Source organism: Calidris pugnax, unplaced genomic scaffold, assembly GCF_001431845.1.
Source record: "Calidris pugnax isolate Ruff unplaced genomic scaffold, ASM143184v1 scaffold8, whole genome shotgun sequence".
Lineage (NCBI taxonomy): Eukaryota > Metazoa > Chordata > Aves > Charadriiformes > Scolopacidae > Calidris > Calidris pugnax.
Window position 1 is genome coordinate 11,453,158 of NW_015090830.1, and position 72,089 is coordinate 11,525,246.

At 37.4% G+C, this 72,089-nt stretch overlaps 3 long non-coding RNA genes across 3 annotated transcripts; all 3 read left to right on the forward strand.

The window, feature by feature from the left end:
* Positions 1–4,378: 4,378 nt before the first annotated feature.
* On the forward strand, positions 4,379–26,988 carry LOC106887523. The gene is made up of 7 exons (XR_001411914.1): positions 4,379–4,731; positions 5,542–5,685; positions 14,642–14,790; positions 18,196–18,373; positions 19,525–19,577; positions 22,140–22,287; positions 26,874–26,988. It is a non-coding gene; the product is annotated as an uncharacterized LOC106887523 (long non-coding RNA).
* An 809-nt stretch (positions 26,989–27,797) lies between these two features.
* LOC106887524 lies at positions 27,798–36,535 on the forward strand. The gene is made up of 3 exons (XR_001411915.1): positions 27,798–27,863; positions 28,531–28,563; positions 35,764–36,535. It is a non-coding gene; the product is annotated as an uncharacterized LOC106887524 (long non-coding RNA).
* Positions 36,536–60,867: 24,332 nt separating this feature from the next.
* LOC106887304 lies at positions 60,868–67,724 on the forward strand. The gene is made up of 3 exons (XR_001411855.1): positions 60,868–61,307; positions 64,847–64,915; positions 67,660–67,724. It is a non-coding gene; the product is annotated as an uncharacterized LOC106887304 (long non-coding RNA).
* Positions 67,725–72,089: the final 4,365 nt, after the last annotated feature.

Sequence of the window (72,089 nt, forward strand, 5' to 3'; positions counted from 1 at the left end):
AACTGAAAGCTTTTAATAGTTTCATGGACACAACAGCTAACTAAAGTAATCTGATGATCATTACAAACCAAAACAATTTGCCTAAATCGCGGGGGTGAAATACTCTGTGAAGTCAGTGAAGAGAAAGTATACCTGAGCAAAATGCCATAGGCAGGAAGAGAAGGACCAGAATAAAGGAAGAAGATGGGGAAACAGCTGAAGGAAAGGTTTCTTCCTTCCTAGGAAAATGTTTCCACTTTCTTCTCGGCACCATGCATTAAGCATGGCTTAATGCAATCAAGAAAGCACTGACATGTAGGTCATTAAAGAAAATAGCTTCATGCAGGACCACAACTCTAATGTTGTCATTTCAGCAACACAAGTGGTATAACATATAAATTAACATACTTACCTGCTTGCATACTTACTTAACATCCACTTACACAGCCCAATGCATGGTCTATTTATTTATTTTGCAGGAATTATTATTATTCAGAATAAAGAGGATTTCTTTTTCCTTTGATTTGGGTTAGGCTTGGGGGCTTGAAAAGGGCTATGTGTTAATTCTGCATGCTTACAAAATTAAATTTGAAAGCAAGAATGTAGTATTACTGCAACAAGTTTGCTGTTGAAATGTGATAAGAGGAACTCTGCTCTTTCAGTTATCTGTCAAGGACTCTGGACAGTAAGAACAAGCCTGATCTGCTGTTACTGAGGCTTAGTGAAAAAAGTAACAGTTTTGGTTTTTAGAAATATTTGTTTTAACTCAATGTTTTGCACAGCTTGTGGGAATGAAAGCATAGAGGTTACATTGCTTAATGTTCTTCCATTTCTCAAATATGCTCAAAGCTCCTTCCCTGTTCACTTCTTAGGAGGCATTAATAATACCCAGACAGTGTCTGTTATAATCAGAAAACAATACATTTAATTTAACGTATTTAGTTTTGTAAGTGCTTTTATTTGTTATATTACAGTCATGCCTATTATAAATGGATTGCACTGTAATTATATTTACATTTACCAACCACTTCCATTGAATGGGAGACCATGGAGGTCACTGCACTACAACCTCTGGGTATTTCAGACATTTTAAACATCTGGCACTGCATTATTAGAACTGTCACAGAGAACCAGAGAGCTCTGATAACCTATTATCATTCATGTAGGTTATGACTGATGAGATGAAATGTGAGTGGGTTTAAGGAGATGTTTTTCTTTTTTTCTTTTCTTTTTTTTTTTTTCCCTGAAAGAATGCAGCACTATAAACATTGTGTACTTTTCTTGTCAATAAAAATTTGGAATTACACAGGCTTAGAACATAAGATGTTCGATCCCTAACTATAAATAGTAGACTATGAGTTATCTGCTGGGCTTTTCTAGGCTGATTCAATAAGTACTAAAATTGCATAAAGCAAGTGGATTAAAATCAGCTTTTCTTTTTTCACCTGATCGCACATATTTCAGTACCCCACAAAGACTTCTCTCTTGTAGGCAGTATAGAAGTTTATGTATCTATTTATCTATATATCTGTCTACCTACCTATCTATCTATATTTTAATTCTGTGTGGTTGCTTCTTTGTATTATATATGTTTTCTTCTTTTTCTCTTATATATCAGGTTCTTCATGGACTTTTATGGACTCCATAGTTTTAAATGGCAGTTAACTTGAAAAACTACTGCCAGTTTCAGGATCTTTGGTTCTATTTCAGGGAAGTTCTTAAACATGTGCTTCATTTTGTACCAGATTAGAGATATTAAGCCTACTAATATAGCTCAGCAGACCTGTAAATAGTCTTTCAGTCAGGGCTTTTAACAGCAGTTAGAAAAAATTTTTGGAAAATGTTTACGGCAAATGTAAAGATCATAGATTTCTATTCCCAAGAGAAATAAATGGATGACAATTGATTACTGAATACTAATGCAATTTAATTACCACAGTTTTCATTTACCTTATTCTTATTCTTCTATTATGTTGTTGTTAGGACCAGTTGTAATTCTGAAAGGAATTGTACTTACTCTGGTCCTGGGAAAAACTCAATGTATCTTTGGCCATGGGTTCCAGCCATTATTTCGCTATCCAGTTGTCCCTGGAAGGACACATATAATTTGGAGGTAATGGGCATTTTATGACATTCTGCATAGCACAGAGTTTTACCTGAGAATATTTGTGTTTTGCTCCAGCAATAAAGGCAGGTAATATACACGTGGAAATAGAGGTCAAAGAAAACAAAATAATATTAAGAGATGAAAAAAGTTGAAAGAAAAGCATATCCATTTATTTCTCCATGTTTAGACGTTTATTTTTGTTGGGTTTTTTTGTTTTGTTTTGTTCTGTTTTGGTTTGTTTTTTTTTTTTTTTAAATATGTTTGCTTACAGTTCTAGTTATTCTTACTAACTAGGAGAATAAATGATTTAGATACACATCACTGAAGGGGAGAACAGAGTTGAGTTTATGCCACTAAATTTTTGTTATGTCCTATCTTCAGTCTGAATTCTTTCTGTATCTTTATTATAATCAACATGTAATATATCATAAAATATCTGTGGTTATTTTGTGGGGGTTGAGGGAAGGTTAGGGAAAAGAAAACAAAGAAGACCCCTTGTCTGTTCCACACCATCTCCCCCTATTCATTCTGAGAACACAACACAATAGTGCCCAACCTTTTCTACAGTGGAAAAAAAAAAAGAAACAAAAAACAAAATCCAAACAACAGGTTAGGTTATCTACAAGTTACAGATATTACAGAGCTACCTACCAGACCACAGTCTGGGTTTATGGATATTGTGTTTGGCTGGCACAGGTTTGTGACAGATTAAGGACCACGAGACCAAGGGCCAACTACTTGTTGCCAAATCCAAAAGAGCAAACCAGAGAACAGGAATATTTGAAAAATAGTTGATTGCCTCATATCTGCAACAAATTACCTGTTGTTGGCCCCTATTCCACAGCTCATTAAAATCGCTGACATTAGGCTTGAGGTCAACATTGGTCTCTCCAAGTAGCTTTAAAAATATACTATATCAAAAGATGGAAGAAAGTTCACCAAACAGTACAGGACAGAGAGACCATGAAAAGATCTATTATTTTACTTATGTAAGATTTCAAAAGCCCGTTTTCTGTTAGAAACTTCTCTGATGAGAATTCAAAAAACTATACTCACAGGTTCACTTATTTCTTATGGATCAAATGGAATCATGAAAAGAATACATGTGGTAGGAAACGAATGGGCCACCTTGCACAGCTGTGCAAAGCAATCAGGGGTTGCAGGGGGATTGCAGGACAGGAGGACAAGTGGGTGCAGCATCCTGGTAAAGGAGAGAAACTCATCATTAGGCATAGGTCATGCTGCAGACTTCTTAATTCTCAAAGCAGGGAGAAATTGTGAGGTAGAACGTGTCTCTTGAGTGCTGTTAGCAAACAAAGGCTGTTATGTTGCAGTATTAAGCCCATGTGAGGTGGTGTGTGGGTGCTCCTGGGGTTTTAAACTGTAAATTACAGGGGCATACTAAACTGGTGTGTGTCTACACAGGTAGTTTCACTTAATTTAACTGTCAATCTAAATCATTTTAACATCATGCCTTTAGTTAAACCATTCATTCTGGGCAGCCTGCCTTTAAGCTCTAGTCTTGCAACGAGTCCCTGATGGATCCTAGTTGAAACTAATGGGCCTGTGTGTGGTTGTAGGGTAGCAATTGCATAAAATTCATTAAAGGACTGGGGCTTATTTGTGTAAGGGCAGCTCTGATGCTTATGCTTATGCGGAGCTCTTTACACAAGAATTATTCCTCTTGATTTCACTGGGACTATTTATGAGTTAAAATATAGCTCAGCAAGAATTTGGTCACAGTCAGGTGGATATGTTTTTACCTTGCTGATTTACCTCATCCCATTGAAATCAAGGTGACTACTAATGTCTGTGAGGTTACTTGAATGGTGAAGGGTTTGCAAGAGTGGATGTTCTTTTGCTATGTGAATGCGAGATGTTTATTTTCAAAATACCAGAATGCCAACCATGGGAAAAACAACTTAGAAATGTTAGCAGGAAAATGGATTCCAAAGGGCGAGGTGGTGGTGGGGAGGTGGGGTGGGAAGAATGCTCTATTATGTATCTCGATAGTATTCCTAGGACTGGTAGTAGCTCATGTTACAATCTTTATTTCTGGGATTTCTGGGTTAGAAGAAACAGTAATTTCTCTGCAGATGAAACTGGTTAAAAGCCAGATCCCATCCTAGTCTCATACACTTGCATTCTGAGGAGGAAAGTGCCCCTGTGCACACACCTTATGATATAAATGCTATACAATCTTCTTAAAATTCAGATCTGGGCAAAAAGGTATATGCTTTCCTGTCTAGGTGCAAGGCAATACAGCTGAACTGATTAATGCCAATACCCAACCTACCCCTTTTAAGAGGCTGGCAGATTATGCACAGCAGCACAATGAAATAAAGGGAATTACTTATACAAGTGCTGTCCCACATAAGGGCTGCAAAACTCAGTCTTGCCATTTCTTCCCTGCCCTGCAGTGTTATCAAGGGTCCTGGTTTCAGCTGCGATAATTTCCTTTCTAGTGGGTGCTGTGTTTCAGATTTGGTATGAAAGGAATCTCAATAATGCATATTGTTTTGGCTCTTCCTAGCTGATGTTTATAATATTCAAGGACGTTTTTCAGCTTCCCGTAGAAGCTGAGGAGCATACATAGAACAATGGAATGGCCAATGGAATATTTTGTAACATAGATGTCATGCTTGGTATGTAAATAGGGATTGGCTCAGGGATGGGGATTGGTGATCACTGCCTATACAGGCTGGGCAATGAATTCATTGGGTGGTGGGAATGACTTGCATTGTATTACTATATCTTGTATATTCTTTTACTATTATTATTATTATTATTTTTCTTTTTCTGCTATTGTTCTATTATACTGTTTTTATCTCAGCCCACAAGCTGGTGGGGTTTTCGCCTTGCTTTGCCTTCCCTCTTCTCCCTACCCTTCTGAGGGAAAGGGGAGAACTGCATGAGTGGTTCTGTGGTCCTAGCTGCCAACTGGGGTTAAACCACAACAACAAGGGAGACAGGTCTGTTCCTAGGATGCACTAACATATTCCAGTGTAGCAAATCAGAAGACTGTTGTTCATGGAGCAAAAGAGTGTTCTGCTTCAAATAATTTTTTGTTACCTCTCAGGTTTCAGCTCAGCCGCTTGTTGAGTGTGTTTAATTGTAATAAAGAGTGATAGAAAATCATAATAAGAAGTGATAGAAATGAAAGAAGCCAGTAAAAAATTGATATAAGTGGCTATGAGAACAGGCACAGAAGAACATTATTGGGGTTTCTCATTTGTATTACAGACCATTAGGCATGGACACATTAAGTCTCACCTTTAAATTTTGCATTTCAGCTCTTCTTAGACTTAGAATGCAGGGATGCCATTATTTACTTCAGTGAGATATATTCTTTCATATTGCAAAGAAAAATAAAAAATAGAGGAAATCACATTGATTTCAGTGGAATTGTTCCAGATTTTCCCTAAATAAGCTAATTCTTTCTATGTTCTACAAAGCAAACCGGACATAAGTGGACCTTCTTCATGCTAGGCGATGTAATCCCAGTGTCCCTGGAGGATGTACAAAGAGAGCTGATGCAGTGAATGAATAGCTCCAGAAGTAGAAATCTTCTGCCTTTGGGAAAGAGGAAGTAAATCCAGGTACTGTGATCCCATTGAACTTTATTCTTTGATTTTTCTACCAGTGCATACAGGTAATGGAAAGGTAATGAAAAAATCTGTGGCTCACAAAAAAGTATGCTTGATAACATGTACAGCTATAAGAATTCAAATCTTCAGGATTCCGTAAGCTTTCTTATGTATTAAACAAATCTTTCTGTCAAAGAGGGATACGTTTTCATAACATGGTGAAAGATTTAAAGTATCTGGGTCTCACTAAGGAGTTACTTAACACTTTAGAAAACTTACCTCTCCATCATGCTGTGAAAATGAATCACAGCATCAATTTTTAAAATCATATCCTGAAGTTCATTGATCACACAAAGGCAAGAGAAAGACATAGGGATGATCTTTGATTCCTGAATGTGTTTCATCTAACACAAGCCAGTAAGATGAGATTTCACAAACACTTTCAGCTAGTAAAACACACAGGGAGGAGAAATGATTAAGCTGAAGATGTATCAAACCTGGAGTGGGAGTATCAACATAGAAATTCATCATGGGAATTAATTGTATTGTATGAAGAAACAGAAGGATGAAACATCAAATTGAATCGCCTACTCCTTTTGCTGTAAGTACAGAGAAAGATGACAATGCATTAAGTTTTGGGATTCAAGATATCCCAGTTCTTTGCCTTAGCTCTGCAGCAGATTTTCAGAAAAATTAGGTGATTCTGACACTGGACTTTAGGTTTTCATCTGTAAAATGAGAATAATTGTCCATTTCTTGTCTAATTGGGCTACACAGGTATAAGGAAACATAATAAGGTTCTTATCTCACCTGGAACTTTTTGATATTCCTGTAATAAAAGCATGAAAAATATTTTTGTGCCCCCATTTTATCTGTTGAGAGGAAAACAGTTTCCAACCAGCTGAGCTGGCATTGTTTGCCTTGTTTTCAATGCCTATCTTTGCTAGACAGGGCAGTTACTATTGGCTCAGTACATACCTTCTGGTATCTGTTTTGTCCACTTGGACATATAACCACCTCTTCTGTGTTTGATGTTAGCATTTCAATTTGAGTTCCATGTTAAGCTTGTTTATTCATCTTACATATTCAATGACAAAAAGCCAAAAACTTTAGCAGATGGTTGGTCTCCTGGTGTATTTTCTGTCTTTTCAGAGTGTTGATTACTGAAAGATGGGAAATACAGGATCTCTGTCTTTCCTGGGGCAGTCCATAGCCAATGGGAATTATCTGCAAACGCTACAGAGGCAAACACCTTGTTAGATATAGCTGTATTGAACTGATCCAGGGATTAGTACGAACAGATTGACAAAGCTGTGCTTGTGGTAAAAAAGAACCTGGGAGGATTGCAGGAGGGAAGGTGAAGGGAAAAAAAAAAGGGAAATAAAGGAGATAAAAAACTTCTTCAGAGTGAGGGTGACAGAGCACTGGAACTGGCTGCTCAGGGAGGTTGTGCAGTCCCCTTCTCTGACGATTTTCAGGACCTTCCTGGATGCAGTCCGGAGTAATGTGCTCTGGGCAATCCTGCTTTAGCAGGGGAGTTGGACTAGATGATCTCTAGAGGTCCCTTCCAAGTCCGACAATTCCATGACTTCCAAGTGTGAGCTCTCTCTGAAGTACCTGACAGGCTTTATTTCATGCTTTGTTGTGTTGGTTGTGGAAGTAAAGAGGTAAAAAAGTTTTCTTGTGTTGGGAACTGTCTGAAGATGTTAATGCATAATTCACAGGATGACAATCACCTTAAGCCTGCATTTCCTCTTCTCAGAGTTACTAATTTAGGTTACTTTCTGGAAGTCCTGGAATCTGATTCATAACAGAAAGTGAGGAGAATGCTGCATAACTTTCCACATAAAAAATACAATACACACCCTCCAAATCTTCTGAAAGGGCACTCAGATCCCGCTAACAGAACAGATCCCTTATCCTTGCCATAAAATGGATTGCAAACTTGAAATAGAGTTTATAGTCTTTCAGAGGCCTGTCCCAACACATGGATCCTGGCGTTCACAAGGTGCTATGCATTATTCCATACACGCATATGAGGAAAGGCAAACACAAGGTAATAGCTATTTTTCTAGCCATAATCTACATATGTCGTTGCCCTAGTCTGAGTTCTCCCAATGCCTCCTCTTCTCCATGCTGATGACTTCCTTCTCAACCAGCACACACACAGGTAATTTTTTCTCTTTTTAAAATTTTTGGGGGTTTTTCACTTCTGAATTTTAACCAGATTTACTCGGATTGTTTTTGTTTTTCTTCCTGTAACTGAGGTAAACAGTAGCACGATGCACTCCTTCCTCCTTTGTCATCAGTGAATACAGGGAAGCCACTGCTTCCGTGTGGCACTGGCTGGACATAGGTACAGGTCCCTTGAATTACCCAGGTGATACGAAACATAGCATGGAAGTTCCTTCAGTCTGCATATGTGTATTGCAACTAATTTGATTTGTAAGGGTAAAGGCTTGTGGTGTATAAAGTTTGGTCAGCACTAGCAGTTTTGTCAGCATTCAGTAAATATAATATTTCAACCACAGAGCCCTGCACATTTTTGTTTCACCTGAAATTATAGTAAAAAAGAAATCTACTTAACTTATAATAGAATATGTACATGCTATAACTGTCTAGAGAATATGGGACCTACGGATTGTTTCAAGTTACAAAGTTGCTGACTGCTACTGTATTAATTGGTATATATAGTAATTGTTTTTTTAATATTTACTTTATTGGAAATGTTTTTTTGTTACTTGTTCAGTAATTGAAAATGAACTCTCTTGTCTATGCAACTAAAATACTTCTCATATTTTAAGTCAGCTTAAGTGAGATAAGTGTTGCATTTCTGGTGTTTATTTTCCCCCTTCTGACTTTCTCCTCTAATGAGATCTGGTGAGAGATCATGAGAAAGAATAGGAGGAGTGGGTGTATAAAAGAGAGAGAGAGAATACTGACTCCAAGCAGTATAATTACAAATGTCTTGTAGGAGGAACCTGTCTTCTCTTTGATTTCACGGATGGTTGGGATTTTCCATTTGAGGTTATGGGAACAAATGTGCTGGCTCGTCCAAAAATGACTATTCCTCTCGACAAGGGCTTTGTCCTAGAATGTGCTAAAAGGACTTAAAAAAAACCCCCAAGATTCTATTTTTGGCTGCTATTTTAAGCCATTACAGATGATCTATCTTGCACCTTTTATGCAGTATGGCTATTATTTATACATGAAAGAAAATTGTACAGGACTTGCCTGGAGAGGGGGGATCTTTCACTTTTTCCTCCTCTTGTGCTTTAGGTCAGCAGTTGCAACCTTTTCTCCAAAGTTCATCGCTCATGTTGTGCAAGATTATGTCCTGACCCAAAGCCCACTGAAGTAGAGAAATCCATGTTACCAATACTTTATTTAGTTCCTAAGGATGTATATCAGTCTAGGATCATTCTGTACTTTCTCCAAATTCTTAGTGCTGTGCAGTACAGGGATGAAATGTGTCAACCCCTTCTCTGATGGGGCAAGAGTGTATTCATTGAAAACATTCCCTCTCTTTCCTGTATCTAATTAATTGCTTTTAATTAGAGTACTGTTGAGCCAAAAGGGCAAAATAGTTTTAGCAGAAAATAAACCCCCTTGTGTTCTAACACTCCTCACTGAGGTGGGAAGCTAGGTGTGGCTAGGTTTAAATTCTGAGTGGTGCCCAATTCACCACTATCAGTCTGGTCACGTTCAATATATTAAACTCTTGTGATTCTGGCTACACTAACAGTGGACTGCACCTTCAGTCTATGAGGTGGGAAGCTAGGTGTGGCTAGGTTTAAATTCTGAGTGGTGCCCAATTCACCACTATCAGTCTGGTCACGTTCAATATATTAAACTCTTGTGATTCTGGCTACACTAACAGTGGACTGCACCTTCAGTCTAGTCGTGCTCATGAACTGGCACAGCCACTCTTTAATGTGTGGTTGCGTTCAATGGGAAACCAAAATGGCTAGCTACTTAAGCAGTGCAGTTTATTTTAGCAACAGATATGAAGGTTCGTATGGTTTGCTGGTGATATAAACACTGTCTGCAAAGCACATGCAAGTAAAAATATTGTTAATAGTACAAGGTGCGCAATAAAGTTACAAACAATGCAGCCTGGCTATAAATGTAACAGGTAACCCTCTAGAGAGATTTCTAAGTTTCCCAAGGAAGTACTCGGTATAGTCTAAGTCTTACCCACAGGCACTCCTATGGGGGGGGGAGGAGAAAGGCTCAGCCCCTCGACTGGTCCCAGGAGTCTGTGATGGGATCTTCCCTGACTTGTTTACGATGGGGTCTTCCCTGGCATCCCCCCTTTTTTGCATTATGTTTATACTATTTTTTACCTTCGAGGTAGAGTTTGAGTGACTTTAGTCATAAATACTTTTGTTATGATTGGTGTAAAATTTTCTCGCCCAGCATATAAAGGTATAGTTTATGGAAAAATTCAGGGTGCAGACTCAAGGAGGAGTGGTCGCACCTTGTAGGCGGGTAGCCTTCAGGCTGGAGGTGTGTTTTGGTATTATAATGAGCAAAGTTTGCACAAAGGACAGCCTTTCATCAAAATTTGACAGACTGTTGGCTCAGGGTAGCAAGCATGCTGCTTATCAGTTCCATAGGACCACCTTGTTCCTAGATCTGCTGTGTAATCACAGAGTTTGGCCATGGAATCTTCACTCCACTCCATCCTCAGTGCTGCTTTTGCAAGCAATATTGTTCAGGGAGTCAGTGAGGTAGCGGATTCCTTGCATACCAGCCGCCGCTGTGTTTTACTCTGGAACCACTTCAATTTCACACCTTTTCCTTAATGTGTGAACAATGCTATATACCTTTAATAAAAATTATATTTTAGGAATTATTCCACAGGTGTGGATGGCTTAAATTGATAATTGAGAGCAACTTTATCAGAACTCCCAGAGATGTTTAAGTAGCAGTCAGATGATTTCGAAGGGGAAGCTGTTTGCTAAAAACTTAATACCAGAAAACAGCCAAAATAGTCCCTTCTTCCTCTTCCAGTCTTATTTTATGTAAGTCCACAAATTAAAATCAAGCTGAAAAAAGTATAACTGCTAGTCCTTCTAGAAATTACTAGAGATTATAATTAGAGTTGACATTGGATGATTTATTTTATGCAAAAATTCTCAGCACTAGTCTTTGAGCACTTAAATATTGGTATTTGCCAAGTCTGCCTGCTTGCAGATGAAAGGAGGCTGGCAGCTGATTGGAGAGTGTAAAGCATTTCATTCCTATTTCATCCAAACCATCTCCCTGCTAGTGTCATGTAGGGACTTCACACTGAATAGACAGAAATTATTACCAGGAAATTCCCATTTTGTGGTTGCCTCCTTATCTTATTTTTCCTTTGTTTCCAAAGGGTCCTTTCCCCATGAGCCTAACTTCCATTATGGTTTTCATTACTGTCTGTAAGTACAATGTTCTGAACTGGGAAGCTGCTGGCTCTGCGGCTGAACATCTTTGCTCAAAAATACCTACAGGAACAAGGCATTCTCTGCTCAGTCATGCAGAGCAAAGATTCAAAGTCTATCAAGTGTTTGCAGATTCCTCTTTCATCCATACAACCAGTAACATTTTCTTTAGGCAGCACTGTTAATGCCATGTATTAGTCACTGCTATCATTTCTTCAGTTTCATATAAAAATCAAAAGGTTAGAACACTGCAAATAATGGTTGCAGTTGCTTCCAAGTGCCCAGCCTCCTTCTAGTCATCAAAATGTTTGCAGGCAGTATAATATCAAACCAACAAGTTCTTACATTAAATTTAAGAACAAAATCAAAAACACAGCCAGCCTACCAAACAAAGAAACAGAAAAAAAAAAAAACCCACAACTAAAAAAACAAAACCCCACAGCTATTCCTTTGGGTAGGCACTGCCTGTTCTTATCAGATCAAAAACAGGCAAGAAGTCATGATAAAGAAACCTGAGGGAATCAGAAGGTTAAAGAGGAAACAAAGATGCAGAGCAATTTAAAGACTTGTCCAGGATCATACAGCAGACTGGTCGCAGAACTGGCAACAAAACCCCACAGCTATTCCTTTGGGTAGGCACTGCCTGTTCTTATCAGATCAAAAACAGGCAAGAAGTCATGATAAAGAAACCTGAGGGAATCAGAAGGTTAAAGAGGAAACAAAGATGCAGAGCAATTTAAAGACTTGTCCAGGATCATACAGCAGACTGGTCGCAGAACTGGCAATAGCACCTGGCTTCACACCTCCAACCAGTCTGTCTTCTAGACCAGCAGAGCCAACTATAAATTGAGAGTTAGAGTTAAAAAGTTACGTCATATAAATCAAGGAATCGTACCCTTCCTGAGTAAAAAGGCCAGCTGTAGGTACAACGTTCTGGTATTCTGCTCCTTATTAATTCTTCTGTGATACCATGACTGGAAGTCACAATTCCGAAAATGGTGGGAATACATTATGTTTTGTAGCTTTAGCAGGGATTTTTTTCAGAACAGCTGTATGAAAAAGTCTTAAAAAGCCTGAGACTGCAAGTCAGATCAGTCAGGAAAAAAGAGTCACACATCTCTGCCTTATAAACTTAAAACAGGTGTTGGTTTCATTTCTAATTACATACATTGGTGAACTGGATGTGCAGTCTTTTGACAATTTAATCTACATTTTTTTTCAATAATGTCACAGAAGCAAGATTCTTGGTATTGTCACATTGCTGTATTTCAGCTGTGACCAGAAAGGAAAGGGGTTATTTGCTTTCAATTTGATCTTCAATTTGAAATTTAACCTGAATCCCTCACAACACTCTGGTAACAGTTTCAACTGTGCAAATAGTACGAAGAACAGGGTTTAAGCATAGTACATATTGCCCAACAATCTCACTCTTTACAAACTGGTAACAGATATATAGCTATAGTATTGTCCACTGAAGTCAACTATTTTATTAGTCCCTTTTTCCAGAGGTTCTTGTTGTGATACAAGCAGTTTCTTGTTTCTATTAGCCATAGCTTGTATTGTGGTGTGCATGTATATTTAATATACATGCCTTTATGCATATTTCTGTAAAGTGTCAATTACTTCTATGTAATATGTTCAGTGTATAATTCAGAGTCATCTAACCCCCAAGCAGTTTTATTCCATTCTTTTAAAAAAAAAGAAACCCAAGAAAGGTGCTTCTACTTGTGATACTTCAAACTGTCTGAACCGCTGCCCTGGATTTTGCCATTATTCCTCTTGCCGTGCCTTCTTGCTGCTGCGTTATCTCAATGGTTCTGAATGAAGGGGAGGGAGTCTCAACTTTTTATAGAGGAAGAAGTGGTCTGCCAGTATCTTGTGTGTCTGTGTCAGGCAATAGCTATAGGTCCTCTCTATTCTCAGCTCAGTCCATAACCAATGTTCTCGTAATTAGCCTTAAGACTTTTCGACCAGCCTGAGCTGAATGAGGTTGCCAGGGTGCAGAATGAAATTACACAGCCTTCTCCAGCTTTACGCAGAAGGAATAGGGCACATAGCATTTAGTATGTATAAATCAGCAAGAATGATGCACCTGAAATGTGGTTTGAAAAGGGCAGCAGCCTCTTAAAAAGCTTTGGAAGCTAACTTTTAACTTTGAAGAGAGGCTTGATAGTTGAAATTCAGCTTCTGGTATTATTAGGAGGATTACTGTACCCATTATCTCCCTCTTTTCCCCCCATGTGTATAAAAGGCTCATAACTCACCAGTGATGTGGCCAATATTAAGAATATTCTCTGGAGCTGAAGAAGCTCTATTAAGAACCCCTATTAAGGGGTTTTTTTTTCTGATTCTTGAAGAGCCATTTCTTTATCCTGTGTGTCCACAGATTTTACTTGAATTGGGATATGCCTTGAAAAATGATCTGGTTTCTAAAGTTGTACAATAAACCTGTAGTACTATTTAAATTGTGACTGCAGCAAGATATATCATAGATTTCTCCTCTTGTGAAGGCAGCTGGTTTCCACAAAACAAATAGGAGGCATTTCTTTGCAGTATCACAGCACTGACTTAAGGAAAATATAATCAGAAACTATACTACGAGGTGATTATTTAATGAATTGGATATGAAAAAGCATGTGTTATTTTGCAATATAAAAACTTAGAGGTGTTGGTGGCTGGAGGCCAATTGGCTTGTTAAATCCAGTCAAATTGCATAATGGAAGAGAAAGAGGTATTATGCATTTATTCTTAAAGGAATTTATTTTTGTAAAGAAAAAAAAAAATCAAATTGTATGAAGTTCTTTCAGATCTACTTAGTGATCTCAAGCTGTACTAGACTTTTTCATTTAATTTAAAAAGACAAGGGCAGACCCTAGAAACTGACCAAATGCAGTGCCTTTTACGGAGGAACTGTTATTTTTTTAACATTCTGTCCACGCGCGTAAGCCCATTTTTCTGCTGATTTCTTATTTCAGCTGCAATCAGCTCTGTTTTAATTGTCTACCTATCAAATCACTACTGCTAGCAGGACCTCCTCTCAATTTCTAGAAAGCTGATAAGATCTATATAGCCCTGATGGACTCTGAAGTCTGAAGTATGTTCTCTTTTACACTGGAAATTAACTAATACATAAGAATGACCAGTGAAGTTTGAATATTTTACCTTGGGTTTTTCTTTTCCATGTGGCATTTTAATTAAACATTGATGCCAAAGAGCACTGGTCAATTTATTAACATGAAAAAATGCATCCCTGGACTAATTCATATCTCAAAGGCAATCACTTTATTGCATTAATTTTAGCTATTATTAATTCTATTGTTTCCTTACTGCTTTTCCCAGAAGGTTAGAGAGAAAGAATTTGTCAATCAATAAAGGCATGTGCAAGGTATACATATGTGCTACACACACAAATTTTCTAGCTACCATCTCACTGTAACTGTTTACATCCATATATAAACACCACTTGCTGACTGCCTGTATTAGTATACAGAAAATGAATACAGAAACAAGGGATTGCATTATTTTGTTACTCAAATCTACAGGACAAGAGTTTTGAAGACTGAACAAAGAGCATCAACATGATGGTTAACTTCTCTGTAAAATCCTGGCCCGGGCTTGTATTAACCAAAGCACTTCAAGATGAGTTCAACTTTTAAGCATTAGCTTAAGCCCCTTCCTTTTGGAAAAGTAGGTAAGTAAGTCTCTCAAGTCCACAGAAATCTCTGCTATTTAGTCATGCATACGGAGTTAAGCATGTACTTGAAGGGTCCTGCTAACCTGGGATCTTAGGAAAGAATACACAAAAAACCTGTCAGTATTCTGTCCTTCCTGCTCAGCTATGGCTCTGTTCATACTTCACTATGATGCAAAGGATTTTTAATTATCATCTGAACATCTTTTGTACATCATGAATAAGTCTAGATGTTTCCTAGAGTTCTTTGAGATTTTGCAGTAAATCATGATGCAACCTACAGCATATCTCCACCTGCTAGTTAGACTCCTTAGTAAAATCAGTTAATCCAAGAAGATTAATTTTACTTTCATCTTAGAATGCAAGATTCATTAATGACATAGAAACAAGTCTGCATTTGGTTAATTAGTTGAATGACGGTCATCCATATCTATTGCCAGTGGCAGGCAGCTGGAGTTGTTAAGTCCAGGAAAATAAATTCACTCTCAACACTAAAATATTAATCAGCTCAGGAAGGCTCATTGACGTCCTGAAAAGTACCACATGGGTGTGAAATAAAAATATCCTGGAGTTGTTGGTCAAATTGATGTTCAGATTTAGAGAGCAGAATTCATGGCTTTAAAGTTGGGCAGTGATCTCATGTGACAGTATTATTTCTGGGTTTCAGTGACATTTCTTTATTTCAGAGAAAAGGAAACAAAGACTTGCATGCTGATACTTTCACAGTGTCTGCAGCTTGAGGCTGTAGAAGAGAGTCACTTTTCAGAAGAATCCACACTGGCTTTGGATGAATTGTCTCTATAGCAGTACTCACAGGCAGGGAATGGGGATTTATGCACAGGAATGCTAGTAAGAACAGCAGGGAAGTTGCATGCAAAAACTCTGCAAAGTGTACCTTTTTGAAAATTTTCCTGCTTTTATGCAGAGTTCTTATTTATTCCTTTCGTATTTTCTACAGGCTTTTAAAAGCTGCAGTGTTTGGCAGGCCTGATAACAAACATTACTAGCTAAAAAACTCAAAGCTTGTTAGATTTAAGGATGATCAGAATGACTTAGATTTACTAACTTTTCTGTTCTAAGCAAATCTATTGACTGTTTTCACAGGCCTCCAAAATAGCTTGATTCTTGTAATCAGAAACTTATCAATGTGGCACTTAAAGTACATTTTTTTAATATGCATATGACAATACAACTCTTTTCACAAATACTTCAGTGGCCATGAATTGAACATATTTTATAAATTTAGCTTAATCTCCAGCTACAAACTAACCTTATCTGACAAAGAACACATGTGGGTGAATTACTCTGTAAAATTAGCGACATTGATTTCTGTGAAGTGAAGCAAAAAATAAACTGATATCTAGGGAGAATAATGATACCTAAGAATGTATCTTATGTAAGTCTACTGTATTTGAGCAAATTGAAATGATTGTACTATGAAATCTATTTTTCTTCTGGCATAAATACTAGGGTAAGAAAACTACAATAAATATCTAACCAGGTTCTGGTTCTTCATGCACCCTATCAAATGCCACTGTGTTTCCATAACCAATTTTTTATTGGAATGGAAAAGAGTAGTGTCAAATATTTTGTAGTGTGAAAAGCAAATAACATTAGACGTATTTTCACTTTTTTCCATGCACTATTTAACAGTCCACATAAATATTTAAATGGTATGGCTATCAAACACTTTGTATCAGACAGTGTGAATACTCATATTAAAATCAGGTTTTCCAGATTGCCAGCTGAAATAAAGTTCCTGTTTGCACAATGAGAATTCATAAGAACACAAGAATCAGATATACTTTAACTTACTCAGAATAGGAAGAAGAAATAATATGATAAATATTTCCATGAACAGATTTTTCTAGGTTAACTTATTTCAGCCCAAATACATAGCAATAATACACATTTAACTCTTAATTCTGTCTTTTACTAAACATTGATAAGCATAGATCTCAATGAATCTGGAATTTAGGAACATAGGAAGGTAAGTTTTTACTGTCTCCTAAACCAGAGGCACTTTTGAAAATTTCATGATGCGTGCATTACATTTCACTGTGACACCTGAAAATGCATAATGTTAGAATTGCAAGGGAATCAGCATGCTGTTAAATGGGATTCTGCACTGTAGCATATAGAAATTTTATTTAGATACTTGTGTTTTCAGCTGGGATGGAGTTAACTTTTTTGCTAGCAGGCGGTGTGGTGCTATGTTTCTGATTTGGGATTGGAATCGTGTGACAGTGCACTGGTGTTTTTAGTTGCTGCTAAGCAGTCAAAGCCTTTTCTGCTCCTCTCGCTGCCCCGTCAGTGAGCAGGCTGGGGGTGCACAAGAAGCTGGGAGGAAACACAGTCGTGACAGCTGATCCCAACTGACCAAAGGGATTTTGCATGTTGTATGATGTCATGCTCAGTATATAAAGCTGGGGGAAAAAGAAGGAAGAGGGGGGACATTCAGAATGATGGCGTTTGTCCTCCTGAGTAATCACTACGTATGATGGAGTGCTGCTTTCATGGAGATGGCTGAACACTTGCCTGCCGATGGGAAGCGGTGAATTAATTTCTTGTTTTGCTTTGCTTGCATGTACTGCTTTTGCTTTACTTATTAGACTGCCTTTATATCAATCCACAAGTTTCCCCACTTTTACTTTTCCTCTTCTCTCTCCAGTACCAACCAGGGGTAATGAGCAAGCACCTGCATGGTCCTATCTACCGACTGGGGTTAAACCATGACAACACAGTCTATGGTTGATCTTAAAATTCCTTTGGGCCTTTTACATGATCAGTTCTAACCTCATCTTTAAAAACATTGCCATCACATGCTTCCAAAGCAGATAATGCTTTTGTAAAGATTTGGGATGTCCCAATAGAGTAAATTATTACACTAATGCTATCACACTTATTTGCACTGTAGTAGTGGGAATAGTGCTGAGTAACAGAGATTTGAAACTATTTTAGGACAATCCTCTCCGTACTTTCACACTTCCATGTTTGAATAGAGCTGGAAAAAAGGTTTAGGGAAACATTATTTCTAATCCAAACTTTGTCAGCTTGCAGAGAAGGATTCACCATTGTCAGTCTTCAAGCAGCAATCCAAAGCAAATATTTTTTTCATCCGGACAAGTTTACAGAATTACTATATGCCCTCTCTGAGAAAATTGTTATTTATATTTTAGTGATTCCCAAAGTCTTGTGCGGTATTTCCCTATTAGTGGCACAGCTAGGTATTACCAAAAAAAAAAAAGTCAAATCAAACAAGATATAATGCATAAACGGTGATAGCCATGGACAATGCCAGAAAGAATAATTTGAGAAAGTGCTGTGCAATACATCGTACTGTTGTTTCCACATGTATTGTTGGCTCAAGCTTTACTTCAATTTTAGTAAATGATTTTTTTGCAGTTAAACCAAGGCCTGAAATGAAGTGTACCACCCTTGAGGGCAGGTGAAGGTTTGTACATAAGATGTATGCTTTGCATTGAGATTCAAGAAAATAACACTCCCTGAAGCCTGATCCAAAGCCAATGAGACTCTGTTAACTTTGGTTAAGTTTGTTTTTGGAAGCAAATAGTAATTCCAGGTAAGAGAGCAAAAACCACATTTTTTGTCAGAGAATTCCAAATATGTACCTGTTCAAATGTTAGAGTTATCTCTACGTATATCTAGACAGCATGCACTTATTTTTTTGAATGGGTTACTGAGGATGCAGTCTGCCTTCTGAACTAGCAAAATTTGCCTTGCAATTTCTTATATTATTACAATCTTTATTTGCTGCAGGTAATCTTTTTGCCATCTAATTTGTCATTTAGAAAATCTAAAATGTTCATCTTCACGATCCTAATTATTTAAACCGTCTTGCCAAAGATAAAGAGAATTCAATATACATTTATGTACTTGCAACTGATAAATTCCCCAATGGCAATAGATTTATCCAGTTACTAATGGGTTTCCACTAGACATCTTATTAATATAATTAGTCTGTCTTGTAATCAAATAACTGATTAATCATGACATCTTTTTTTTTTTCCCCAAAGATAATAATTTATTATAGATTTATTTTTTTATGAATTCTTCAAAATAATTGCTTTTTCACTACTATTTCACCAACAAGTTTAATGAAGGTGATGAAATTTCCATGTATCATTTACTAAGTTTATTGAAAACAGTTTGTTACAGGTATTCAAAGCAGGAAAATAGTTTGCTTATTTTAAATTTATTTTGTAAACTTTACAATAACATTGAAGACATTTTTTTCTAAATAATAATGCAGTGCACAACCAGTGGGGAAATTTGACCCCTGTAGAGGTCCAAAAGCAATGTGTAATTACTTACACTTGTGTCAAAAGAAGCAAAGTAGTCTAATCCTTTTATTTTTTTTTTTATAGTTTATCAGAGCAATTAACGATATGCATTAGCCATGTACGTGGGGTGTTTTGGTTTTACAGAATAGATACGTCAATATTTTGGTGCCTTAAAATGAATAGGACCATGTTTGTTGTGTCGTTGGCCTGGGAAATATTATACATAAGAGGTAGAATGTGTACAATATACATGTACATTTCGTTATTCGTTGCATATAGAATTTACATAACATCTTCATCTCTGCTCGGAGAGCAATTGAAGTCAAGAAATAATTCAGTTTATTTAGATATACTCAGCGGTTGAAATGGCCTGGAATACTGTGGTGTGCATTAATAATACCTAACTTGCATGCTTCATCATTTTCTGCAGCAAAGAATATAAGTGAGTAGAAGACACACTGGGAGTTCTGGATGTTTTTATAGGTATGTCAACATGTTTCTTTTAAGCATTGATTATATAGTTTAATATGTGTAAATAAAATAGTCTTGTACATAATTGTGTACAACTACATTTGATCTTTAATTATGCATTTGTGTATGTACAAATGGTACATAAAATTAAAGATAGGTAGAGGGACTAAGGAATAGGATAATTCAAAAGGTATTTCACAAAGGATCTTTGTGGAAAAGGTTTAAAATAAATTTACTCTTTTGTCATTGCAACAAACAGTAGACTTTCCTAGAATTTAATCTTAATGCTTTATATCTGTGTCTTAAAGCAGAACAATCCTTGCCTCTGTAGAATTCCTGCCTTCCTTCCTGACTCCCACCTTCTTTATCTCCCTGTCTGTGGCCTCCTAAAATGAGGGAAATGGACTCCTAAAATGAGGGAAATGAGGGAAATAATGGTTCTTTTGATGCTACCTTGCCTGTGATGTTTGGGGGACATGAGAAAGGGAGTCCTTACCCCAGGAGTTGGGTTCAGAGAATGTAGAATCAAATTCCAATTTCCAGACAAGTTGAAATGACTTGCTAATAATAGAAATTAATTATAAATTAGAAAGACTCCCAAGGCTGGTTTCAGACATACTGAATGAACAAAAGAAAAAGGGAAAAGGGGAAAATGAAACAAGAAAGACCTTGAAAATAATAGCCTCTCTGTGTAACTTTAAATGCTGGATCGAGAGTTTGCATCATGGGTATAGGAGAAAATCTTGCTCTATCAAAGCACTTTTGATTTCTTTTCACTTGAACTAAAATAAGATTTTAAAAGGAATTACTCATACTTAAGGATAAACATGTCTTCTGTTTCCTTCAGTTAGTGTGTAATCATACACCTAATCTGTGAGTTCTGTTTAATTTGACAGTTACACCAGACATATTAAAAATGTCTCAGCTGATGGAAAAGAACTCCTTCACTTTATTGTTTGTGATTTTTTGATCTTATAAAAGCAAAGTTGTTTATGAAATACCATGAACATAAGACACATTATTGATGCATTCCTGTATCATGGCTTACATAATTTCACTTTTATTTACCACACAACAGAAGCAATATCAAGTAACTTAAATGATCAGTTGTGTAACATTTTAGTTAGTAAATGTTTGGATGAAAATGTTCACAAAAAGTCCCAAATTATTATTTTTTTTTGAACCACATAATAAATACATTTTCAATGGGAGGACTTGTGAATAATAAAAGAAAAATTCAGCAAATATTAAACAAGTGATTCTTACAAAACAGTGACGGTGAAAAGAATGTTTTGATGATTTTACATTAAAAACTATACAAGATGAAATAAATTTAAAATTCCTATTTGATTTTGATTAGACAAATAAAGAGATCCTTTCTAGAAAAGATTCCAGTCAGAGTCTTTTTAAGCCAAACATTTCCTGGAATGAACAGCTTCATATTAAAAAAAAAAAACCAAAAAACCAATGCATTCTGTAGGCATGTAGGCAGATGTAATTTCTATTAAAACAAAAGTAAAAAGAACTCAGAAAGCTTTCGTTGTTTTTCTAACCCTCATTTTCATTATTTTGAGCCATTGTTTCTACAACAGGGATAATGGAGTTGGAACAAGTAAATGTATTAATAGCAGTCAATAATATGTCTGCTAATGTCAGTTTAGTTATTACTGATCTTAATAAATATGGATAGTAATATTACAACAACCTGTAACAAAAAGAGGGGGATTTGGTTGATTTTCAGAAATTATTCTAATAATCTTGTGGCACATGAATATTACAGAATTCTAAATATACATGTAATTTAATTTTTATTTAATACACTTCAAATTGTATTTATTAGTGGTAATGTCATTCTAGAAAGTAAAATAAAAATAAAAATTTTCTGTGAAAACCATTGATTGAAATTTTCTCTTTGGAAAATCCAGATTAAATGTACTGTGCATAAAACACAATCCTGGACTGAAAAATATGGGTTCCTGGACCTCCTTTTATCTCTGTTAAGTCATTTCACTTCACCACACCTGTTTTAAATGGGGGTAATTGGATTTTTCTACTCTGTAAATTGCTTTGTAGTCTCCTGAAGGACTAAGAATTTTTTTGTCTCTGAGATTCCCTACGCCATTGCAGCATTTGGCTGGAACTGTTATTCAGGTTCTTACCATCCCCTGTTCCTTTCTGCTAATGAAATTTCTTGACAGAATTCAGTACCATGGTCTGCTTCTGTAGAGGAGTTATTGTGATGTACTGTTGTAACTACTCCAAAATGAATTTTATGAAGTATTTTCTTCCATGGTGTTTTATAGTTGACAGTTTATTGTTGTTTTGGACATACATAAAATGTCATTTGTAATACAATGGGAAATTCCAATCTCTCATATTTGAGAGAAGCAAAAAATGAATGCAGAATAAAAGACATATAGAAAAAGGATATAACACACATAGGGAAATAGCCAGTTAGATAAAATATGAATCTTCTAAATTAAATGAGACAGGTAGGGTTTGGGTTTTTTCTTTATTTAAACCTAAAAAAATAAATTCTGAAAGAAAAATGACCTCTTTCTCCAAATGCCTCAGGTGTATGATCATCTAAGAAAGAGAAGAGCTATTTGAGTAAAAGACTCAATTGACAGAAGAGCAAACGTGCTTGCGTACTGAGCCTGTGGAAAAATATTTGTGAGAAAATTGTAGTGAGGAAAGTAACATGTGTTCAAGAAGGTACCAGGTAAGGTATTAAAGAGGTAACATGATAACCCTCAATATGAAAGAAGTGATTCTAAGACATAGGAGGCTACTTCCATTTGTATACCATTTGAATTTCGAACTATGAGACTTTCCTGCTGGATGGAAGATATGTGTTTCGAGTAGTTCTAGTGAAAACTGTTTTAAGATATGAAAGTTTTGAATGAAGTGATTTCATCTTTAATTGCAGAAAGAATATTTCAAACAGGTGGCTTTGCATAGAGAAAAGCTTCAAATTTCAAAGTTTCACTATCTTTCTTCAAATCTCTAATACAAAATTTTAGTGAGAAATTATGTAAACTATCCATATTGTTCTAATAACAACTTGGAAATATTTTGCAAAAAAGTTGAAAAAGGACTGCAAATGAAGAAAATAATAAATGAGTAACTTAATACATAAGAAAAGATAGAATACCTGGTTGTGTTTTGGTACATAAAAGTACTTTGAATTCATCAGGAAGTTATTGGTTGTGAATTATTCACTGTGTTCTACTGGCTGTAATTCTTTTTGCATTTAATTACAAGGGGCTACAGATTACTTAGAGGTCTTGTAATGCATGTGCATGACTGCCAAGACCACTAATGGAAATTGCATGCCATTGCTGAGAGAAAAGTACACACTTCAGTAATGACATGTGGTACTCTAAATGCAGATGTAAAAGTAATTATCATAAACTGGTACTCTGCATATTGGAATGCTGTATTGCCTCAATACATTAGCTTTCACTTCTGAAGATCATCAGGACTCAATACGTAGTTTGTTATCTCATGAAGTAAGATTAAAGGTTTCTAAGCAACTTCCTTTTGTTCTTAGAAAAGAACAACGTACTGTATGAGTAGCTCCACAGGGAGTGATACATTCATTATTACATTAGAGAAAAGAGTATTATTGGCTAGCACTGAAGCATTTTGGTTGAACTGTAAAGGACAATCATGTAAAACACTTGGGTTTAGCTACTCTTATTTGTCACATTTTCTTGACCACTAAAATTTATGTACCAGAGCAAGGGAACTTAAATTCACAAGAGGTTTATTTACATTCTCCTCCTATAATTTCAGAAATAGTGAAGCCTTGAAACTATGACCTCTCAAAGAGATGAATAAATAAAAACTACAGAAAGGAAAAAAATTGTCCTTGTGTCAGAGATAGGATTGGATATGAAGTAGGGCTATGATCTTCAGAAGAGGATGATTCCTTGCTGTAAAATAGTTTAATTTATGGCTTTTTATGGTGGCACTGCTCCAAACCTGGCTGAAACATTGCAGAACTTAAACATTTCTCCATTATAGAATGTGAAAGTGAACAACTGGGGCAAAATCCAGTTGGCAACCAGTCACCTGTGGTGTCCCTCAGGGCTCAGTTTTGGGTCCAGTCTTGTTTAATATCTTCATTGATGATCTAGATAAGGGGATTGAGTGCACCCTCAGTAAGTTCGCAGATGGCACCAAACTAGGTGGGAGTGTTGATCTGCTTGAGGGTCAGAAGGCTCTACAGAGGGTCTGGACAGACTGGATCAATGGGCGAAGGCCAATGGGATGAGGTTCAATAAGGCCAGGTGCCGGGTCCTGCATTTCGGTCACAACAACCCCAGGCAATGTTACAGGCTTGGGGAAGAGTGGCTGGAGAGCTGCCCGGCAGAAAAAGACCTAGGAGTGCTGGTGGACAGCCGTGTTGGTGGCTTAACATGAGCCAGCAGTGTGCCCAGGTGGCCAAGAAGGCTAATGGCATCCTGGCCTGTATCAGGAATAGTGTGGCCAGCAGGAGTAGGGAAGTCACCGTGCCTCTGTACTTGACACTGGTGAGGCCTCACCTTGAGTACTGTGTTCAGTTCTGAGCCCCTCACTACAGGAAGGACATTGAAGTGCTGGAGGGTGTCCAGAGGAGAGCCACCAAGCTGGCGAGGGGTCTAGAGAACAAATCATACGAGGAGAGATTGAGGGAATGGGGCATGTTTAGTTTGGAGATGAGGAGGCTGGAGGCTGAGGGGAAACCTAATTACCCTCCACGACTACCTGAAAGGAGGTTGTAGAGAAGTGGGTGTTGGCCTCTTCTCCCAAGTGAATAATGACAGGACCAGAGGGAATGGTCTGAAGTTGCGTCAGGGAAAGCTTAGATTAGATATTAGGAAGAATTACTTTACTAAGAGGGTGGTCAGTCACTGGTACAGTCTGCCCAGGGAGGTGGTGAAGTCACCATCCCTGGAGGTATTTAAGGAACGTGTAGACATGACTCTTCAGGGCATGCTCTAGTGCCCAAGATTATTGCTTTGTGGGTGGGTGTGATGAGGTGGGGTGTTGTGTTTTTTGTTTTGTTGTTGGTGTGTTTGTTGTTTTTTTGTTTTTGTTTTTTTTGGTAAAGTTGGACTCGATGATCTCAGAGGTCCCTTCCAACCATGGTGATTCTGTGATTCTGCAATTCTGTGATTTTCAAAGATATTCAGTCCTCTTGTCTAATCACAAATGGTTAATCTGTTTCCTTGTTATATATTGGCTATCACTTTTGGACCATTATTGCTCTTTACAGTCTTTAGAAAAACTTCAAAGAGCTATTTCAAATTTATGAAATAATAGTTGGCACTAATGAGTCATATTATTCGTTTAAATTCATTAAGTATGCATGGAAAAATTTCCTTGTTTGTAATTTGCCATGTAATTTGTATTTTGTCTTAGTTGCACAGTAGACGCTACATACAAGGAAATGTATGTAAAAAAAAGTCCAATTTAGAAGAATAATAATGTACAGTTAGACCTTATCTTTTAACTTCTTCATATACGTACATAATTTAAAATATAAGAACACCTGTCCTATTTTTGATACAATTCGATTTTGGGGCAATATGGCCTTGATCATTAAATGTGAATATATTTATATTTTAAAATATAATCTCCTATTTCTTCTTTTATTGCCAAATGTCCTTTCTCTTGCTCTTTATTTCATTGCAAGCTTTTTCCCTCTCTAGTTCTATTTCTGGTCCTCTGTGCTTGAACGATAAGATCCTTAACTTCACATACCTCTGAATTTTATTTTTTTTAATTTTTTTTTTTAATAACTCCAACAATCTGCACATGGAGTCACCTCAGAAAAGAAAAAAACAAGAAGAAAAAAAAAAGCTTAACCTTCTTCATATCTCTGATATGATATAACCGACTCAGATTGATTCACCATGTTCTTAGTTATCTTGCTAATAAAGGGTAAAAGGGGTGTTCTGTAGGTCCCTAAGAAGCTACGTATATGCCTGAAATCAGATGGAAGTTTTACTTAACTGAAGTCAACTGCAACATACTTCATCTGACCAAAAGGCATATGAGATTTTCATAGCACTCCAGAACCACAGATGAGGAGCGAATCTTCCTTAAGAAAAGATTTGCAGACAGGGCCCAGAGAGAGGAATCCTGGCACTAAATAAACTACCAGACAGGAAAATGTACCAGATATCCTTGTGCATCAGAAAGCAAAAAACAGAGTGGTAGCTTTGTCTGTGTGTGTTTATATAAAGCATCACTTACCTGCAGCAGGAACTGTTTAAGTATCCTATTTATGTCAAATATTAAAGGAAGGTGTTTCTGTAATGGTTGTCATGATTATTTACAATCTGCTCACAAGGAAATTGTTGAATGATTTAAGGAAATAAAACAAGTTAACCTGTAACAAGTGATGAAATCCTGTAATTAGTTTTGTCTGAAACACAAAAATAGAGAGAGTTTAGTTTACCTAATAGCTGTTAAACTGACTTGCAAGAAGCAATTCTTTCGTATGGTACCAGCAACTAAGAGAAATTGTATCAAGCTGAGTCAGAGATTAGGTATGCTGAGGGAATGGATGTGCACAGTGTTGATGCCAGGTCAGGCACTTTCATACAGATAATGCAAAACCGTACACCCCATAAATACGTGTTTGTTATATAAATGCACTAGATTTTACCCACTCCAATCAATATATATTTTGATTAACCATACACAATATGTTTAGTTATAAAAAAATATTTACAGAAGAGGAAGAAATAAGAAATTTATAAAAAGAAGCTTTTGTGAAAAATTGACAGGCTATAAAGGTAAAAAGAGAGGTACATTCATGTATTCAACAAATAACAATGAAAATTCACTGCTGATAGCGCTATTAATGAAATAATTGGGCTTTGCCAAGCATTTTGTGTTTGTATGAGTATGAATAGCATCTGTTTTCACATTGGAAAACAGTAACAGCAAGAATTAGTTCCTGGTTTTAAGCATATAAACAGACTGCCATCTGGATAGTCTATAGTCAATAACTTTGCACTGAAGAGTTTCTTCAAATTATTTCACCAGGTTGCTTAGTTTTCAATGGCATAGAATTAATCCTTAATGACAATATTTGCAAATGGATAAAAAGTGTTGTAACACTGAAGAAGACACAAAATGAAAACAGTATCTGCTCTGCAGATCTATGCATATGGAAAACAATAAATGCATCAGTAAAACAGACATATATGAAAAAGGGTTTTAATAGTAGGGGCATGGTGAACAGAGTTGAGATGACAGCAAACACACTTTTGTGTAAGCATCTTCTAAAATGACAAACCTACTTTGTAGTTGGAACACTGGAATACAATTTATAAGCCCTTCTTCTGATTAAGGAAAATCTTTGGATATCTGAAGTTCAACAGAATGAAAAAAGCCCAAATCATCAAAAGGAGAGAAGGTGAAGGTGAGGACCCACATTTTCATCTTTTGCACATCTTGATATTAGACATGTTTTGCAAAAAGTGAAATCTTTATGACCTTCCAGTCTCTACATTTTCTCCTTCCAATATCAGATGGAAGGGAGGCTAATCATGCCATACCAGCTTCCACTTAAAGCTCAGTGCTGCCCAAAATACACTAAAGCTCTTGGTGTTGTCTTAGTTCTTTTGTCCCAGTGTTATAGGACAACTAGCACATCCACACTTTAAGACTACTTCAAATCAATGTTACTGGAACAGGATGATACTAACATTTTTGCTGTTTTGTCAAAACTTGCACCGTTTTTTTTTCTTCTTTTTCTCCTTTAACCTTTGGGCATAAATGGCAATGTCACTTGCAGTAAAAGCAGAGCTCTTTGACATAGCTGACATGACATTTACTTAATGCTAGATCAGCCTGGAAAGTGTAAAAAGGCTGGTATATCTGAGAAAGAAAGTGTGTGTGTGTGACTGTTGAGGAATATTATCCTATTCCCTGGATACTTGTTACAGAGTGTTAATGTCTGAATGTAAACAAGGGAACTTTTAAACACTGGAATTGCACAAAAATATAGCTTAAACTATTTCTGAGGATAAATTGCTCAAATGGATCATCCCCTATTGTTGTTTCTTTGGGGTTTTTTGGTTTGTTTTTTTTCCTTAAACTTATTAGTTCCCTCAAACTTTATAATTGGTTTAGATTTCAGATAAATTAAGTCAATTAGCTGTACATAGCTTTATTAGAATAATCATTAAAATTCATTATTTTTTAAACACAGCAAGTTATTATTTATTTAAGATTTGTCCACTATGTAGCTCAACTTGGCTGACATCAGCTGAGGCTTCAGTCAAACTATTCCAGGTAGGACTGCTGGTTCTATTAACAGACATTAACAAATAGGAATATAAAGAGAAGAGTGTGAAATGATATAACATAGGCAATCTGTAAATAACAACATTTTACACATTGTTTGAAAAACAGCAAAGCATACATTATGTGTGATAAAATATTCTTTTAAAATATGATTAAATTATTTTTATATATGTTCAAATGTGTTCTCGTGTCTACAGATGAATAACTAGTGAATGTGCTCAAGTATGCTTGGGAACAACAACAAATGAGTTTTCAGATCTGTCAAACTATTTTTATTGTTTCTCAACCTTCTTTTCATATGTTACACTTTATAACTGGAGTTAAGCAAGCTGGGTATGCTTGTTTTTGTGGGGATGTTGGGGGAGCAGCCTATATCAGAACAGAATACTAACTTTTCTAAAATTTTCCTTGAAGTGGGAATTTTAATAAAAAGTTCTTTGAAACAATCAGATATTATGTCTTAAAAACACAGTGCTTTTTCAGTTGTCAGAAGATACAAGAAATAAAATACTAAAATGCACTATAGCTTTTAATATACAAAATTAACATCTGAATGAAATATATTACCAAAAAAAAAATTAAGCTGGTTTAGTCTTTTTCTTGGAACAAAAGTCAACTGTTTATATCAATTATTTTTATTTTCTTTTTTAAATAGTGTTTACAAGCATTATCATCAGCTCCCAGGAAGGTGAGTTTGATTGATTTTCATCTTCAAGAATGTTTGTACAGAGATGTTTAATTTATTTTGGTCTTATTCAATGGCAGTCTCCTCATCTAGCTTTGGATAACCACTACGTGAAATTCTACATTTGATCAAATTTTCTAATCTCTCCGTAAAGGCAGTGAAGAGAAATACATTCCTCTTCAGTGCAATTAGTCTCATCCAAATACAGACTTGTTAATGAACATGGTAAATGTTCACCTTAAAGCCTATGTCTGTCTCTACTGATTTGTATTGAGTGTAGCTGTCCAGGTGTTGGTGAGGGTGGGAGAGGACAAAAGGGTGAGGGAGGAGGAGAGGGTAGCTGCTGGGATGGTCTCTGTGACAAGGGAAACGAGGGCAGCCAGCTGGCTCTAACACGGCCCCACCTCAGAGAACAGCTGAGCCCATCAGTGAAGATGGTGGTGTCCCACAGAAAGAGGGGCAATTTTTGAGAAAGGGCAAAACACTGCCTGCCAGTGAGAAGTGAGGGAAAAAGTGTAAGAAACAGCTATGAGCCCTGAGGGGAGAGCAGGAGGAGGAGGGGAGGAGGTGCTCCAAGCATAGGAGCAGAGGTTCCCCTGTGACCTCTGGAGAGACTCTGGTGGGACAGGGATTTCCCTGCAGCCTGTGGAAGTCCCCATGTTACAGTGGGTTTACCTTGAAGAGCTACAGCCCATGGAAAGGATCCACCCTGGAGCAGGGGAAAAGTGTGAAGATGAAGGAACAGCAGAGAGGAGCATGAACCAATCACAGACCCCCATTCCCCATCTCCCTGCAGAGGGCAGGATGAGGTAGAGGAGTTGGGGATGAAGGAGTGAAATTGAGCCTGGGAAAAAGGGTGGTGATATTATTTTAATTTACCTTTGTTTCTCACCGTCCAACTCTATTTTAATTAGTAATGAATTTAATTAATTTTCACCAACTTGTGTCAGTTTTGCCCATGATGATAATTGGTAAGGTATCACCCTGTCTTTCTCTCAACCCACAAGCTTTTCTGCCTTATTTTCTCCCCCTATCCTGTTGAGGAGAGGAAACAAGAAAGTGTCTGGGTTGGAGCCAGGCAGCCAGGCAGCTTGTCAACATGACAATAAGAGAAGTCTGGACAATCAACCCATATTTTAATGTCTGTGCTGTAGACCTCTGACAAGAGGTCAAAAGTGTATAGTCTTCTGAGTCCATTTTCCTATACCTGGCAGGACACAATCTTTATTTTATTTGGATTTCTTAATATTTTTTCTGAAATTCACCTGTCACTTGCTACCAATGGTATTTGAACTATAAGAGGAGATGTAAACTTAAAGAAATGCAGAGTTTGTTTCTTACCTGTGAGTTTATATGCCCTGTGAAGTAGTCTGTCTAAATAATTATCAATACAGTCTGAATCAGAATGAACTTTTGCTTTCACGATGTTCTTCTGTGATACAAATGTGGAGTGATGAAGCTTACACTCCAATTATGTTTTACAATGTTCACCAGGAAAACTTCATTGTAATTGTAATGTCAGATAATTTTCCAAGAACATAGTTCTGACTCAGAACAATGCTACCAGCTGCAGAAAGCCAGAACTCTGCCAAAACCTGTCACTTTTTGTTTGGTCACTGTTTCCAATGGAGTTATTCCTCATTTTATGACTGTTTAGGGTTTTCTTTTCTGAGATATGGCTTCTTGCAGTGTGATAGCTCAATGCAGTATCTGGACGTGTCAGCAGGCCCAGCACAGCCTCATGACTTTCCACGTTAGCTGTTATGAAATTGGTGTGAATGAGGATGTGAGCAAATATCTTTTTCTGGAGAGGTTAAAATGACACTGCCTGAGAATGGAAGGTTATGACCCTACAACTGGAGGTTAAGACAACTCCATTTCAGCTGGCTCACATGGCAATTTATTGGTGGCTACAGATCAAATTGGCTGGCTCTGCGCTGACTGGGAAAGGGCATACTCCTGTGTTCCAGCCTCTGCTCTCTCTTGCCGTAAGGGCAGTAATTTCCAACAGAAAGTGGTAACAAACAGTATGAAAGAGTAGCATCAGAAATAATTTTAGCCATTTTCTAAATGAACACATATCTGAACCCTTAGAAATCTTCTGTTAAAATCAGAAATGAAGCCTATAGCTCACTTTTCTTTTGCCAGTCTTTTTCTGTTACTTTCGAATTTCTTTTTCCTGCTTGCAGGATTAAAACCCCAAAAAATTTCTTCAGTTTCATTACAAAAGTTTTGTGCAGATCTAGCTAAAATCTTTGGTTTAGAACTGTAATGATTAATGTCCTGAGCCACAAACAGAGGAGATCTGAGCCAGAAAGAAAAGAGAGCAGAAAACTAAGAAACAAATGGAACACATAGAATTGAATACAATCCCTGGCCCCAAACATGCTGAAAGAGTCTTTTCACAATTTGATGTTTCATATTTCTTCTTCATTTCTTTCAACTTTAGAAACTGATAGCACTTCATTTTCCCATCAATAGCAAACTCTTCCCTCAGTATCTTGTATAATCTCATATATTAGTGGGTGAAAGAGGAGTTTGGTTTTCTTTTAATTTTTGCTCTGCTTTTTTTTTTTTCATGCTCTGCCTTTCACTTATAACAGATTGCTAGCTATCACAGAATCCTTTAGTGTGCTAAACTGGGGTTTGGAGGAAAGCATATTATTTCTGAATTAAAAATTCTAATTTTAGAATGCATCCTGTCATCGTATCTTGCTATAACAGATTGCTAGCTATCACAGAATCCTTTAGTGTGCTAAACTGGGGTTTGGAGGAAAGCATATTATTTCTGAATTAAAAATTCTAATTTTAGAATGCATCCTGTCATCGTATCTTGCCACATTTTAGCAGGAGTGTGGGAAAATAAATTGACTTACAATTGAGCTAGCTGTTCTGATAGATAAGTGCAAAAAAGTTCATATTGGCTGATACCTTGCTTGTTTTACAATCAGTGTGTTTACTGACTAATAAAATAGTCTCAAGAAACAAGCAAAACTCCAGGATATTGGATATATTAGTTGTAATACAAGCCAAGCAAAAGTCTCTGGTCTGAACATCTCAGTCATTAGTCAGATTAGACTGGATGCCAAAGGAAAAGATATAATGGCTGCAGGTTGCTTTCAGATTTGAGAAAGAAATTAGCTGCATTACCTCTGGGATGAAACCAAAAGGAAGAATTATGGAAAGAAGTAATGGCCCCCATCTGCTCCAGGTGTAAGTCATGCACATTACAGATATGCAATCGATACACAGGTATGTATTGAAACTGCTGGTGGAAAGGTTTATTTGTCTGTATAGATACTATTGGCTTTTTGGGTAGTGTGGGAATTTGCTGTAGGGGAATAAGAAATACTGCAGGAAGGACTAGTGAATATATTTATTTGGTATATTTATTAATAAAAATAAATTTAAATCAAGTCAATATATTTTTTTTATTTTAATGACATTTGAAAAAGCATGAATTTCTTTTAGGCAAATAATGGGTTTTTAATGTTCAAACAGGAACTAATTAAGCATGAGCTGATTAAAGCAGTCACCCTAAAAGGGCACAGACTGTCCACACACCTCTTTAACCTTTCCACTCCTCTTGCCTGAATTGCCAGACTATTAGTTGAGCTGAGCAGAGGTTGGTCTCAGTCCTGCTGATGCACCTCTATTTGATTAGGAGTATTTAAAAGAGATTGGCTTCTGCAGTTGGATGCAGACAGTATCGTTCTGGAAGGTCAGAGATTGTGGTTCCTGTAACTGTTCCAAATCAGGCTGAAATCATGTTTGATCAGTCTTCTCCTACCTCTGAGAAGAGTGCCCACCCACCAGGCAGCACAGTAAGCAAACAGCCAAGGAATAACTTTAAATATGCAACAGGAAAAGATTTAGCAAAAGACACCTCTGTGAAAATAACCTATTGATAGTAAATTTAATAGGATTAAAGAAATGCTAATCCTCCTATCTGGCACTAGGGGTGACCCATGGATGATGTTTCAAATCAAGAAGGGATTGTAGGAGAAGGCTGGTCAGAAGGAGGAACAAGGCTGCAAACCACTGAAGCATTATTGCAGAGAAAAATTGAAATCTGCCCAGAGCAAGTAGAAAAGGTTACAGAAAACAAGGTTCTTCATGTACATGGCCAGCAGGGTGTACCACAGCAATTTTTATTTGGCAGTTTTATTTTTATTTACATTTGCTAAGTAGACCTAAGTAAGTTTTGACAGCTAGATGGGGGTATATCAGAGTAGCCATAGTAATAAAGAAGTCACATGTATTGCATGTGAATTATTGCGTAAAGAAAAAGAGACTGAAGGAGAATGGAAGTAAACTCTGTGCATAATCTTTCATATTTGTACCTTGCTTTTTACAACATCCTGTTAGCAAAATTTGTAAATAGACATTGCAATACATTTCCAACTGTTTCTGTGGTCCCCAGGATGAAAAAAAAATAGCTTATAGACAGCAGAATAGAATAGATCGGCTACCTATATGATCAATTACAATACATTCTGTTTTGTAATTATGAAGAGGACTTATTTTCCCTAGCTTGCCATGTTGCTTGAATGATTTGTTTCCAATACACTGAATTGACTTCCAATACCTTTCCCATGTGAATTAATTGGAAACATGAAATAATGACAGTAGTGTTTGCTTCCTTAGCTGTTTTGCTGCTTTACTTGTGTACACTTTTATTGTATTTATTTATTAAGGCAGAGAAAGTTCAGAAAGAGGAAGACGACTTCAGAACAAAATCAAGTAGGGAGACGGAGAAATGAAGGAAGATGGTCAAGGGCTCATGCTAAGGTAGAGAGAAAGAAAAGGAAAGATATTAGTGTTATGATAGGGTGATTGCATATATAAGGTAAGGTCTTTCAGGACTATGTGTACACCATTCTGAAGCAGCAGTCCACAGAGCTTAAGCACAGCCCACTCTGCCTCCTTTCTGTCATTTTTCTGCACAATTACCGTGCAGCCGAGAGCTGGACTTCCCCCACACTGCATGCAGGCAGGCAGTCCAGCTAGCACCATGGCATGCGAGTCCACCTGGCATGGGTTATATTTCTGCTTTTTTCTTATCTTTCTAACATCTTCAGGAGCATATCTTAGTGTTGTAGTGTCTCAGCAGTAGCACATTAGGAGGATATTAGTTGCTACTGACAGTTTACTCCCTCTTATAGAATCACAGAATGGTTTGGGTTGGAAGGCACCTTAAAGATCATCGAGTTCCAACCCCCCTGCCATGGGCAGGGACACCTCCCACTAGAGCAGGTTGCTCAAAGCCTACAATTCTTCAGGAATTGCAGCTTATTCTAAGTGGACCACAATAACATTGTTTCTTCTTCTGCTTTACATCTTTTTCTTGCAATCAAACTCTAAACACTGATAAGTGGCCATAGCAAAGCTGGGATAGGCAGAAAGATTTTGGTTTTCTAATTTTTTTCATGTGGAAAACAACAAATACATTTCTATTGACTAAGTTGGTAGTATTTTTATAGAATTTTATTTTGTAGAACATTCTGAAATAGATAAATGAGTTACACATTTATTATTCACACAAATATATTCATAAAGCGAGTGGTATTGGATTTATAATTTCTTCAGCGTAAAAAATAGGCAAAGATTATTAAGTAGTGCAGGTCAGTGAGAAGAATGCAATTATTAATGATATTTCTTTTTTTTTCCTTTCTTTTATTCCCCCCACTACTTTTCTACCATACCCAGGACCACAATCTGATTGGATTTTTCTTGTATGTATTTTTACACTGTTAGGGATCTAGTCTTATATGAATATTTGATTTTGTTCTCAACAGCTGCAGCATGTGCTCTCATTTGAGAAAGGGTTACGTGTAAAGATCAAATGTGTTACGTATGTGGTGTCCATAAGGGAGATTTCTGCAACTGCCTGGTCTCCATTTCTATTGTTTCCATATATTGATAAAGAAACGTAGACTATGTTCTTCAAAATTTATTTGAATTTCAGAATTCTATAGTTATGCAGTTTCTCTCCATTTGTTCAGTTCCCTCACAGAGGCATTATGTCCTGCGGAAATAATAACATGTAATTAGAGATTGCCATGTGGAGTATAAAAAATGTCATAATTGCATGGATCACTTCACTGTTGTCATTTCCTGCAATCTGAGGACTTTGTTATTTTACTATTTTTAAAAAATATTTTTAATACTTTTTTTTTCTGATAAAAAAAGAAAGAAGCATTAAAAAAACCCAAATGCATTAGGAAATGTGATTCAATAAAAGCCCTAGAATATCTGTCTCAGTCCAGACATGTAATATCTTCACTCATGTCTTTAAAGGCCAATTGAATAAGACAATGCTCTATCATGAGCCTGTGTCTCTGAATAAAAGTTTTGATCAAAATATGACTGCAGAAGCTGTTTCTCCTTTCTTTTGGGAAATTAACCTATTTTTCTTTTCTGAATACAAAATAAATATCTTAAATGTTTTGGGTAAAGCTGCATATATTTTAGTTTGGATATACTACTGCACCATGGCATGGGAGATGCAATCCAGATACTTCACAGCCTGTCTTTATTAGCAGCACAGAAGCCCAAGCTTGACTTATCTGAGAGGTGAAAACTTGGCCCAATCTAAATCACCATAGTCTGGAGCAGAAACTACTTTTTGTGGGCATTGCCTGAGAGGCAATATGCCTCTACTTCTTATTACAAATTAACCTCTGTAACACTTTAATTTTCCTGGCATGCATGCCTCCAACACAAACACAAGTTAGTCAGGAATATGCTGTGCAGCCCTAGCATGAAAATAAAGAGCTCTTTGTATTACCTCCATCACTGTGTTAACTGGGAAAAGACAGCATCTGCTTCTAAGCTCTCATTAACTGCATTTGCACTTGCGCTCTGTATTTTTGTGTATAGAGAAATGATAGGTGGCCTGTAATTGCAACCTGCTCAGAGCAGCAAGTCAAACGGTAAGGTCAAACCTCTCATTTTTCTTTTGTTGTGGCCATCCTCAGGGTAAATAGCAGAGAGGATTCCCATTGCTTTGTCAATTTTCTTGCCGCCTGCCAGCCCAACTGCTGCAGCAGCGCAGAGAGAGAGACTGATGGATTGGGTTTGCATGGCAAGGTTTGGGTAGCTGGGAGCCGGGGGGGAGAGTGTAGGGGATATGGTGTGGGGGGGGGTGTATTGGGGTGTCTTCTGCAAGAAGCTGCTATAAGTTTCCCCTATGTCCAACAGAGTCATCCACTTCCAAGATGAACATGCCATTTGCCAAAGCCAAGACCATCAGTGACAAAGAAAAACAGCACAACAACCTGCAGCAGCCAGAAGAGAGGAGTGACAATATGAGAGACATAACAACTCTTCAGACACTAAGGTCAGTGAAGAAGGAGGGGGAGGTGATGCTCCAGGTGCCAGAGCAGAGATTCCCCTGCAGCCCATGGGGAAGATCACGGTGAGGCAGGCTGTCCCGCTGCAGCCCATGAAGGCCCACAGTGGAGCAGATATCCACCTGCAGCCTGTGGAGGAACCCACGTCAGAGCAGATGGCTGCTCGAAGGAGGCCGTGACCCCATGGACACTCCACGCTGAACCAGGTTCCTGGCAGGACCTGTGACCCCATGAAGAGAGGAGCTCATGCTGAAGCAGGTGCCCGTGGGGGACCCATGTGGAGCATTCTGTTCCTGAAGGACTACACCCCATGGATGGGATCCATGCTGGAGCAGTTTCTAAGGAGCTGCAGCTCAAGGGAAGGACTCATGTTGAAGAAGTTTTGTAGAGAACTGTCTCCTGAAGGATGGACCCCACACTGGATCAGGAGAAGAGTGTGAGGAGTCCTCCACCTGAGGAGGAAGGAGCAACAGAAATAACATGTGATAAACTGACTGCAACCCCCGTTTCCCAGGGGAAATCCTCCCACAGGGGAAGACATATTAAGAGTGAAGTTAAGTGGGGAGAAGGGAGGGGTGGTGGGGAAGGTGTTTTAAGATTTAGTTTTTATTTTCTCGTTATCCTGTTCTGATTTTGATTGGTAATAAATTACACTAATTTCCCCAAGTAGAGTCTGTTCTGCCTGTGACGGTAATTGCTGAGTGATCTCTTCCTGTTCTTATCTTGACCCACAAGCCTTTCGTTATATTTTCTCTCCCTTGTTCAGCTGAGGAGGAGAGCGATAGAGGAGCTTTGGTGGGCACCGGGTGAGTACTTCACAGGAAACAAGCAGCAAACTACACTATTCAACAGCTCATTCAGTACTCGCTGCTTACTAGAAAATTACAGTGATGACTGATATTAAAAGCCCTGATATTCAGTGTATTTCATATTTATTCTTTTATGTAATCACAGGTCTCCTCTCCTGGTGATGCCAGCAGGCAGGAGGTGAGTAGAAGACATATAAAATGCCGTGGTCTGAAGTGGTGTCCTATTAACCCTTTCTCAGCCTAGCCTTTTGGTCATTCACAATGGCAGAATATTAAGTGAAAACACTTAGTCAAATAAAAAAACAAACCTAAAAAAGCCCTAAATTCTTCTTTTTCAAACTCAAACAGGGGTAACAGTTACTGTCGGCGCAGTACCTCTATAATAATAAAAAAGAAAATTATACACAATATAAGAACAGGCTGAAGATTTCTTAGAAGGCAAGGAGTCTTGGTCTAAATTATTGCCTTTTCTCACCTTAGGTCTAGGTGCATTTTAGGAGGCAGAGTTGAGAGTTAGGTGTGCTGACAGTTGGAATAGCAGACAGCAGAAGAGCAGTGTCTTCTGTCATGGGCAAGGCCATGCTGTGGTTAGAATGTAGCATAAAGACACCTTTTAGCAGGTAGGTCAGAGAAGGTTTCTGTCAGAGGAATTCAAAGCAAAAGTGGTTTTTAAGCTCCCTAGACTGTATATTTTTTCCCTTTGGGGGAGATTTTCAGAGATATTGCAGGCTCGGGTAGATTATTGGTTCACCATCGCAGTTTCTCAAAGTGTTTGTGATTGACTGCTGCATTGGTTAAAGGAAGGACTTCCGGTCTCAGAAACCAGAATTTAACCAGTTTGAGTCAAAAGCTTGTTGCCAACACGTCATTTTCTGACCCCATGCTCAAACCAAATTTGTATTATATATTACTGTTAAAAAGACATGACATAATTTCACAGTGAAAGTTTTGTTGCACTAATATATACCTGCTGAGGAATATATACTTGTACTTGACGCTTTATGGTTTTTTGTGCCTGCTTGATGTCACCATATGGGATTTTAAGTACAATGGCTAGAGAGATGTTTCAAAATTTCACAATAAAATATTTCTGTGATTAAATTCCATACATTCCCTATGTTAGATTAAAAAGTGACTTCTGATTATAAATCTTCAAAAATCAGAGTTCATAATAAAATGCTGACAGCTATCAGAGAAATAACACTTTAAGTGAAATAATGAAAATACTGCACTAAGCACATGCAGACCAAGTGTGGGAGGAGAAAGATCTATCAATGCCTGACCCTATAATATAAATGACCTTTCCATAGAAAACATCCAAGACTAAAAAATTAATCTTTGCTTAGTATTCCATAAGAAGCAGAATGTAGACCAAATTCAGACTAAATTAGCACTAGAACTGTCTACTTAGTCCCAACCTTTATATATGACAGCATCCTTGTAATTAATGTGTTCGTATTTTTTCACCTGCCTTTCATTTTCTCTCCAAACTCCTGTATGATTCCTTAGATTTAAATTATGAAAAGAGGTTAAAGTTGGAATGTAAATTTGAGTAGCACATAAAACTTCAAAATATAGACATCAATATGAAATTTAATAGTAAGGCTGGCAGTATTGGACTTTTAGAAATTACACAATTTTTTCTATTTTGTTCTTATTTAATATTTTTCCAAATGGTTTTGACATGTTAGGAATTAAAAAAAAAAGATTGAGAATATCAAATTTGGACAAATATCAGTGATAGATAAAGTACTAGCAGTTGCAAAAATCTTCCTATTCATAAGTAAATACCAATAGCAAAATTATTACATGAGTATGTGTGCTTGCTTGTATATATCCAAATGAAGGTATGTATTGATTTTGATGGTTTTGGATCAAGCCTTATATAGGATTACAGTAAGTTGCAAGTTTAATGAAGTCACAGATTGTAAAATTAAAAGATTGCTCAAGGAAATGTATTGTAAGAAAATTTTGGCTACAATTTTTAACATCACTGGAAAATTAACATATAAATTAATAACAAAGCTACTGCCAGAAGCGCTCATGAGGGCAGCTTGTTGGATTAGGCAGTAACACATAATTAGACATAGCTATTACCAAGTATATCTAGATTCAGCAGCACCTGAGAGGAATGGGAGCTTGTTTGCCCTCCTCATCTAGTATTCTTTAAAACCAAAGTCAAGTTCTATGTGTAAAGCGTGGTTGTATTTAATGTAGAGCTGCAGGCTTTGCTAAGAACTGATATGTATACTGAAGGAAGAAATGATGGCTTTACAGTTAAAAACATCTGTTCAGAACCCAAACCTGAAATTGGTGATGCTTGGAAACCACTGAGCAAAATGAAGATCTAAAGTCAGATTCTGCATATTTCAAACATCAGGAGAATTCGGATTCTGAGTTTTGGATAAGGTCCATCTGCAAATGACTATGAAATATATTTTTCTTCCCTGAGTTATTTATGTTGTCTTCAGATGAGAAAAGTAGCATGCACTACAACTTTCAGCATTATAAATATACATCAGAAGACATCCAGCCTCTATATACTGTAGCTACTGTGAGGCACCCCACTATTCAAGAGTCCTGAGATTTGTCTCCATATATATGTCCATGGAGACTGGTCATATATAACACCAGAGAGGTCAGAGGTCTGAAGCAAAGAAGGGATGTAGATGGAGATGCAGAAGAAAACATTCTTGTAAAAGCCACTAGGTACTTCTGCTTCTCACCTCCAATGATCAATTGCTTATCAAAAAATGAAACCAAACTCACAGGAAAGATGAAGTAGAAGACTCACTTAAGTAGCTCAGGCAAGCACCAAAGGTTTTGTGCTCCTGGTAAAGTGAGATTTCAGTTCTCAGCTTTCTTTGTTTAAGGTGGAGACTTAAACCTGAATTTTCCCAGTAGAAGTTAACCAGGTAGGCCAGGATTTTCTGAAGAATAAACCAGATCCTCATTGTAGAAGCAAGCTACCCAAACCCCTGATCAGCAACTACTTTGAGATCACAATAGGATATAACCTCTTCAGCTGTTGCAGTTGATGATTGCTACTTAGTTCATAAGTTGATTCATTGGCAATATGTATGTGGATAAAGTTTCAAAGTGAAGAGCACATACTGAAAAAGAAAAATCATTTACATTGAATCAAATATAAATGCTAATGCAGTAGTCAAAATTGCAAAACCGACTCAGTCCCATCTTCCATTTGGTGCTTGAAATTAACTGTAATGATGGCTTACTGCAAAAGAAACATATCCAATGTAAAATTAGATTACCTTTTTTGTTTTGTTTTCCTCTAGCAGATTACTGTAGATTTACAGTGATGCCTTAGAAATAAAAACAAACAAAAACCCCAAACCCATTTGATTTAGTTGAGACTGATCACTTCAGGACTTGGAGATCACTTCATTTGCCCTCTTTTTTATAGATGCATTTTTTTAAGACAAGATTGTGGTGTCTTCATGGAACATTAACATATTACTTAGACTACAGTTGCTGATGTAGTCTTTCAATTTATTATAATATTTTTTCCCTTACACAACAGGTGTAGAATACATGAGTTTTGGGTTGTTTTTTTCAGTCTTCTCCCTCTTTCTCACTCTCCAAATAGACAATCTTTTAAGTACATGAAGCGCATGAAGATTTGTAGTTTGTCCTGACTCTCCAAATGTGAAAATAAGCAATGTTTCAACTTTCTTATTACCATTACATGAGATTTACCTAATACCTGGACTACATGAAGCAGTTTTGTTGAAATAAGTACCTCCCCTTTTTCTTTCATTCACCCACTCTGAGATGGCTTTTGACCTGTCAAGGTCTTTTGCTGGATAAATTACTAATAAGGGGAGGAGGGGGATGGAGTGACTGCCACAAGCTTTACTGATTTAATGAGCATGTTAATCTAAGTCAGCACTACTCTGAACAGGTTCTGCAGTCCCAATGTCATAAAGACATTTTATGATGGGTTACCAGTTCATAGTCCTTGATTACTGATATAACATGTTCCAGTGAATACATACCTTAAGCAAGCCAGATAGCTCTGAAGGCTCAGAAGAGGACGGCCTCACACTCAAACTTTGCCCTACAAGCTTTGTAGATACAAATTCCTGGAGCACTTGAGTCTGGGAACTGAAGCCTGAATTCCAGTAAAGCTAACAAGGGTGATACATAAATGCATATTTGTGAAAATGGAGTTCTGAAATAATGTACCTAATAATAATGTAGTTAATGTATCTACTGGTATTTTGCTGGTGGAGAGAAATGGATGCCCTGGTTATAAGTCTAATGATCTAATTGTAGTATCTCACCTACCCTACTGGATCTTAAGCAGTTGGAAGAACCGATAACCTGTTACTGAGCATCTGTGCAAACCAAGTTCTTCATCCTGTTGGCAATCTCTTTGCATTAACTTAATATGTGCAGTAATTACCTATTAATAATTTTAATCATGGCTATTGATCTGAATGAAGACAATGCAAATGTTGAAGAAACGCATGAACAAACTAGAGATGTCACAGGCCTGGAAAAAACAAAGGAGTTAGTTCTTGGGAAACTGGACAAAGGAGAGAGGCCAGCACACTAATTCTCAGTATGCAAGGGACTGTACAAAGATGGAGAAATATCTCTCCTACCTTGTCAGCAGGAAGGACAAAAGAGCCTGTGTGTTATAGTTCACAATTCCTAACAGAAGAGCCTTCGAGCACTGACATCCATCAAGATTTGGAATCTGCATCAGTGGAAATTTTTAAGAATAGACAAAAATTATTAGGATTGTTCAGGATATGTAGGGAGAAACAGGTGAAATATCCATTTCGGAAATTTCCATCCAGCTATGTATTCTATATAGATCTTGGCTGATGGTTAAAACTTTTCCTCCCTGAAGCTTTTCTAGCACACAGAGTCAATGTGGAGCAATTGCTGGGAGCTACTCTGTGTACAATGAACATTTTTCTCTGACTCTGTTTTCTCACCCTGACTTCTATTTATTCTTGGACTAGAGAATAGATGGGGAGCAATGAGTGCTCATGGAAGTAATTTCTGTCAGGAGGAACATCCTTCTTTTTCCTGTTAACTTGTATCAGACTTCTATTTATTTTTAACATCAGACCTAAACAGTCCAGAGAAACACAGTTCTAAAAATCATCTAATTTTAAAGTGTAGCTTCTTGGCCAAATGCTTTTACTGTACTGGCATGCACCTGCCAGACAATACCTGCAGCAGAATTGGAATCATATGATTAATGGATACAGCTCCAAGTTCCTTCTGGAGGATTGGGATGCAGGGCTCTGGTCATTTGTGATTTATTTACTCTTAGTACTGTGACTAGCATAGCAAGAGCTGAGAATGTACTAAAACACTAAGACTCTTGAAACCTTATTTTAAATAAGTAGACCTTGTCCATTCCTCCACCATGCCACAACAGAGTTAAAGAAGCAATGCATGTATGATAAAGATCATGAACCATGAAAAAAAAATCTGCTGACAAGGAACAGCAACTTCTCTGAAAACTGTTGCAATGGTTTTTCATCATTTTTGAGATAAATTTTTGGGTGGTATTTTCCTTATGGAGAAATGGGGAGATTAAAGATTTAATTTAATCCTTTCAGATGACAATTCACTTTTCATTTCCCATTGAAAATAACTGTATTTGGTTTTTCTGCATGTGATTGTAGAAGGCTTTAATATTCACAGCTATGACAGTTCTTGAGCCTTATGTTTTTCTGTCCTGTAGGGGATATGTTTTTTTTCATGATACATTCTATGGAGTAATACGGTTTTCTTATTAGAAAGAAAAAAGTAGTGAAAAGCTTATGTTAAGTGAATAGCTTATGTCTCCTGTACATATAAATCTGTGAGGTCGTTACATATATTTCCACACTTTTTTTTTAAACGTCTTTTTCCCCAAGTACTTGCCATTTCCACAGCCAGTGATAGAATTATACTATACATAGTCATATATCTCCAATTTTACATTCTTATAAGGAAAATGACCTGCAGTTCCCTGTAGGTATCACTAATACATATCTCTGTATCCAGAAAGAGAGGCTTATATATCCTCAAAGATTTGTTTCACAACACCATTGTTTAAAAGCCAACTGCTGCTCTCCTCTACTTTCCCCCTTCACCCCTTATAGAGAAATGGTGTTGATTGGAAATGGAAAGTTCCTACTAGAAAAAGGTATTTCCTGACACATTAATTTGTTTATAAAATTTGTTTTGTCGTTGTATGTTCACCATTTGAACTGCTCAAAAAAAGACTTAAAAGCTTTGGGAGGATGTAGAGTAGGTGGGATGGAAAATAAGACAGTAAATTCTGCCATATATCTTAGTTTGAGCTCTGGAGTAAAGGCCGATATAGCTCTGAAGTGCCAAGCAGTACAGTGGTGAGGAAGAACTATTAGCAATGAAGAAATGCGACGAAGCAGTGGCAGGTGTTGGGAGGAAAAGGAGAAAGGGAAGGAAATGGTGTGAAACTTATTTTTGTTTATGTTGGGAATCTTGGCACTAATGTTTTCTCTGCCCTTTTCCAAGGCAAGACTAAGTACAGGTAAGCATTCCTAGGAAACTGGGGTTTTTTTGGTTTGGTTGCTACTGTTTTGTCAATATATATGTACCTATACATAAATAGATACAGACAAACTTACAATGCAATGCAAAAAAATGTCACTCCTAGTAGCCAGTAAATGCATGAAAGGAGGGGCATAATGCATGTTCACTTCTAACTGTAAGTCATGTGAGCTAGAAGATACATTTCTAGTGTTTTAAGATGAAAACATGTCATCCAAACATATTATAAAATGCTCTTGACATTTAAGTTTGGATGTGTTAGTAGGTAGACAGCATGAGTCATATCTGTCAGATTTTTCAGTGTAGCTGTATCAATTCTTGCCATAGCTTTCTGCTACTGATCTACAAATTCATCCTTCAGGGGACTTAAGATCCATCTCAGCATTTTGTCTTTTTTACATCTTTATCATAAATACCATCATGCTCAGGGATCAAATACAATCTCTCCTGCAATGCATGAAAGTTAAGATATTCATCACAAATGGTGTGCTGAAAATAAACCTGAATTACAGTGAAAAAAAGCCATTCAAGCTACAATTTACACTTAAAACACATAGGTACCATATTGCAGACTCGTAATCAAGCATTAAAATGAACTTTGATGGAGAAAGATTTCCTTGGACCACGGGTTATTGCTAACATAAGGGGTACAGATTCTTAAGTAGTGTATATTACCTTCGTTAAAATCCATGAAGCTATGATAATTTTCTTCAGCTGAGTAGTTAATCTCTCCTATTGCCATGGAGAGATTTAAAGCAAGACCCTCATGGAATAAAAGCTTGGACATCTAGCAAAGAAGCATTGCAGTTGTCTGAGCCAGTGAAAGCTGCATTATGCTTCTCTACGGATGTGAATTTTCTGCTTATATTTGCTGAATAGAGTTAAACCCCTATTATCTAGCTGACTCAAGAGTCCTTTGAAAAATTCAGGCAATTACAGTTCATTGTAAGCAAAATATGTTTCTGTTTGAGTTTTGAAATGGGAGAGGAACAATATGTCCAAATTTTGAGCAATCTGACTTCTGGATAACCAAAGCTAAAATAATTGAGATTAGCATGTGTATCCTACTTGTGTTTTGTCTGCTTGCTTGTTTGTTTGTTTTTAAAAAGCTCTGCACTGCATTGTTTCTCTCATCTTTTGGATTGTTGATTAATAAGGCACCAGTCATGATTTGCCAGTTCTCTGTTCCCTTGTGACAGGACAACAGAGTATTGCATCCTCCTTACTACATTTCCCTCATTGGCAATCTGCTTTAAACAGTCAAAAAATCACAGACCAATCTGGTATCATTTGGAGGTAAAAGGGAGTGAAGGATAGAAATAGATTATTTAATTTTTCTGCTGGCATTTTTAATATGAATGGTGTAGCATCTCTACATATGAAAAAATGTATTGTTTCATATTGTACTCTGGTATCAGTTTTTCCAAGGCAACTGTTTTCAACAGTTATTGCTAAAAGAGTTGGAACTTATACAAAAATTTTATAACTGTATTTTTTTATGTAATTTTCTGCTACATTTAAATTTTGCAATGGCTTTTAATTTGCTTAATTGGATAAAATTTCACCTGAAAACCTCAGTGTTTTCAGCAAATTGTACTTTCAATTGCCTCTTTTTCTACTAGGAAGCTACAATGTAAGAATATATTTTGTTGAAAACTAATCACATTTGTTTAGAATTATGAATGGATGAAGCTTCCTTGCAGGCAAAAAGAAATAATTTTAACTAGTTCTGAGAAATGCAAAATATACTGCTGTTTCAACTCTAAGTACATGCATAAATATGTATCTTTATGTACACACAGAGAACGATTTTACCTCGACACAAGCCTTGGAGTTCTCATGTCTGAGTCTGCACCTTCCAAACTCAAGAGGAACCAATCTCATCTATATGGATCCCGCCTTCATCCTTCCTGCCTTCTTCAGTATCTGTGCCAGTGGGGGCACATGGTAACTATTTTCAGAGCAGGTGTGAGGAAATGAGGCAGGTTGGCTAGCAGCCAAATGCTTGTCAGAGGTGCCTAAATCACAGGCAACAACCATGACTTTCTGGGTTGCACCATCTGCTCTCTGATGTTGCCTTCTGCTGTAAATTCCCAGAGAAAGCACCCAAAAGCCCTCCTGACCTTGCTGAAAGCAGCACCCTCCTGGTTCCTGAATGCAGGAAAAGGTTTTTCTTTCATTGTCCACAGTCACCACAAGGTCCTGCCTCCAGAATTACCTCTTTTCCTCTCACCTTGAGCCTCCCACAGTAAGTATTTTAAAGTAACTGTTTTCATAAAATGTCCTGAGGTTTATCTTCACTTGGTCTTCTGCAGTGATGCTTTGCAGAGTAATCTCAGATGACAATTAGTAGAATTAAATACTGTGAAACACACCAAAATGCAGAAGACAGATGTCAAGCAGGATTGGAGCAATCACCTCTGCTCTTCCACCTCAAAAGTCTTTTTTGTTGTTGTTTAATCACCTTAATCTTCCTTAGTTTTTCTTACAGGATGTAAAGCCTTTGATTAGAATAGTGACATTCGTGGACAACAGAGAACTAGGACAGGAAGCAGGCAGAGTGTGAAATAGTCAAGGTCTTGTCAGTGCTAATACATTTAAAGACACCTCCATCCCCACCTCTGATCAGTGGAAACCACAAGGTTTCTTCTGAAAAGAAAACGTAAGAATTAATGAAAAACATGCTTTGTAAAATTTGTATTTTTTGTTCTTAAGCCTACCATTTCACTTACTGCACGCTTACTGGAGCTAGCACATGTAAAACTTTTATTTCAATTAATAAACCTATCACAAGGACATAAAAGATTGCTGGTCAGGGAAAGGCCACATGCCTCAGTAAGACTGTGTCCTTTAGATTTATTTTAACCTCACCTCTCTGCTTTGTAACTATATCATTTAACCCCTTTGTCTATAAAAATGTCTTTGCTGGCTCTTAAACACATTTATTCTGTTTGCCATCTTATTTCATATGTTGCCAAGTAACAAAGACCACTGAAGCTAAGTAGGTCACCTCAAAGTCTTCCCTTTTCCAAAGAGAATAAATTTAACCTCTTTTTTTTTCCTTTTTCTTTTTTTTCCCCCCATAAGAACAAATACTATGAAAATCCAAACCCTTCTTTGACTGCTTTCTCTTACATATTCTTCAGAGAAGTGATATCTTTAGGATGGAAATAAAATCAGATTTGATAAAAAAAAAAACCACAACAAAAAAACCCTAGCTCTTCCTTTGCCTGGAATATCTGTCTATCTGCCAGTTTTACCTTTTGTTTTTTCTATCTATCTGCTTATTTCATATTGTTGTTTTGGTTTGTGATCTTTTTCAGAAGCCTTTTGCTTTTCAGCTTTGATGGCTTTAGGGATTTTTTTTCCCAATAAACTTTAAATCATGGCCAGTGAATTACATGACAAATCATCAATAATATATATGGTCTCTGTTCAGGGTCATTGTTAATTTCAGAGTAAAAATGTAGAATTCTGTTTTTTAAATGCAATTATTGACATTGAGGAAAAAGGTATACATGAGACAAACAAGCTATTGCTCCTGCTTTGGCATTAGCCTGAGGAAAGAACTTTTAATAATTCTATAAAGTTTGGTTAAAATAGGAAGAAGAGAACGTGTGACCATCAACACTTATGATTCATCCTTTGCAAAGGTTCCTGGGATCACTAGTGCCAGCCCCTTCAATGATTGTGGCTGCCTGTGGGACCCTTTTTACCATGAGGAAAGAAGCCAGCTAGAGATTGCACGTATAGTAAGCAGCAAGTTGAATTAGTTATTCTGGAGGTGGCTGTTGTTCCACAGGAAGGGGTTCAAGGATGCAATAGAGGGAAGTGGCAGTCAGGAGGAAGATGGAAGAAGTAGTCTGGTGGTGTTAGTCCAATCACGACTGCCCACTCGTCTGGGGGTGTTAGTGAGGAGGCACTGGGTGGAAAGTGCAGAAACTCCAGCATGGCTACAGCACTCCTGTCCTGCTCCATGTGCTCAGCTTGACTGCTTCATGCCATGCCACAGTAATGAAGAGGCGCTGTATCCTGCACCCCTGCACTGAAGTTCAGAGACCTAAAGGGGCCATCCTACTCAGTATAGCTGAGTGGCATTGCTGTGAGGCCAACTTGTGTCACATTTTATCATCTCCTGCTCATTCTGTTCAGTGATCCTGGACTCGAGTCTGGATGGCACTATCATTCTATCTTTGAGAAAAAAAAAAAAAAAAAAAAAAAAAAAAAATTTCTTTGCTTGGTACTACTGATCTCAGTCTCCAAAAGCCTTTAGCAACACAGGATGGCTTACTTCACTGAAAAAGGGCTTCCCAAATTACCTATCCTCCTTAACTATTTAATGCTCTGGCATTTTGCTGGTCACTCTAATGACAGTGGGCAGTTGTTGTACATGGTACTTTTAAGCTCAGGTTTTGAAAAGTGTTTTTGCTGGTAATAGTTGAACTCAGAGTTATTCAAAGCCAGAAATCAAGTGGAAATAGAGCGGCTGTAAGAAAAAATCCTCTTTACTACCACTATCTATTTTCATATTTGTGGGAGTTTTTTCATGCTCTGGTACAATTAAAGCTATCATTAATCATTTAAACTAGAAATGTAGCTTAGTGAGTTAATTCATGTTAAGCCCCAAACTAGTTTCTTTGACTAATTTCTTTGACAACCTTCTCTCTACAACTACCTGAAAGGAGGTTGTAGCGAGATGAGGGTCAGTGTCTTCTCCCAAGTAGCAAATGATAGGACAAGAGTAAATGGCCTCAAGTTGCACCAGTGGAGGTTTAGAAAAAAATTCTTCACTGAAAGGGTTGTCAAGCATTGGAACAGGCTGCCCAGGGAAGTGTTTGAGTCACCATCCCTGGAGGTATTTCAAAGACTTGTATATGTGCTGCTTAGGGGCATGGTTTAGTGGTGGACTTGGCAGTGCTAGGTTAAGGGTTGGACTTGATCTTGAAGGTCTTTTCCAACCTAAATGATTATATGTTTTTGTGATTCTATGAATATAAAGAGGATGCCAAACATGGTGCTTATCAAATGAAAATGTGTTTTTACCACTGTACTGGTGAGGTTACAGTTTTTAGATTACTTTGAGAAATTCACAGTCATGGTAAGGAAAATGGAAAACGTCTCTAGTTTTTTCTACCTTTAAGTAAGTGAACAGGAGAATCCTATATTGGTGATGTGTGCTAATGGGAAAGACAGAAGCTTAAAAATATTAAGCATAAAAGATCTAGTACAAGTTCCAATAAATTGAAAGAAAAGTAATTTTTTAACTTGCTAGATTTCATACATCGGATTTTCTTTCTGCTGCTTCTTTTCTTGTCCCTCGAACTGATCAGAAAACACAGAACATAGTCAATTAAATCAGGGATAAAGTAAATCGCATATTCTTCATGTCCTGTGCTTTGCCCTCTTCCTTATATTGTTCTAATTCTCTGCTGGCCAAAGAATAAAAGTGAGGTGGTGACTAGCAAAAAGAACAAAATTGCTGGAGGATTCAGAGGCTTATGAAGTACCTGAAATTACAGTTAATTCTTTTTTTTTTAACTGACTAGATTTTAACTTGACAGTATCTCTTTAAATATATTTAGTTGTCTGGATATTTGAAGCCTAAGGTCTCAGTTGCTCAAGACTTTGTAATGTGACACTATAACATGTTTCTTTGGTATGCTAATTGTTTCCTTCCAGCTGTTACAAGAGCAGCTGTTGTACATTGTACACACAAAGCAGCAGCAAAGGTGCAGCCCTTCTCATTATCTTCTGCTGATGTTTCTACTACCTCCAGGCCTAAGGTCTATTTCTGAGACCCCAGTGGGACCTGCTAAAAATGGACACAAAAAGGACAGAAATTCAGGTAAGCATAAAAGCACCAGCTTTTCTGTGACACATGCCAAACCATCTGACAGTATGATACAACTTGCCTTTGGTATGAAGGGAAAAGAAGAAATTAATTATTTTAGATTTGTATTGTGCAACAAGCCCTCTCTGGCTATACATACAGGCTATTATAGAGGTGTAGTAGCTTCAGGCTGCCCTTGAGAGTGGTCTTCATGACAGCAATTCAAGCCGATTGACCCATACATTGCAATGCCATAGTCCTGCACAGTCCTATATTTCACCTGGAAGATCTGTTGCATTCACACTGCACACCAGCTAAGATAATGCTATAGATGGCCAGTATCCCACCTGTCTCTGTTGTGGGCCAGGGCAGTTCCTTCTCACATTCATGCCACAACACAGTAACCCTAGCAGCCTGTGTCTCTGTTACAGCTCAACTCTCAGCAATTTTGCTGCTGCGTTCACTTAGCTCACATTTTGTGACACAAGGTAAGTGAAAAGAAGGCTCATGAAGCTGGCCCAAGGATTCAACAGTTTTCCCAGCTCGGGAGCCACAGTTGGTGAGACCACTCTTGTGATTTCCTCATGCCCACAAAGCATCCGTAGATTCACCACTAGGACTATGGCACATTACTGTTGCAACCCATCTAGTTCTCCTGGTCATTATTGACAGTATGACACAGACACTACTATTTGATATAGATGAAAATAGCTTCTCTATAAAGTGAGACAGCTTCATGTTTACTAAGGGTAAGAATCCACAATGCTTAATCATGGAATCATGTGAGCCTTTAGAAGACTGAAAAAAGAGGTGTGTGTAGTTAACTTGAGAAGAAAGAATGAACACTCATGACAATTTATGGCCGTGCCATAAATTTAGAGACAATTTGTGTCTCTAAAGTATACCAGTAGAATGGATCTAATAATATCCATCCTGGGAGAGAAAAAAATAATTGGGACCCAATCTTCTGACAAAGGCAGTAACACTATTGGTGTTATTGTGGATCAATCATTGCCTAGGAGGCAACTGTTAATGTGTCTGAAAGCATCTCAGTCATAGTGTGATGGGGTCCATCCCAATCTTCTGGTAGAACAGCTGACTTAGTTGTGCTGAAGAGAGGCAGTATATGATTGTTCTGGAAGGCACCACACTGCTTTCAGTACAAGTCAGCATTGATATATGTAGAGACAACCATGTGGCACGGCTCAAATGTCCATACAGGCACACCAACCTTTGCAGCTTACCAAAACCTAGGTAAAGTATTTGCAAGCTTGGCTTCCCATTGAACTTTCAAACAGTTTATGTTCTTGGAAAATATTGGTCTTAGGTTTCTGTCTTCTTTGTGGGTTGGGACAGTAATAATTTTTAGAAAATATATTTCATAACCTCAAGGATTCACCACAGGCACTGCATGGACATGAGTTCAGCAAGTAGCCAAACACATGAAGAATGGACCACTCAAGGATGGTGGTTGTTTATTTTTTAAAACCTCCTCTTTCACAATTGACAGAACTACTCTTGCTTTCCAACACCAGTGAAATTTAATAGACAGATTTGTCTATATCCAGGCTTGAATACACTCTTGAAGGTATAGGCTATTTTAGATAAAGGCTATTTTATGAGGCTACTTTAGATAAAGGTGTTGAGAAAATGAATTCCACAGTACACACTGTAACATGAGTTCCTTCATGTTTTCAATTCGTGTCACAGGACACATCTCAAATTATCACAATAACAGTTCATATAACCGTTTTAGTGGGCATGCAATGATACAATGGAACACAGACATGGTGATATTCCACTTTGGTAAAATTAAACCCTTAAATTGATATCCATGATTAACAGTTGCTATTTGTCTAAATAGAATCTTTCATTCCCAGATCTGAAAGCCTTTCAACAGCACAAGTTAGTCAGGAATATGCTGTGCAGCCCTAGCATGAAAATAAAGAGCTCTTTGTATTACCTCCATCACTGTGTTAACTGGGAAAAGACAGCATCTGCTTCTAAGCTCTCATTAACTGCATTTGCACTTGCGCTCTGTATTTTTGTGTATAGAGAAATGATAGGTGGCCTGTAATTGCAACCTGCTCAGAGCAGCAAGTCAAACGGTAAGGTCAAACCTCTCATTTTTCTTTTGTTGTGGCCATCCTCAGGGTAAATAGCAGAGAGGATTCCCATTGCTTTGTCAATTTTCTTGCCGCCTGCCAGCCCAACTGCTGCAGCAGCGCAGAGAGAGAGACTGATGGATTGGGTTTGCATGGCAAGGTTTGGGTAGCTGGGAGCCGGGGGGGAGAGTGTAGGGGATATGGTGGGGGGGGGGTGTATTGGGGTGTCTTCTGCAAGAAGCTGCTATAAGTTTCCCCTATGTCCAACAGAGTCATCCACTTCCAAGATGAACATGCCATTTGCCAAAGCCAAGACCATCAGTGACAAAGAAAAACAGCACAACAACCTGCAGCAGCCAGAAGAGAGGAGTGACAATATGAGAGACATAACAACTCTTCAGACACTAAGGTCAGTGAAGAAGGAGGGGGAGGTGATGCTCCAGGTGCCAGAGCAGAGATTCCCCTGCAGCCCATGGGGAAGATCACGGTGAGGCAGGCTGTCCCGCTGCAGCCCATGAAGGCCCACAGTGGAGCAGATATCCACCTGCAGCCTGTGGAGGAACCCACGTCAGAGCAGATGGCTGCTCAAAGGAGGCCGTGACCCCATGGACACTCCACGCTGAACCAGGTTCCTGGCAGGACCTGTGACCCCATGAAGAGAGGAGCTCATGCTGAAGCAGGTGCCCGTGGGGGACCCATGTGGAGCATTCTGTTCCTGAAGGACTACACCCCATGGATGGGATCCATGCTGGAGCAGTTTCTAAGGAGCTGCAGCTCAAGGGAAGGACTCATGTTGAAGAAGTTTTGTAGAGAACTGTCTCCTGAAGGATGGACCCCACACTGGATCAGGAGAAGAGTGTGAGGAGTCCTCCACCTGAGGAGGAAGGAGCAACAGAAATAACATGTGATAAACTGACTGCAACCCCCGTTTCCCAGGGGAAATCCTCCCACAGGGGAAGACATATTAAGAGTGAAGTTAAGTGGGGAGAAGGGAGGGGTGGTGGGGAAGGTGTTTTAAGATTTAATTTTTATTTTCTCGTTATCCTGTTCTGATTTTGATTGGTAATAAATTACACTAATTTCCCCAAGTAGAGTCTGTTCTGCCTGTGACGGTAATTGCTGAGTGATCTCTTCCTGTTCTTATCTTGACCCACAAGCCTTTCGTTATATTTTCTCTCCCTTGTTCAGCTGAGGAGGAGAGCGATAGAGGAGCTTTGGTGGGCACCGGGTGAGTACTTCACAGGAAACAAGCAGCAAACTACACTATTCAACAGCTCATTCAGTACTCGCTGCTTACTAGAAAATTACAGTGATGACTGATATTAAAAGCCCTGATATTCAGTGTATTTCATATTTATTCTTTTATGTAATCACAGGTCTCCTCTCCTGGTGATGCCAGCAGGCAGGAGGTGAGTAGAAGACATATAAAATGCCGTGGTCTGAAGTGGTGTCCTATTAACCCTTTCTCAGCCTAGCCTTTTGGTCATTCACAATGGCAGAATATTAAGTGAAAACACTTAGTCAAATAAAAAAACAAACCTAAAAAAGCCTTAAATTCTTCTTTTTCAAACTCAAACAGGGGTAACAGTTACTGTCGGCGCAGTACCTCTATAATAATAAAAAAGAAAATTATACACAATATAAGAACAGGCTGAAGATTTCTTAGAAGGCAAGGAGTCTTGGTCTAAATTATTGCCTTTTCTCACCTTAGGTCTAGGTGCATTTTAGGAGGCAGAGTTGAGAGTTAGGTGTGCTGACAGTTGGAATAGCAGACAGCAGAAGAGCAGTGTCTTCTGTCATGGGCAAGGCCATGCTGTGGTTAGAATGTAGCATAAAGACACCTTTTAGCAGGTAGGTCAGAGAAGGTTTCTGTCAGAGGAATTCAAAGCAAAAGTGGTTTTTAAGCTCCCTAGACTGTATATTTTTTCCCTTTGGGGGAGATTTTCAGAGATATTGCAGGCTCGGGTAGATTATTGGTTCACCATCGCAGTTTCTCAAAGTGTTTGTGATTGACTGCTGCATTGGTTAAAGGAAGGACTTCCGGTCTCAGAAACCAGAATTTAACCAGTTTGAGTCAAAAGCTTGTTGCCAACACGTCATTTTCTGACCCCATGCTCAAACCAAATTTGTATTATATATTACTGTTAAAAAGACATGACATAATTTCACAGTGAAAGTTTTGTTGCACTAATATATACCTGCTGAGGAATATATACTTGTACTTGACGCTTTATGGTTTTTTGTGCCTGCTTGATGTCACCATATGGGATTTTAAGTACAATGGCTAGAGAGATGTTTCAAAATTTCACAATAAAATATTTCTGTGATTAAATTCCATACATTCCCTATGTTAGATTAAAAAGTGACTTCTGATTATAAATCTTCAAAAATCAGAGTTCATAATAAAATGCTGACAGCTATCAGAGAAATAACACTTTAAGTGAAATAATGAAAATACTGCACTAAGCACATGCAGACCAAGTGTGGGAGGAGAAAGATCTATCAATGCCTGACCCTATAATATAAATGACCTTTCCATAGAAAACATCCAAGACTAAAAAATTAATCTTTGCTTAGTATTCCATAAGAAGCAGAATGTAGACCAAATTCAGACTAAATTAGCACTAGAACTGTCTACTTAGTCCCAACCTTTATATATGACAGCATCCTTGTAATTAATGTGTTCGTATTTTTTCACCTGCCTTTCATTTTCTCTCCAAACTCCTGTATGATTCCTTAGATTTAAATTATGAAAAGAGGTTAAAGTTGGAATGTAAATTTGAGTAGCACATAAAACTTCAAAATATAGACATCAATATGAAATTTAATAGTAAGGCTGGCAGTATTGGACTTTTAGAAATTACACAATTTTTTCTATTTTGTTCTTATTTAATATTTTTCCAAATGGTTTTGACATGTTAGGAATTAAAAAAAAAAGATTGAGAATATCAAATTTGGACAAATATCAGTGATAGATAAAGTACTAGCAGTTGCAAAAATCTTCCTATTCATAAGTAAATACCAATAGCAAAATTATTACATGAGTATGTGTGCTTGCTTGTATATATCCAAATGAAGGTATGTATTGATTTTGATGGTTTTGGATCAAGCCTTATATAGGATTACAGTAAGTTGCAAGTTTAATGAAGTCACAGATTGTAAAATTAAAAGATTGCTCAAGGAAATGTATTGTAAGAAAATTTTGGCTACAATTTTTAACATCACTGGAAAATTAACATATAAATTAATAACAAAGCTACTGCCAGAAGCGCTCATGAGGGCAGCTTGTTGGATTAGGCAGTAACACATAATTAGACATAGCTATTACCAAGTATATCTAGATTCAGCAGCACCTGAGAGGAATGGGAGCTTGTTTGCCCTCCTCATCTAGTATTCTTTAAAACCAAAGTCAAGTTCTATGTGTAAAGCGTGGTTGTATTTAATGTAGAGCTGCAGGCTTTGCTAAGAACTGATATGTATACGGAAGGAAGAAATGATGGCTTTACAGTTAAAAACATCTGTTCAGAACCCAAACCTGAAATTGGTGATGCTTGGAAACCACTGAGCAAAATGAAGATCTAAAGTCAGATTCTGCATATTTCAAACATCAGGAGAATTCGGATTCTGAGTTTTGGATAAGGTCCATCTGCAAATGACTATGAAATATATTTTTCTTCCCTGAGTTATTTATGTTGTCTTCAGATGAGAAAAGTAGCATGCACTACAACTTTCAGCATTATAAATATACATCAGAAGACATCCAGCCTCTATATACTGTAGCTACTGTGAGGCACCCCACTATTCAAGAGTCCTGAGATTTGTCTCCATATATATGTCCATGGAGACTGGTCATATATAACACCAGAGAGGTCAGAGGTCTGAAGCAAAGAAGGGATGTAGATGGAGATGCAGAAGAAAACATTCTTGTAAAAGCCACTAGGTACTTCTGCTTCTCACCTCCAATGATCAATTGCTTATCAAAAAATGAAACCAAACTCACAGGAAAGATGAAGTAGAAGACTCACTTAAGTAGCTCAGGCAAGCACCAAAGGTTTTGTGCTCCTGGTAAAGTGAGATTTCAGTTCTCAGCTTTCTTTGTTTAAGGTGGAGACTTAAACCTGAATTTTCCCAGTAGAAGTTAACCAGGTAGGCCAGGATTTTCTGAAGAATAAACCAGATCCTCATTGTAGAAGCAAGCTACCCAAACCCCTGATCAGCAACTACTTTGAGATCACAATAGGATATAACCTCTTCAGCTGTTGCAGTTGATGATTGCTACTTAGTTCATAAGTTGATTCATTGGCAATATGTATGTGGATAAAGTTTCAAAGTGAAGAGCACATACTGAAAAAGAAAAATCATTTACATTGAATCAAATATAAATGCTAATGCAGTAGTCAAAATTGCAAAACCGACTCAGTCCCATCTTCCATTTGGTGCTTGAAATTAACTGTAATGATGGCTTACTGCAAAAGAAACATATCCAATGTAAAATTAGATTACCTTTTTTGTTTTGTTTTCCTCTAGCAGATTACTGTAGATTTACAGTGATGCCTTAGAAATAAAAACAAACAAAAACCCCAAACCCATTTGATTTAGTTGAGACTGATCACTTCAGGACTTGGAGATCACTTCATTTGCCCTCTTTTTTATAGATGCATTTTTTTAAGACAAGATTGTGGTGTCTTCATGGAACATTAACATATTACTTAGACTACAGTTGCTGATGTAGTCTTTCAATTTATTATAATATTTTTTCCCTTACACAACAGGTGTAGAATACATGAGTTTTGGGTTGTTTTTTTCAGTCTTCTCCCTCTTCCTCACTCTCCAAATAGACAATCTTTTAAGTACATGAAGCGCATGAAGATTTGTAGTTTGTCCTGACTCTCCAAATGTGAAAATAAGCAATGTTTCAACTTTCTTATTACCATTACATGAGATTTACCTAATACCTGGACTACATGAAGCAGTTTTGTTGAAATAAGTACCTCCCCTTTTTCTTTCATTCACCCACTCTGAGATGGCTTTTGACCTGTCAAGGTCTTTTGCTGGATAAATTACTAATAAGGGGAGGAGGGGGATGGAGTGACTGCCACAAGCTTTACTGATTTAATGAGCATGTTAATCTAAGTCAGCACTACTCTGAACAGGTTCTGCAGTCCCAATGTCATAAAGACATTTTATGATGGGTTACCAGTTCATAGTCCTTGATTACTGATATAACATGTTCCAGTGAATACATACCTTAAGCAAGCCAGATAGCTCTGAAGGCTCAGAAGAGGACGGCCTCACACTCAAACTTTGCCCTACAAGCTTTGTAGATACAAATTCCTGGAGCACTTGAGTCTGGGAACTGAAGCCTGAATTCCAGTAAAGCTAACAAGGGTGATACATAAATGCATATTTGTGAAAATGGAGTTCTGAAATAATGTACCTAATAATAATGTAGTTAATGTATCTACTGGTATTTTGCTGGTGGAGAGAAATGGATGCCCTGGTTATAAGTCTAATGATCTAATTGTAGTATCTCACCTACCCTACTGGATCTTAAGCAGTTGGAAGAACCGATAACCTGTTACTGGGTTGGTAGTAGCAGTTGGAAGAACCGATAACCTGTTACTGAGCATCTGTGCAAACCAAGTTCTTCATCCTGTTGGCAATCTCTTTGCATTAACTTAATATGTGCAGTAATTACCTATTAATAATTTTAATCATGGCTATTGATCTGAATGAAGACAATGCAAATGTTGAAGAAACGCATGAACAAACTAGAGATGTCACAGGCCTGGAAAAAACAAAGGAGTTAGTTCTTGGGAAACTGGACAAAGGAGAGAGGCCAGCACACTAATTCTCAGTATGCAAGGGACTGTACAAAGATGGAGAAATATCTCTCCTACCTTGTCAGCAGGAAGGACAAAAGAGCCTGTGTGTTATAGTTCACAATTCCTAACAGAAGAGCCTTCGAGCACTGACATCCATCAAGATTTGGAATCTGCATCAGTGGAAATTTTTAAGAATAGACAAAAATTATTAGGATTGTTCAGGATATGTAGGGAGAAACAGGTGAAATATCCATTTCGGAAATTTCCATCCAGCTATGTATTCTATATAGATCTTGGCTGATGGTTAAAACTTTTCCTCCCTGAAGCTTTTCTAGCACACAGAGTCAATGTGGAGCAATTGCTGGGAGCTACTCTGTGTACAATGAACATTTTTCTCTGACTCTGTTTTCTCACCCTGACTTCTATTTATTCTTGGACTAGAGAATAGATGGGGAGCAATGAGTGCTCATGGAAGTAATTTCTGTCAGGAGGAACATCCTTCTTTTTCCTGTTAACTTGTATCAGACTTCTATTTATTTTTAACATCAGACCTAAACAGTCCAGAGAAACACAGTTCTAAAAATCATCTAATTTTAAAGTGTAGCTTCTTGGCCAAATGCTTTTACTGTACTGGCATGCACCTGCCAGACAATACCTGCAGCAGAATTGGAATCATATGATTAATGGATACAGCTCCAAGTTCCTTCTGGAGGATTGGGATGCAGGGCTCTGGTCATTTGTGATTTATTTACTCTTAGTACTGTGACTAGCATAGCAAGAGCTGAGAATGTACTAAAACACTAAGACTTTTGAAACCTTATTTTAAATAAGTAGACCTTGTCCATTCCTCCACCATGCCACAACAGAGTTAAAGAAGCAATGCATGTATGATAAAGATCATGAACCATGAAAAAAAAATCTGCTGACAAGGAACAGCAACTTCTCTGAAAACTGTTGCAATGGTTTTTCATCATTTTTGAGATAAATTTTTGGGTGGTATTTTCCTTATGGAGAAATGGGGAGATTAAAGATTTAATTTAATCCTTTCAGATGACAATTCACTTTTCATTTCCCATTGAAAATAACTGTATTTGGTTTTTCTGCATGTGATTGTAGAAGGCTTTAATATTCACAGCTATGACAGTTCTTGAGCCTTATGTTTTTCTGTCCTGTAGGGGATATGTTTTTTTTCATGATACATTCTATGGAGTAATACGGTTTTCTTATTAGAAAGAAAAAAGTAGTGAAAAGCTTATGTTAAGTGAATAGCTTATGTCTCCTGTACATATAAATCTGTGAGGTCGTTACATATATTTCCACACTTTTTTTTTAAACGTCTTTTTCCCCAAGTACTTGCCATTTCCACAGCCAGTGATAGAATTATACTATACATAGTCATATATCTCCAATTTTACATTCTTATAAGGAAAATGACCTGCAGTTCCCTGTAGGTATCACTAATACATATCTCTGTATCCAGAAAGAGAGGCTTATATATCCTCAAAGATTTGTTTCACAACACCATTGTTTAAAAGCCAACTGCTGCTCTCCTCTACTTTCCCCCTTCACCCCTTATAGAGAAATGGTGTTGATTGGAAATGGAAAGTTCCTACTAGAAAAAGGTATTTCCTGACACATTAATTTGTTTATAAAATTTGTTTTGTCGTTGTATGTTCACCATTTGAACTGCTCAAAAAAAGACTTAAAAGCTTTGGGAGGATGTAGAGTAGGTGGGATGGAAAATAAGACAGTAAATTCTGCCATATATCTTAGTTTGAGCTCTGGAGTAAAGGCCGATATAGCTCTGAAGTGCCAAGCAGTACAGTGGTGAGGAAGAACTATTAGCAATGAAGAAATGCGACGAAGCAGTGGCAGGTGTTGGGAGGAAAAGGAGAAAGGGAAGGAAATGGTGTGAAACTTATTTTTGTTTATGTTGGGAATCTTGGCACTAATGTTTTCTCTGCCCTTTTCCAAGGCAAGACTAAGTACAGGTAAGCATTCCTAGGAAACTGGGTTTTTTTTGGTTTGGTTGCTACTGTTTTGTCAATATATATGTACCTATACATAAATAGATACAGACAAACTTACAATGCAATGCAAAAAAATGTCACTCCTAGTAGCCAGTAAATGCATGAAAGGAGGGGCATAATGCATGTTCACTTCTAACTGTAAGTCATGTGAGCTAGAAGATACATTTCTAGTGTTTTAAGATGAAAACATGTCATCCAAACATATTATAAAATGCTCTTGACATTTAAGTTTGGATGTGTTAGTAGGTAGACAGCATGAGTCATATCTGTCAGATTTTTCAGTGTAGCTGTATCAATTCTTGCCATAGCTTTCTGCTACTGATCTACAAATTCATCCTTCAGGGGACTTAAGATCCATCTCAGCATTTTGTCTTTTTTACATCTTTATCATAAATACCATCATGCTCAGGGATCAAATACAATCTCTCCTGCAATGCATGAAAGTTAAGATATTCATCACAAATGGTGTGCTGAAAATAAACCTGAATTACAGTGAAAAAAAGCCATTCAAGCTACAATTTACACTTAAAACACATAGGTACCATATTGCAGACTCGTAATCAAGCATTAAAATGGACTTTGATGGAGAAAGATTTCCTTGGACCACGGGTTATTGCTAACATAAGGGGTACAGATTCTTAAGTAGTGTATATTACCTTTGTTAAAATCCATGAAGCTATGATAATTTTCTTCAGCTGAGTAGTTAATCTCTCCTATTGCCATGGAGAGATTTAAAGCAAGACCCTCATGGAATAAAAGCTTGGACATCTAGCAAAGAAGCATTGCAGTTGTCTGAGCCAGTGAAAGCTGCATTATGCTTCTCTACGGATGTGAATTTTCTGCTTATATTTGCTGAATAGAGTTAAACCCCTATTATCTAGCTGACTCAAGAGTCCTTTGAAAAATTCAGGCAATTACAGTTCATTGTAAGCGAAATATGTTTCTGTTTGAGTTTTGAAATGGGAGAGGAACAATATGTCCAAATTTTGAGCAATCTGACTTCTGGATAACCAAAGCTAAAATAATTGAGATTAGCATGTGTATCCTACTTGTGTTTTGTCTGCTTGCTTGTTTGTTTGTTTTTAAAAAGCTCTGCACTGCATTGTTTCTCTCATCTTTTGGATTGTTGATTAATAAGGCACCAGTCATGATTTGCCAGTTCTCTGTTCCCTTGTGACAGGACAACAGAGTATTGCATCCTCCTTACTACATTTCCCTCATTGGCAATCTGCTTTAAACAGTCAAAAAATCACAGACCAATCTGGTATCATTTGGAGGTAAAAGGGAGTGAAGGATAGAAATAGATTATTTAATTTTTCTGCTGGCATTTTTAATATGAATGGTGTAGCATCTCTACATATGAAAAAATGTATTGTTTCATATTGTACTCTGGTATCAGTTTTTCCAAGGCAACTGTTTTCAACAGTTATTGCTAAAAGAGTTGGAACTTATACAAAAATTTTATAACTGTATTTTTTTATGTAATTTTCTGCTACATTTAAATTTTGCAATGGCTTTTAATTTGCTTAATTGGATAAAATTTCACCTGAAAACCTCAGTGTTTTCAGCAAATTGTACTTTCAATTGCCTCTTTTTCTACTAGGAAGCTACAATGTAAGAATATATTTTGTTGAAAACTAATCACATTTGTTTAGAATTATGAATGGATGAAGCTTCCTTGCAGGCAAAAAGAAATAATTTTAACTAGTTCTGAGAAATGCAAAATATACTGCTGTTTCAACTCTAAGTACATGCATAAATATGTATCTTTATGTACACACAGAGAACGATTTTACCTCGACACAAGCCTTGGAGTTCTCATGTCTGAGTCTGCACCTTCCAAACTCAAGAGGAACCAATCTCATCTATATGGATCCCGCCTTCATCCTTCCTGCCTTCTTCAGTATCTGTGCCAGTGGGGGCACATGGTAACTATTTTCAGAGCAGGTGTGAGGAAATGAGGCAGGTTGGCTAGCAGCCAAATGCTTGTCAGAGGTGCCTAAATCACAGGCAACAACCATGACTTTCTGGGTTGCACCATCTGCTCTCTGATGTTGCCTTCTGCTGTAAATTCCCAGAGAAAGCACCCAAAAGCCCTCCTGACCTTGCTGAAAGCAGCACCCTCCTGGTTCCTGAATGCAGGAAAAGGTTTTTCTTTCATTGTCCACAGTCACCACAAGGTCCTGCCTCCAGAATTACCTCTTTTCCTCTCACCTTGAGCCTCCCACAGTAAGTATTTTAAAATAACTGTTTTCATAAAATGTCCTGAGGTTTATCTTCACTTGGTCTTCTGCAGTGATGCTTTGCAGAGTAATCTCAGATGACAATTAGTAGAATTAAATACTGTGAAACACACCAAAATGCAGAAGACAGATGTCAAGCAGGATTGGAGCAATCACCTCTGCTCTTCCACCTCAAAAGTCTTTTTTGTTGTTGTTTAATCACCTTAATCTTCCTTAGTTTTTCTTACAGGATGTAAAGCCTTTGATTAGAATAGTGACATTCGTGGACAACAGAGAACTAGGACAGGAAGCAGGCAGAGTGTGAAATAGTCAAGGTCTTGTCAGTGCTAATACATTTAAAGACACCTCCATCCCCACCTCTGATCAGTGGAAACCACAAGGTTTCTTCTGAAAAGAAAACGTAAGAATTAATGAAAAACATGCTTTGTAAAATTTGTATTTTTTGTTCTTAAGCCTACCATTTCACTTACTGCACGCTTACTGGAGCTAGCACATGTAAAACTTTTATTTCAATTAATAAACCTATCACAAGGACATAAAAGATTGCTGGTCAGGGAAAGGCCACATGCCTCAGTAAGACTGTGTCCTTTAGATTTATTTTAACCTCACCTCTCTGCTTTGTAACTATATCATTTAACCCCTTTGTCTATAAAAATGTCTTTGCTGGCTCTTAAACACATTTATTCTGTTTGCCATCTTATTTCATATGTTGCCAAGTAACAAAGACCACTGAAGCTAAGTAGGTCACCTCAAAGTCTTCCCTTTTCCAAAGAGAATAAATTTAACCTCTTTTTTTTTCCTTTTTCTTTTTTTTCCCCCCATAAGAACAAATACTATGAAAATCCAAACCCTTCTTTGACTGCTTTCTCTTACATATTCTTCAGAGAAGTGATATCTTTAGGATGGAAATAAAATCAGATTTGATAAAAAAAAAAACCACAACAAAAAAACCCTAGCTCTTCCTTTGCCTGGAATATCTGTCTATCTGCCAGTTTTACCTTTTGTTTTTTCTATCTATCTGCTTATTTCATATTGTTGTTTTGGTTTGTGATCTTTTTCAGAAGCCTTTTGCTTTTCAGCTTTGATGGCTTTAGGGATTTTTTTTCCCAATAAACTTTAAATCATGGCCAGTGAATTACATGACAAATCATCAATAATATATATGGTCTCTGTTCAGGGTCATTGTTAATTTCAGAGTAAAAATGTAGAATTCTGTTTTTTAAATGCAATTATTGACATTGAGGAAAAAGGTATACATGAGACAAACAAGCTATTGCTCCTGCTTTGGCATTAGCCTGAGGAAAGAACTTTTAATAATTCTATAAAGTTTGGTTAAAATAGGGAGAAGAGAACGTGTGACCATCAACACTTATGATTCATCCTTTGCAAAGGTTCCTGGGATCACTAGTGCCAGCCCCTTCAATGATTGTGGCTGCCTGTGGGACCCTTTTTACCATGAGGAAAGAAGCCAGCTAGAGATTGCACGTATAGTAAGCAGCAAGTTGAATTAGTTATTCTGGAGGTGGCTGTTGTTCCACAGGAAGGGGTTCAAGGATGCAATAGAGGGAAGTGGCAGTCAGGAGGAAGATGGAAGAAGTAGTCTGGTGGTGTTAGTCCAATCACGACTGCCCACTCGTCTGGGGGTGTTAGTGAGGAGGCACTGGGTGGAAAGTGCAGAAACTCCAGCATGGCTACAGCACTCCTGTCCTGCTCCATGTGCTCAGCTTGACTGCTTCATGCCATGCCACAGTAATGAAGAGGCGCTGTATCCTGCACCCCTGCACTGAAGTTCAGAGACCTAAAGGGGCCATCCTACTCAGTATAGCTGAGTGGCATTGCTGTGAGGCCAACTTGTGTCACATTTTATCATCTCCTGCTCATTCTGTTCAGTGATCCTGGACTCGAGTCTGGATGGCACTATCATTCTATCTTTGAGAAAAAAAAAAAAAAAAAAAAAAAAAAAAGAAAAAAAAAAAATTTCTTTGCTTGGTACTACTGATCTCAGTCTCCAAAAGCCTTTAGCAACACAGGATGGCTTACTTCACTGAAAAAGGGCTTCCCAAATTACCTATCCTCCTTAACTATTTAATGCTCTGGCATTTTGCTGGTCACTCTAATGACAGTGGGCAGTTGTTGTACATGGTACTTTTAAGCTCAGGTTTTGAAAAGTGTTTTTGCTGGTAATAGTTGAACTCAGAGTTATTCAAAGCCAGAAATCAAGTGGAAATAGAGCGGCTGTAAGAAAAAATCCTCTTTACTACCACTATCTATTTTCATATTTGTGGGAGTTTTTTCATGCTCTGGTACAATTAAAGCTATCATTAATCATTTAAACTAGAAATGTAGCTTAGTGAGTTAATTCATGTTAAGCCCCAAACTAGTTTCTTTGACTAATTTCTTTGACAACCTTCTCTCTACAACTACCTGAAAGGAGGTTGTAGCGAGATGAGGGTCAGTGTCTTCTCCCAAGTAGCAAATGATAGGACAAGAGTAAATGGCCTCAAGTTGCACCAGTGGAGGTTTAGAAAAAAATTCTTCACTGAAAGGGTTGTCAAGCATTGGAACAGGCTGCCCAGGGAAGTGTTTGAGTCACCATCCCTGGAGGTATTTCAAAGACTTGTATATGTGCTGCTTAGGGGCATGGTTTAGTGGTGGACTTGGCAGTGCTAGGTTAAGGGTTGGACTTGATCTTGAAGGTCTTTTCCAACCTAAATGATTATATGTTTTTGTGATTCTATGAATATAAAGAGGATGCCAAACATGGTGCTTATCAAATGAAAATGTGTTTTTACCACTGTACTGGTGAGGTTACAGTTTTTAGATTACTTTGAGAAATTCACAGTCATGGTAAGGAAAATGGAAAACGTCTCTAGTTTTTTCTACCTTTAAGTAAGTGAACAGGAGAATCCTATATTGGTGATGTGTGCTAATGGGAAAGACAGAAGCTTAAAAATATTAAGCATAAAAGATCTAGTACAAGTTCCAATAAATTGAAAGAAAAGTAATTTTTTAACTTGCTAGATTTCATACATCGGATTTTCTTTCTGCTGCTTCTTTTCTTGTCCCTCGAACTGATCAGAAAACACAGAACATAGTCAATTAAATCAGGGATAAAGTAAATCGCATATTCTTCATGTCCTGTGCTTTGCCCTCTTCCTTATATTGTTCTAATTCTCTGCTGGCCAAAGAATAAAAGTGAGGTGGTGACTAGCAAAAAGAACAAAATTGCTGGAGGATTCAGAGGCTTATGAAGTACCTGAAATTACAGTTAATTCTTTTTTTTTTAACTGACTAGATTTTAACTTGACAGTATCTCTTTAAATATATTTAGTTGTCTGGATATTTGAAGCCTAAGGTCTCAGTTGCTCAAGACTTTGTAATGTGACACTATAACATGTTTCTTTGGTATGCTAATTGTTTCCTTCCAGCTGTTACAAGAGCAGCTGTTGTACATTGTACACACAAAGCAGCAGCAAAGGTGCAGCCCTTCTCATTATCTTCTGCTGATGTTTCTACTACCTCCAGGCCTAAGGTCTATTTCTGAGACCCCAGTGGGACCTGCTAAAAATGGACACAAAAAGGACAGAAATTCAGGTAAGCATAAAAGCACCAGCTTTTCTGTGACACATGCCAAACCATCTGACAGTATGATACAACTTGCCTTTGGTATGAAGGGAAAAGAAGAAATTAATTATTTTAGATTTGTATTGTGCAACAAGCCCTCTCTGGCTATACATACAGGCTATTATAGAGGTGTAGTAGCTTCAGGCTGCCCTTGAGAGTGGTCTTCATGACAGCAATTCAAGCCGATTGACCCATACATTGCAATGCCATAGTCCTGCACAGTCCTATATTTCACCTGGAAGATCTGTTGCATTCACACTGCACACCAGCTAAGATAATGCTATAGATGGCCAGTATCCCACCTGTCTCTGTTGTGGGCCAGGGCAGTTCCTTCTCACATTCATGCCACAACACAGTAACCCTAGCAGCCTGTGTCTCTGTTACAGCTCAACTCTCAGCAATTTTGCTGCTGCGTTCACTTAGCTCACATTTTGTGACACAAGGTAAGTGAAAAGAAGGCTCATGAAGCTGGCCCAAGGATTCAACAGTTTTCCCAGCTCGGGAGCCACAGTTGGTGAGACCACTCTTGTGATTTCCTCATGCCCACAAAGCATCCGTAGATTCACCACTAGGACTATGGCACATTACTGTTGCAACCCATCTAGTTCTCCTGGTCATTATTGACAGTATGACACAGACACTACTATTTGATATAGATGAAAATAGCTTCTCTATAAAGTGAGACAGCTTCATGTTTACTAAGGGTAAGAATCCACAATGCTTAATCATGGAATTATGTGAGCCTTTAGAAGACTGAAAAAAGAGGTGTGTGTAGTTAACTTGAGAAGAAAGAATGAACACTCATGACAATTTATGGCCGTGCCATAAATTTAGAGACAATTTGTGTCTCTAAAGTATACCAGTAGAATGGATCTAATAATATCCATCCTGGGAGAGAAAAAAATAATTGGGACCCAATCTTCTGACAAAGGCAGTAACACTATTGGTGTTATTGTGGATCAATCATTGCCTAGGAGGCAACTGTTAATGTGTCTGAAAGCATCTCAGTCATAGTGTGATGGGGTCCATCCCAATCTTCTGGTAGAACAGCTGACTTAGTTGTGCTGAAGAGAGGCAGTATATGATTGTTCTGGAAGGCACCACACTGCTTTCAGTACAAGTCAGCATTGATATATGTAGAGACAACCATGTGGCACGGCTCAAATGTCCATACAGGCACACCAACCTTTGCAGCTTACCAAAACCTAGGTAAAGTATTTGCAAGCTTGGCTTCCCATTGAACTTTCAAACAGTTTATGTTCTTGGAAAATATTGGTCTTAGGTTTCTGTCTTCTTTGTGGGTTGGGACAGTAATAATTTTTAGAAAATATATTTCATAACCTCAAGGATTCACCACAGGCACTGCATGGACATGAGTTCAGCAAGTAGCCAAACACATGAAGAATGGACCACTCAAGGATGGTGGTTGTTTATTTTTTAAAACCTCCTCTTTCACAATTGACAGAACTACTCTTGCTTTCCAACACCAGTGAAATTTAATAGACAGATTTGTCTATATCCAGGCTTGAATACACTCTTGAAGGTATAGGCTATTTTAGATAAAGGCTATTTTATGAGGCTACTTTAGATAAAGGTGTTGAGAAAATGAATTCCACAGTACACACTGTAACATGAGTTCCTTCATGTTTTCAATTCGTGTCACAGGACACATCTCAAATTATCACAATAACAGTTCATATAACCGTTTTAGTGGGCATGCAATGATACAATGGAACACAGACATGGTGATATTCCACTTTGGTAAAATTAAACCCTTAAATTGATATCCATGATTAACAGTTGCTATTTGTCTAAATAGAATCTTTCATTCCCAGATCTGAAAGCCTTTCAACAGGGTGGGAGATGATGATATCCTTTTTCTAAAGAATAAGAAAATTATATGTACAGAGGTTAAGTATCTTATCTCATAGATTTAGAGGTAATGCTAGCAATAGAAGCCACACCTTCAAGCAGCACTGCCTAACCAGGTTTTGAGTGACTATACAAGTGCCAGTTACTGAGAAGTTTTACTTGGGGTTTCACTCCTAATCCCAAGTGGATCTAGAAAGTTTCAGCACTTTATATGGATCCAGCCTACAGTTGCACTAATCTACCAGCATTAAAAATTTCATTTGTAAACAAGATCAACTTTATCAGTCTCAACATACGCAACCAGCTGAAATGAGACCAAGCATGAGTTTTACCATAAAGTCCTGAGCAATGCAAGACTCGTAATGTTAAATAATTCATATTTAAATTAAGCCCCCAGAATTCTTATGTCACCTCACTGTTTGCTGTGAGTAATCTGTCTGTGGTATAGCAACAAAACCACCCTATTTTGTACTGATATGTTCTGTTCAACTCTACAAGATAGAATCAGAGCTACTGAAGTGGAACTATAATGTCTGTATCAATAGCTAGAAGAAATCGTTTTTACTTTGACAATTTGGGAGATTCAACAAGGTTATTGCATGAGGTTCTGCTCTATACAATGCTCTGAAGCTTAAAGGAAACACAATATATAACATTATGACAAGTAAAACAAGTACTGTTCCCTCAAACATACTGATTCGCTTTGATAACTGACATACATTATGAGTAGGTTAAGTACCTCTTTCCATGGTGAGGACAACTAATTTAAAATCAGATTAAATTTGTGTAAATTTTTATGTTGGAGGACTTTTTCACTAACAGACTCAAATGGATATTTTCAGTTTGTGGCTCATTTGCAGAATGATTTTGTTCATGAGACGGGGTGAAGGTGCAAGATACTGACTCCGATTCCTGATGGGCATTCCAGCGCAGCCCAGGTAAAAGCTTTATATCATGTGAGCAGTGTCCATTCTTCATAGGACAGATTTCAGCAAAATCCTGTCACAGACTTTCCAACAATTATGGAAAATATATATCCTACTGTTTCTGAATAAATTTTTATAGTCTTAAGTTTCATGGTGATCATAAATTGAAGCATATATCTTGCGAAATTGTTATTAAAACTTGTGTTAATTCTCCTTTTTCACCAGTTGACATGCGTTATTTTCATGCATGACTCCATGTTTACTACACAGCGTACTCTGTCTACATTTAGCAAACATTTTGTCAGCTGATAAGTAAGCACATGAACAGACGGTACTGATATTGTATTCCTGTCTATGTAGCAGTGTTCTGGTGTTCGCTCTTGGATATTCTTTGACTGCTGTCAAAAAGATGAAGGCTGAGTGACAGAGGTGACTTATCTTGACAAGAGATACCACTGCTTTGCAGAGGACTACATGGAGGAAAAACAAGAGAATCAAGAGAGAAGATTTGATTTACGTTTTCTTGTACATACAGGGCATCTGGAACGATATTTTCCTTTGAAGGCTGCTTCTACACTGCCACAAGCACAGAACTGACAACGAGGTATAATTTATCCACAAAAGAAATAGCAGGCTCAGCATTTCAAAGTGAAATTTACTGTAAGTGTTAAGTATAAGTAACAATAACTGTGCTACTCACTCATCTGTCTTACCATTTAGTATGGCACACACAATCTACCTAAATTTATATATTCTATACTTAGTAGCTAGTCTCTACATATTATATTCTGTCTCCTTTCCCTTTGTACTTGCCAATTTTTCCAAATGACAGTCAGTTTAGGGTATTTTGTCTGTCTGTATTTGGAGTAAGACTGCACAATAAGGCAGAATAAAATCCCATGGCACTGACTATTTCCTTACTTACAGACTATTTCTTTAGTCTGTAAGTCATCACACAGAAGTCAATAGGTTCGTTTAATAAAGTAGGGTCCAGTCCATGGGAAGAAAACATTATTTCTCTATATAAATGGCACCTATAATGGTCATTGATTTCCATTGTCTTAATTTCCAGGAAGTTTCTGTAGGCTTTGATCTATATTCTGCAATATTATTTATCTTATATAAAACTTCTGATTGAGGCCCTTTTTTTAATAGTCAGGGCAAGGTCCTGCAGAGTAGTATTAAAAAAGAAAGAACAGAAATTCTTGCTTCGATTGTGGGGTCCTTCCTTTCACTGGCTGAACAAAAGGAGAAAAACATTTCTGGTATTAAGAAGAACGTTTAGGCTAAATTACATTAGAATTGAAATGTTAAAGAAATTTTTAGCTAGTGGATAAAAATACATAATCTGGTGAATTAATTTTGAGACCAGGACTGTAAAGTAACAGTATGAAATTTAAAAAATAATACTAATTTGAGCTTCTTTAAAAAAAAAAAATTCTCCTGGAGTGTAAAAGGTAGGCTCAGATCCACTTAATACCTAAAAGGCAAGTCGTTTTCATTAGGCGTATGATGCAGAAGAATTAATTAAGCAACAGAGAAATTGTAATAGGACTAAGGTCAAATAAGCAAGACAGTGGCAGAATAAGGAATAGATCTCTTTTTCCTTCCGCAGCTACTATACATAAATGAGATGGAAATTAAAAAGCAATTAGGAGAAATATATTGAATTTGTATTGCTAATGGACTACTGGGTTTTGGCCTTCTCTTCTGTGCTCTGGAAGGGCACATGGGACTGATACACATTTGCTGGTAGGTGCAGGAGGTAGCTCAGCTGCGATGCATCGATCTGTGTACCACAGGTTGCAGTCGTTTGTAATTATGCATTTTCATTCTGAAAGCATATCTCATCATACTTTGGCATACTAAGACACGCATTTGAGATTGGCTAGAAGCAACTGTGCTCTAAAATATACAATATGTATGCAAATTAACAACAGTGTTATGTCTGGGATAACATCGCATCTCTAAAACAAGTCTATTGTTTGCCTTACCTTATTCTGGACTAATATTTTATAATCTAAACAAATAAAAATGTGGCATTTAACATCACATTTTTCTACAATTGTGAGGTGAAAGCAGAGCCTACATTTAAGCTTTCTCAATTGGTGGACCGAATTTTCATAAAATGTCCATCGTGTTCTTGTATGTACAAAACAACACAACACACCTTCTACCTGTGGCTGCCTTGTATACTCATAAAAATAGTATTTTTATACATAGGTACACCTAAGTATAATTTGGCAGAATATCATAGTCATATGCTTGACTATAAATGACTTTGAAGAGGTTTATGAAAAATTCTACCAGCTACTATTTGCCACACATACTTCAGCTTTCAGGCAGATATTCTGCCCAGGAACGGCAACGAGCACTGTGCATTGTTCTGTTTCTTGTTCTTTCCCATTTTAAAATGTTGTCACAAGGGATTCCAGGCCATGTGATGACTATCCACACTATGGATATCACCACCCACCCCCTGCTTTAATTCTCTTGGAAAAGTCAGTTGCAATCTATTGAAGGGAGGAAGGCAAAGGCAAAAACATGAAAAAACTACTTTTTATGCTCTTTGTCTTCCAGCTAGGATAACCCAGAAACCAGGTTTTTTTTAAAAAATATAAAAAGATTGCATGACAGAGCTATTTTTTCACCCTCTGTTATTTTTCTTTTTTTTCCCCCACTCGAATAAAGAGAAGATAGAGTGTAAAACCAAACTCTAAAAATAGAGGGATATTTTCATTTGCAATTGAAAAGAATTGTCTTAAATTCTAAAAATATTATTGCAAAATGAAAGGTTCATTTCAAACAGTCTCAATAGAAATGTATAAAATTTCATAAATGCTTTTTCTGCATGGAAATCTTCACAGCATGTTAGGGATTAGCATTTAAGCCTCTAGTCTGGATGTGGCTGAGTACCTGGATCTGCTAGAGAATCCATTAAAGCACCCTTTTCCTTGAGGGGTACCTGCTGCTTTTTGCGTATGTGAACATCAAGTGCATCTGAATGCTTGCAGCAAAGTGGAAAACTCCTCCCCTCCCATTGAAAAATATTTTGTGAACACGGCTTTGCAGTTCCAGCTGCAATGCAGTTTTGAACAAGTATTAGATGACACAGTTTAGCCATGTTTTGCAGAGAAAGAAGTGTTTAAGAAACAAATGAATCCTGAAGTTCACAGCAAATTTACAAAAGGAAAGAAATAACAAACTTATTATAATTGAACTGGTAACAAAGTTCATGTTTTCATTATATGAAAGGTTCAACTTTGGCGGAGATACAATATCCTGCATGAAAAGCAGCAATATCATCCAACATGACACAACTGTCACATCACCTTGGCCTAGAAAGAGCAGATCATCAACAATTATAGGACGCTACAATCTTCTGAAGGTTTTTAATTAAAATGTATTAATCTTGTTATTTAGAGGATTCTAGTGTCAAAGACCTTAGGAAGAGAAAGATTGTAATTGACTTATAAAATTTGCTGTTAGAAGGGGAAGTAATCCTGAATAGATAAAATTTTTAATGCTAAAATATTAACACATTATTGAATATGATTATTGTAAAGTTTGAAAAATGAAGGATTGGTTTAGGGATTACAACATTAATGATAACATTTTAAAACTGTTTCTTTTGCTAGCATCTGATAGAATGTGTCACTTTCCATGTCATGAAAGACCATGAAATGCCACAAAATGTAGCAGATTTCTGCTTAGAGAAAGCAGACTAAACTAAGTGCAAAGGTTGATATATGTTCAGTAAAGGAACTAATTTTCTTACCTTTCTATTTCTTGATTGTAATGCTTTCTAACGGCTAAAATAGAATTTCTTTAAAATAGAAAAGGTCCAATTTTTATGAAGTAAGTTCTCATTTCACAGGCACAGCACAGTGTACAGACTGGTTTGGGTCAATTTATACTGAATTTGAACATGGAAGTAGTAGGCAGATGGTCATTATTAGTAGTAATCTAATGCTTAGCTCTATTTGAGAGGAATATGTAGGTAAAGTCAATAGCTAAAAAAAGCCGGGAAAAAAAGCACAGCATTAGGAAAAATAATGTTAACTAGAAGACACGAAGGAATTTGTGAATGTGTAATATTTCTCTAATGGACCTTCTTGTACAAAGTGTCTCTTATCATTTTAATCAAAATCTATTTGTCTTTGGAACCGGATGGCTGTAGACAGAATTTAAAATTAAGGTTTATGATTAGCAAAAGAGTTCTTAGTACCATTTCAAAAAGTTAATGATGCTAGCAGGGAAAAAAAAAAAGTTTCATGAAGCAAGGAAATAGATGCACACAGTGATAACTCTTAGGGGGTTAGTTCTCATTCAGCAGAATTTGGCTG